The sequence below is a fragment of the Ornithorhynchus anatinus genome, chromosome 3, assembly GCF_004115215.2.
Source record: "Ornithorhynchus anatinus isolate Pmale09 chromosome 3, mOrnAna1.pri.v4, whole genome shotgun sequence".
Lineage (NCBI taxonomy): Eukaryota > Metazoa > Chordata > Mammalia > Monotremata > Ornithorhynchidae > Ornithorhynchus > Ornithorhynchus anatinus.
In genome coordinates this window covers 6,176,625-6,244,406 of record NC_041730.1, presented here as the reverse complement: position 1 = coordinate 6,244,406, position 67,782 = coordinate 6,176,625, and the positions used below count along the sequence as shown (strand labels likewise).

Below are 67,782 nucleotides of genomic sequence, written 5' to 3'. Positions count from 1 at the left end.
CGAGGTGCTGAATGAAGCCTTCCTGGTTCACAAAGGGTTCAAGGTAGCGGGAGATTTCCACCCCCAGAAGGAAGCCGAGAACCAACAAAACAAGATCCTCTTCCGCCAGTTCAAACAGGAACTGAAAGCCAAGTACCCTGGCTCTCCAAGACGCTGCTGACCGTCACCGGGCAGCGCCGTGGAAGGGGACTTTAAATCTCCCCTCAAGCCTCGGTGGTTCGGGAAGTACCGTCCTAACGGAGAGTGACCCTTTTCCTCCAGCGCCCCTTCCCCTGCTCACGCCCCACCCCATCCCCAGCTACAAGAATTTGGGTTCTAGGAGGGGAATGGGTACTGGCGGAGAGCACCATCGGGAAGTCAGTGTGGCCTCCTGGAAGATGCACGGCCTGGGTGGCAGAGGACCTGGGTTCTAATGCTGGCTCTGCCGCTTGTCTGCTGTGTGACCTTGGACAAGTTACTTGACTTCTCTGTGCCTCAGTTACCTCATCTGCAAAATGGGGATTAAATCCTACTCCCTCCTCCTTAGACTGTGAGCCCCGTGTGGGGCAGGGACTGTGTCCAACCTCATTAGATTGTCTCGACCCCAGCGCTTAGAGTGGTGCCCGGTACACAGTGCTCTGCACATAGCGCTCAATAAATACGACTGAATGAATAGTAAGCGCTTAACAGGTGCCATTTAAAAAAATAGTCTTGTGGATCTGAGAGTTGAGGGGTGGCCTTTAGGAAAGGGCCGAGAGGCAGGAGTCTAGGACTCTGTTCTCTGCTCAGGGAGGAAGGCAAGGACTTGTGATATCTCCAACCTGCCCTTGAGCCTGGTGAGGCTCTAGAGGATTTGGGACTTTCATCCTTAGTTTAGAGGACTCCAAGGATATGAGTAAAGAGCCCCAGATTGGAGACCCTGACCTCGAAGTAAACTCAGTGCCAGATGTTTACTCACTAATGATATTACTGTTCCAATAAATTAATGTTCACATCAGCAGCGGTTCCAGGAGCTGTTACTTTCCCAAACCTAAAATTCTAGGGAAGCAGCATGGCTTTGTGGATACAGAAGGGCCTGGGTTTTAATCATGCTTTCACCACTTGTCTGCTCTGTGACCGCTTAGCAAATACCGTAAGAAAAGATAACTTGGGTTCTGGGAGGGATAACGACGGGCCATGAGACAGGATTCCTGGTTTCTTCCCTTAGACTCAGCTGCCGATATGAGTGGGCAGAGAATGTGTCTGTTTATTGTTATATTGTACTCTCCCAAGCACTTATTACAGTGTTCTGCGGAGTGTTTCAGCAGAGGAGCGTGGCTTAGTAGAAAGATCCCAGGCTTGGGCATTGAAGGTCCTGGGTTCTAATTCCCACTCTGCCACTTGTCGGCTGTGTGACCTTGGATAAGTCTTTTAACTTGGATATGCCTCAGTTCCCTCGTCTGTAAAATGGGGCCTAAGACTGTGAGCCCCTCGTAGGACAACCTTATTACCTTGTATCCGCCCCACGTAGGACAACCTTATTACCTTGTAGCCCGGGCTTGGGAGTCGGAGGTCACGGGTTCAAATCCCGGCTCCGCCACTTAGCTGTGTGACTGTGGGCAAGTCGCTTAACTTCTCTGTGCCTCACTTACCTCATCTGTAAAATGGAGATGAATAATAATAATGTTGGAATTTGTTAAGCGCTTACTAGGTGCAGAGCACTGTTCTAAGTGCTGGGGTAAATATAGGGTAATGAGGTTGTCCCACATGAGGCTCACAGTCTTCATCCCAATTTTACAGATGAGGTAACTGAGGCACAGAGAAGTTAAGTGACTTGCCCACATTCATTGTGAACCTCATGTGGGACAACCTGATTACCCTATCTCTACCCCAGCGCTTATAACAGTGCTCTGCACATAGTAAGCGCTTAACAGTGTTGGTATTTGTTAAGCGCTTACTATGTGCAGAGCACCGTTCTAAGCGCTGGGGTAGACACAGGGGAATCAGGTTGTCCCACATGGGGTTCACAGTCTCAATCCCCATTTTACAGATGAGGTAACTGAGGCACAGAGAAGTTAAGTGACTTGCCCACAGTCACACAGCTGAGAAGTGGCAGAACCAAGAATCGAACCCATGATCTCTGATTCCAAAGCCCGTGCTCTTTCCACCGAGCCACGCTGCCTCTCTAATAATAATAATAATGATGAGATGGTATTTGTTAAGCCCTTACTATGTGCAAAGCACTGTCGGGGCATACAAGGTGATCAGGTTGTCCCCCGTGGGGCTCCCAGTCTTCAACCCATTTTCCAGATGAGGACAAATACCAATGTTATTATTATTGTATCCACCCCAGGGCTTAGAACAGTGCTTGGCACATAGTAAGTGTTTAACAAATGCCATCATTATTAGTAAGCGCTCAGTAAATACGGTTGAATGAGTAAAAGACCCCGTGGGATCAGGGGCTAACTGTGGGAGGGCCTGAGTGGGCCTGAGTCAGAGGTCATGGGTTCGACTGCCGGCTCTGCCGCTTGTCAGCTGTGTGACTGTGGGCAAATCACTTCATTCAATAGTATTTATTGAGCGCTTACTATGTGCAGAGCACCGTACTAAGCGCTTGGAATGAACAAGTCGGCAACAGAGACGGTCCCTGCTGTTTGACGGGCTTACAGTCTAATCGGGGGAGACGGACAGACAATCTCTGTGCCTCAGGTACCTCATCTGTAAAATGGGGATTAACTGTGAGCTTCACGTGGGACAACCTGATCACCCTGTATCTACTCCAGTGCATAAACGGTCCTCTGCACATAGTAAGCGCTTAAATACCAACATTATCATTATTATTAAAATGGGAATTAAGTGTGAGCCTCACGTGGGACAACCTGATCACCCTGTATCTACTCCAGCGCTTAGAACAGTGCTGTGCACATAGTAAGCGCTTAACAAATACCAACACTATTAGAGCAGCGTGGCTCACTGGAAAGAGGTCATGGGTTCGAATCCTGCCTCGGCTACTTGTCAGCTGTGTGACTTTGGGCAAGTCACTTAACTTCTCGGTGCCTCAGTTACCTCATCTGTAAAATGGAGATTGAGACTGCGAGCCCCACGCGAGACAACCTGATTCCCCTGTATCTCCCCCAGCGCTTAGAACAGTGCTCAGCACATAGTAAGCGCTTAACAAATACCAACATTATTATTATTAGAGGCCATGGTCCGCCGGTTACTATGGAAACCGGCCTCCAAAGTCCCAGAATGCACCAGCCTTGGGGGAGCCCCTCTATCCCGCGCTTGCTGATGAAGTCACCTCAGTTTCTCCGCCCCTTACCCCCGGTTAGTTTGCCCAATCCGGAGTGGGCGGGGCGAAGGGTGGGCTTCCGGGAGAGGGGCCGCTAATCCGGGGCGTCTGATAAGTACCCTCTGACCTGAGAGCTCCAGGGTCGCCCCCGACGGGCAGGTAGGTGAAGCCGCGACCGTCCTCCCCGCGTTCCTATTTCGACCTTGGCCGGGGGGGGAAAAAAATCCCAACGCACCACCCCTCTCCCTGTGCAGTGGTACGAGCCACCCCGGCCAGTTCGCCGGGGAGCGGCTCAAACCATTGCGCTTCCTGGGGGGAGATAGGGCTTGCCCATTAACCTCCGACGGCCCGAGCCGGAGAGAAGATCCGGTAGGAAGAGATGGCGGGGGGACGGAACCGCCGGTCCGACGAATTCCCGGCCAGTTGGGGCCGGGGAATGGAGGCCCGGGGATTGGGGGCTTCGGTAATTGCGAGGGGGGGGAATGGGAGTTGATCCCGCCAAACAGCCCCCCCCCCCCCCCCCCGGCCTTCTGGACACTTGGTGTCGTCGGGCCTGGGCCCACGCTTCCTGCTTTCATTCATTCATTCAATAATATTTATTGAGCGCTTACTATGTGCACAGCACTGGTCTAAGCGCTTGGAATGGACAATTCGGCAACAGATAGTCCCTGCCCTACAACGGGCTGACGGTCAAAAAGGGGGGAGGCGGACAACAAAACAAGGTCAGGCATCAGTACCATCAAGATAGAATCCTAGGTATAGGCCCATCATTAATAAAATAGAGTAATCAATAATATATCCAAATAGGCCCAAGGGCTGTGGGGAGGGGAAGGGGGAAGAGCAGAGGGAGGGGGGATGGGGAGGAGGGGCAGAGGGAAAGGGAGGACCTCCTGGCATTCATTCAATCCTATTTATTGAGTGCTTACTATGTGCAGAGCACTGGACTAAGCGCTTGGAAAGTACAGTTAGGCAACAGACACAATCCTGCACAACAGGCTCACAGTCTAGAAGGGGGCAGACAGACAACAAAACAAGTAGACGGGCATCAATAGCATCAAAATACTTACAGAAGTGCTTACTCTGGGCAGAGCACTGTGCTACACGCTTAGGAGACACAGAAATAAATAAGTGACAGATATGGACATGAGTGCTGGGGGGTTGAGAGGGGGGATGAATAAAGAGAGAAAATCAGGGAGATGCAGAAGGGAGTGGGAAAAGAGGAAACGAGAGGTTTAGTTAGACTGTGAGCCCTTCATTGGGCAGGGATTGTCTCTACCTGTTGCCGAATTGTCCATTCCAAGCGCTTAGTACAGTGGTCTGCACATAGTAAGCGCTCAATAAATACTAATGAATGATTGGAAGGCCTCTTGGAGGGGTGGTGCCTTCAATAAAGCTTTGAAGGAGGGGAGAGTAGTTATAATAATAGTGATAATTGTAGTATTTGTTAAACGCTTGCTATATACCGTGCTAAGCGCTGGGATGGATACAGTTCCTGTCCCACATGGGGCTCACAGTCTTAATCCCCATTTTACAGATGAGGTAACTGAGGAACACAGAAGCAAAGTGATTTGCCCAAAGTCACACAGCAGGCAAGTGGCGGAGCCGGGATTAGAACCCAGGTCCTTCTGACTCTCAGGCCCTTACTCTATCCATTAGGCCAGGATATGAAGAAGGAGGGCTGTCCAGAAAGGAGGCAGGACGTGGGCGAGAGGTCGGCAGCGAGATAGACGAGATGGAGGGACAGTGAGTAGGTTGGCATTAGATGAGTGAAGTGTGCAGGCTGGTTTGTTGTAGGAGAGCAGCGAGGTGAGCTAGGAGGGAGCAAGGTGATTGAGGGCTTTAAACTTGGTGGTAAGGAGTTTCTGTTTGATGTGGAAACAGATTCCTCAAATCTCAGAATGCAAGCACCGACTTTAAAATGTTCTGCTCCGTTTGTAAAGCCTTGAAGGTGGAACAGCAGGGAGTTCACAAAAAGCAGGCCCTAGGGGGTGTCAGTTGACTAGAAAAAGCTGGAGACATTTCCAGTTTAGAGAAAAAAAACAAACCAGAAAGCCCTGGTTTCTGTTTGATACAGAGGTGGAACCGTTAAGGGATTTTGAGGAGGGGGAAGATGTGGACGGAATGCTTTTTTCTCTAGGCCGTAAGCTCATTTTGCGAGGGGCACTGGGGTAAATCAATCAATGGTGTTTATTGAGCGCTTACTGTGTGCAGAGCACTGTACTAAGCACTTACTATGAAGTTCATTCATTGATTCAATTGTATTTTTTGAGCGCTTGCTGTATGCAGAGCACAGTACAAGCGCTTGGAAAGTACAATTCAGCAACAAATAGAGACAATCCCTGCCCAACAACAGGCTCACAGTCTAGAAGGAGGGAGAAAGACAACAAAACAAGTAGACAGGCATCAATATAAATAAATAGAATTAAGTTGGAAACAGTCCATGTCCCATGTGGGGCTCATGGTCTTAATCCCCATTTTGCAGATGAGGGAACTGAGGCCCAGAGAAGTGAAGCGACTTGCCCAGAGATACACAGCAAATAAGTGGTGGAGCCGGAATTAAAACCCAGGTCCTCTGACGCCCAGGCTCTTTCCCCTCAGCAGTGTTGCTTCTCGTTGTCTCAAGATCTCCCATCTGCTTCAAAATCTAGGGCCTCTATCTGCAAGTGCAGCCCCAATCAGTCAATCAGTGGTATTTACTGAGCGCTGGCTATATGCAGAGCACTGTTCTAAGTGTATGGGAGAGTACAATACAGCAGAATTAGAAGAAATGTTCCCTGCCCATAAAGAGCTTAATAGTACCTATCTAGTACTTGCTGTGTGCAGAGCACTGTACTAAGCACTTGGGAGGATCCAGTACATTAGAGTTGGTAAATACCATCCCTATCCAAGAGGAGCTTACAGTCTAGATGGGGAGACCGACATTAAAGTAAATTACAGTTAGGGAAAATGATGGAATGAAAAGACCTATGCTTGCCTTCCTTCCTCCCCGTCCACCACCTTCAACCCTTCAGTCTCTGATGACTCCTTCCCCTCTAGCTTCGTGCTCCACCTCCGATCCTTAGAAAAAGCGTATCCGAGTCAATGAGTGGTATTTATTGAGCGCTGACTATGTGCAGAGCACTGTATTAAGCACTTGGAAGACTACAATACAACAGAGTTGATAGAGTTGGTAGACACGTTTCCTGCCCACAGTGAGCTTTAGAGCCTAGAGGGGGAGAAAGATATTAAAATAAATTACGGTTATGGTTATGGTTATAAGTGAGGCGGGGCTGAGGGAGGGGTGAATATTAAGTGATTAGAGGGGAGTGAATGCCTTAAAGCCCAATAATAAAGAATAGTATTTAAGTGCTTAATATTGTACCAGGCACTGGAATAGATACAAGATAATCAGGTCAGACGCAATCCCTATCCCACACAGGGCTCACGGCCTAAGATTTATAAATCTATAAACCCCAAGACCTCAAGGCTCTAAAGAAATGTACACAAACTCTGAAACCTGGAGTTGGGAGGGTTAGAAGCTGAGGGATTAACTTTGGCCTTTGGGAGTAAATCGGGAAGGACCTCGTGGAGGAGGTGAGTTTTGAGGTAGATCTCAGGGCTTGAGCTCCGCCGGCCCTGCTACTGTGCTGTTTGGCCTTGGGCAAGTCACTTTAACTCTCCGTGCCTCGGTTACCTCACTTGGAAAAGGGGGATTAAGACCGTGAGCCCCTCTTGGGACGTGGACCATATCCAGTTGGATTAGCTCGTATCTACCCCAGCGCTTAGTACAGTGACGGGCGCAGAACAAGCGCCATTAAAAAAGGGGGAGATGGTGGTATCGATCAATCAGTCACTGGTATTTTTTGAGTACTTACTGTGCGCAGACCACTGGACTATGTGGTTGGGAGAGTACAGACTGGAGGATTTGTGAGAATCATGTTGAGAATCACTGAGGAAAAGAAGAGCTCGGTGTAGAGTTCTCTACGGTCCAAAAGGAGACTGTCAGATGGGGCAAAAATCCCCTCTCCCCACCCCTCAGCCCCCTGTGTGTGGTTGGTTATAAGGTAGCTCTTCTTTCATGATGAATTTTGGTATCTGTTAAGCGCTTATTTTGTGCCAGGCATTGCACTAAGCATTGGGGTGGATCCAAGCAAATCGGATTGGACACAGTCCCTGTCCCGTGTGGGGCTCACAGTCTCAATCCCCACTTTTGAGGCCCAGAGAAGTGAAAGTGACTTGCCCAAGGTCACACAGCAGGCAAGTGGCAGAGCGGCGATTAGAACCCATGACCTTCTGACTCCCAGGCCCGGGCTCTTTCCACTACTCCATGATGGCAGAGGGCCGGCTATGGAAGTTTTAGACTGGGGGGAAGGAGACTAAAGAGCAAAACAACAGAGTAAGCTTTGCAAATTAAAAAAAAAAAAAGGAATCTGGAAATGATTATAATAAGCACAGTTTGGGGCGTAACCCACCACTAATTTCTTCAGTGCAGCATTGTGAAATATTTCATGGAACAGAAGTGGTTATGGGGGTCAGCAGGAAACCAACAGGAAGAAAATTTGTGGTTCAAATATTGGGAAGCGAATGAGGGTGGATTGTGAAAATCGAATGGGCGAAACCGCCGAGGGCCCGCGTTTCTTTTGTTTTTAGTATGGTATTTAAGTGCTTACTATGTCCCAGGCACTGTACTAAATGCTGGGGTAGATACAAGCAAAGAAGATTGGATACAATCCATTCATTCAATAGTATTTATTGAGCACTAACTATGTGCAAAGCACTGTACTAAGCACTTGGAGTGAACAAATCAGTAACAGATAGAGACAATCCCTGCCCTTTGATGGGCTTACAGTCTAATCGGGGGAATCCATGTCCCACATGGGGCATACAGTCGTAATCCCCTTTTTACAGATGAGGTAACTGAAGCCCAGAGAAGGAAGTGACATGCCCAAGGTCACCCAGCAGACATGTGGTGGAGCCGGGATTAGAACTCGGGTCCTTTTGACTTCCAGGCCCAGGTTCTATCCCCTGTTCTCCCTCTTACTCATGTGGGCCAGGGTCTATGTTCATTCATTCAATCGTATTTATTGAGCACTTACTGTGTGCAAAGCACTGTACTAAGTGCTTGGAAGAGTACAATATATTAACAAAGAGACACATTCCCTGCCCACAATGAGTTTACAGTTTAGTGCTTGACACAAAGTAAGCACTTAACCAATACCACAACAATAATAATAATAATTATTATTATTATTCTAGAGTTAGACATGCTCCTTGGTCCCTAGGGAGTTACATTTAGTGTGACAAAGAGAGATCAGGTTATACACCCAACCCTCTCCAAAAGGAAGCGGGATGACAAGGGCAGGAAAAATGTTGATCCCTAAGGCAGAAACATGAAGATTGATTGAGTTTTTTCTGGAGTGTTAGTAGGTCAGTCCAAGTGTCATGTCTTTCAGTAATAGTCCCTGTCCCACAAGGGGCTAAGGAGAGGGAGAAACGTGATTGTATTCCCATTTTACAGATGAAAAAACTGAGGCCCACAGAAGTGAAGTGTCTTCCCCAAGTCACACAACAGGCAAGTGGTGGAACCCAGGTCCAGACTCTTTCCGGTAGGCCATGCTGCCCCAGTGCCTCTCCTTGTCTGGGTGCCCCGCCATGGCTGTTTGCCCATTTAATAATAATGTTGGTATTTGTTAAGTGCTTACTATGTGCAGAGCACTGTTCTAAGCACTGGGGGAGATACAGGGTAATCAGGTTGTCCCACGTGAGGCTCACAGTCTTCATCCCCATTTTACAGAAGAGGTCACTGAGAAGTGAAGTGACTTGCCCAAAATCACACAGCAGACAAGTGGCAGAGCCGGGATTAGAACCCACGACCTCCGACTCCCAAAGCCGGGCTCTTTCCACTGAGCCACGCTGCTTCTCCAGGAAGGAGAGGGCAAGGTGATCTAAATCTAGCAAGCCGAGTATTTTTTTGAGTGCCCTTTTGGGTGTGGAGCAGCGTACTGAATGCTTGAGAGAGGTCAGTAGATTTAGCAGACATGACCTCTGCCTTTCAGGAGCTTACGTCCTTTCAGTGTGAGCCCCCAGCACCCTAAACCGACCCCTCAAAAAATTATTATTACTATATCCATCAACCAATGGTACTGATTGAGCACTTACTGTGTGCAGAGCGCTGTACTAAGCACTTGGGAGAGACAGTACAGTAAAGTGGGTAGACGTGATTCCCAACCATAAGGAGCTTCCGGTCTAGATTGGGAGGCAGACATTCAAATAAATTATAATTATCAATCGATCATATCTGTTAAGTGCAGAACACTGTACTAAGCATCTGGGAGAGTTGAGTACAACATTGTTGGTAGATTTCCTGTTCACAGTCTAGAGGTATTCATTCAATAGTATTTATTGAGCGCTTACTATGTGCAGAGCACTATACTAAGTGCTTGGAATGTTCAGTTCGGCAACAGATAGAGACCATCCCTGCCCGGTGATGGGCTCACGGTCTAATCTATGGATGTAATTGGTTGGTGTGAGAGCGAGGGTAGGGGATATATCAGGTACCCCTGTTGCTGAATTGTAATAATAATGTTGGTATTTGTTAAGCGCTTACTAAGTGCAGAGCACTGTTCTAAGCGATGGGGGAGATACAGGGTCATCAGGTTGCCCCACGTGAGGCTCACAGTTAATCCCCATTTTACAGATGAGGTAACAGAGGCTCAGAGTAGTGAAGTGACTTGCCCAAAGTCACACACCTGACAGGTGGCGGAGCCAGGATCCGAACCCATGCCCTCTGACTCCCAAGCCCGGGCTCTTTCCACTGAGCCAATTTCCAAGCACTAAGCTCAGTGCTCTGCACACAGTAAGCACTCAATAAATACGACTCAATGAATGAAAGGTGTGTAAACGGTAAGTGTATAGGTGACGCCGAAGTGAGGGTGTAATCAGGGAGGGCCTCTTGGAGGAGGTGTGATTTTAGAGGGGCTTTGAGGGAGGGGAGAACGGTGGACTGTCGGACCTGAAGGGGGAGGGCGTTCCGGGCCAGAGGCGGGACGTGGGCTAGGAGTCGACAGTGAGACAGACGAGATGGAGGCCCAGCGAGAAGGTTGGCGTTAGAGGAACGAAGTGCGCGGGCCGGGGTGTAGGAGATCAGCGAGGTGACCTAGAAGGGGACGAGGGGATCGAGTACTTTAAAGCCAACGGTGAGGAGTTTTGGTTGATGTGGGGGTGACGGGCACGACTGGAAGAGGAGGGGAGAGGTGTGAACTGAAATATTTTTTTGAGGAAAGGTGGTCTGGGCAGCGGAGTGAAGTATAACTGGAGCGGGGAGAGACAGGAGGCCGGGAGGTCCGCGAGGAGGCTAATGTAGAAGTCGGGGTGGGATAGGATGAGTGCTTGGATCAGCCCAATAGCAGTTGGGGCGGAGAGGAAAGGACGGATTCGTGAGATTAAAAAAAAAAGTGTTGGTATTTGTTAAGCACTTACTATGTGCAGAGCACTGTTCTAAGCGCTGGGGTAAACCCAGGGGAATCGGGTTGTCCCACGTGGGGCTCACAGTCTTAATCCCCATTTTACAGATGAGGGAACTGAGGCCCAGAGAAGTGAAGCGACTCGCCCACAGTCACACAGCTGACAAGTGGCAGAGCTGGGATTCGAACTCATGAGCCCCGACTCCAAAGCCCGTGCTCTTTCCACTGCGCCACGATGAGGCTGAGCTAGGACAGACAGGATTTAGGGACAGACTGAATATAATAATAATGATGGTATTTGTTAAGCGCTTACTTTGTGCCGGTGCTGGGGTGGATACAAGCAAATTGGGTTGGTTTCAGTCCCTGTGCCACGGGGCCTCACAGTCAATCCCCATTTTTGCCGTTGAGGTAACTGAGGCCCAGAGAAGTGACTTGCCTGAGGTCACACAGCAGACAAGTGGCCAAGCCAGGATTAGAACCCATGACCTTCGGATTCCCAGGCCCGTGCTCTACCCACTGCACCACACTGCTTCTGTGGGTTGAAGCTCCTCCTCTAGACCTTAAGCTTGTCGTGGGCAGGGAATGTGCCTACCAACTCTGTTAGATTGGACTCGCTCCAGCACTTCGCACAGGGCTCTGCACATAGTGAGCGCTCAATAATTGCCATTGATTGAATGAATGAGAGAGATGAGCTGAAAATGATGCCAAGGTTAAGGGCCTTTGAGAAAGGGAAAATGCCGGAATGCTGTGCATTCATTCAATCGGGTATATACTGAGCGTTTACTGTGTGCAGAACACTGTACTGAGCGCTTGGGAAGTACAGTTCGGCAACAGATGGAGACAATCCCTACCCAACAACGGACTCATAGTCTAGAAGGGGGAGACAGACAACAAAACAAAACAAACAGGCATCACTCCCATCAAAATAGATAAATAGAACATAAATAAATGCACATCATTAATAAAATAAATAGAGCAATAAATATGTACAAACAGATACAAGTGCTGTGGGGAGGGGAAGGGGGTAGAGCAGAGGGAGTAGAGGCGATGGGAGGGGAGGAGGAGCAGAAGGAAAGGGAGGGCTCGTGTCGACGACGAGCTCTGTTTCTATTCTCCCAAGTACTTAGTCCAGTGCTCTGCTCACAGTAAGCGCTCAGTAAATACCATTGCTTGATCGGAGAACAGGTAGGATTTTATCCTCATTTTATAGAAGCCCAGAGAGGCGGTGACTTGCCTGAGGTGATACAGCAGGCACAGCTGGGATCAGAACCCAGATAACCTGGATTCCCCAGGACTGGGCTGTTCGGGTTAGGTTACCGGATTGAAGCTTTATCCTTCCTCCCCAAAGGGAGTGTACGCTTCACGCGCTTAATACGGTGCTCTGCACATAGTAAGCGCTCAATAAATACTGTTGAATGAATGAATAAGGTCTGATGGGAGTTGCAGTCCTGGGGTATTGACAGAGCTGTCACCTCACTAAGTTAAATAATAATAATGGTGGTATTTGTTAAGCGCTTACTATGTGCCGAGCACTGTTCTAAGCGCTGGGATAGACACAGGATAATCAGGTTGTCCCACGTGAGGCTCCCAGTTAATTCCCATTTTACAGATGAGGTAACTGAGGCACAGAGAAGTGACGTGACTTGCCCACAGTCACACAGCTGACAAGTGGCAGAGCGGGGATTCGAACTCATGACCTCTGACCCCCAAGCCCGTGCTCTTTCCACTGAGCCACGCAAGTTAAACGTGAAAGAGCGTGGTCTGGTGGAAAGAGCACAGGGCCTGGGAGTCGGCGGACCTGGGTTCCTGGCGTAGTGGAGAGAGCACGGGCCTGGGAGTCAAAGGTCCTGGGTTCTAATCCCTGCTCTGCTACTTGTCTGCTGTGTGATCTTGGGCAAGTCACTTCCCTTCTCTGGGCCTCAGTTCCCTCATCTGTCAAATGGGGATTGAGACCGCGAGCTCCTTGTGGGACAGGGACTGTGTCCAACTTGATTTGCTTGGATCCACCCCAGCGCTTAGAAGAGTGCCTGCCATAAAGTAATTGCTTAACAAATACCATAATTATTCCAGCTCTGCCAGTTGCCTACTGTCTGACCGTGAGCAAGTCACTTTTTTTTTTTTTCCGGTGAGAAGAAATGTTGCCTAGTTGTTAGAGCGTGGGCCTGGGAGTCAGAAGGACCTGGGTTCTAATCCCGGTTCTGCCATTTGCTCTGTGACTTTGGACGAGTCATTCCACTTCTCCGTTCTCTCATCTATAAAATGGGTATTAAGACTGTAAGCCCCGTGTGGGGCATGGACTGTGGCCAACCCGGTGAACTTGTTTCTACCCCAGTGCTTAGTACGTTGCTTAACAGAGTAAGAGCTTAACAAATGCCGTTCAAAACAAATTGCTAAGTGCTTACTCTGTGTCAAGCGCTGTTCTAAGCACTGGGGTACATAACAAGCTAATGAGGTCAGACATTAATTCATTCAGTCGTATTTATTGAGCGCTTACTGTGTGCAGAGCAGGCTCAAACCCTCCCCACATGGGGCTCACAGCAGGAGAGAGAACAGGTATCGACTCCCCATTTTACAGTTGAGGAAACTGAAGCCCAGAGAAATCAAGCGACACAGGCAACTGGACGAGCCAGGATTAGAACCCGAGCCCTTCGATTCCGAGGCCCAGGCTCTTTCACCAGGCCACACTGTGTCTCTGAGATCCCCACTGTCCCTCCATCTTAGACTCGGAGCCCCACGTGGGACAGGGACCGTGTCCGTCTCGATTATTTCCTGCAGAGCTTGGCGTAGTTATGCTCCTCGTCGTAATCGTTATTATCATTTTCCAGGCATTGCGGGTGAGACCCAGCCCCTGGGTCTGCCCCTCCACCCCGTTCTCTTGGCAAAAGGCTCATGCCAGTCCAGCCGCCGAGCAAAGAGGCGGAGGAGATGGAGGTGGAGGGGGATTCGGCTGCCGAGATGAACGGGGAGGAAGAGGAGAGCGAGGAGGAGCAGAGCGGCAGCCAGTCGGAGTCAGAGGAGGAGAGCTCAGGTAAAACGCCACCCCATGTCCCCTGGGCCTGCCTCCCAGCCCCCCCTTTGCCCTCCTCTGCCCCCCCTCTACCCTCCTCTGCCCCCCTCTGCCCCCAGAGATGGACGATGAAGACTGTGAGCGTCGCCGCAGCGAGTGTCTGGACGAGATGTCAGATCTGGAGAAGCAGTTTTCGGAGCTGAAGGAGAAGTGAGTCTGGGGGCTTGAGCTGCTTCGGGGCCCGGTGATCCCCTCCCCAAAATACACACACATCCGCTAAGCCGTCTCCGCTCCCCCAGCGGAGCTCCGAGGGTGTCCTGTCAGGGAGGCAGCGTGGAGGCCGGGCCGGCCGGCGCACTGGGCCATCCCGGGCCCGGGCTCTGTCCACTAGGCCACGCTGCTGCTCCTAGGCCACGATGGCAGGCTAATCCTGGCTCTCGCTCTCAGGGCCCTGGGGTCGTCCTGCCGGGGAGGCAGCCTGGGGGCCGGGCAGCCCGGGGTGCCAGGCTGAACCCGCCTCCCACTCGCAGGCTGTTCAAGGAGCGCCTGAGCCAGGTGCGGGTGCGGCTGGAGGAGGTGGGCGCCGAGCGAGCCCCGGAGTACACGGAGCCCCTCGGGGGGCTGCAGCGCAGCCTCAAGATTCGCATTCAGGTGGCAGGTCAGCCGGGAGCCCCTCCCTCCCGGGCCCCCTCCCCTCACGGACTGCTGCCGTCCTGCCCTGGGCCCCCTGCCCAATTCCACAGCCCAGAGGATGTTCAGTCGTGCCTCCCCGCTCCCTCTTCAGTCCGCCCCGAGGGCTCCTCCCCGGGCTAACCTCCACCCCTCATCCCCACCCACCTCCACCGTTTTCCACCCACCCAGGCCCACCCACTTCCGCCCCTGCCAATCCCCCCGTCCCCTCCCACAGGCATCTACAAGGGATTCTGCCTGGATGTGATAAGGAACAAATATGAGTGTGAGCTGCAGGGAGCCAAGCAACACTTGGAGGTAACTTGGGGGCGGGCGGGGAATTTCCGAGGGGGGCGGGGGGTGCTAACGCGACCGAGCCCCTCGCGGATCCCGGGGGCGCCCACCGAGGCCGGCGCACCCTGGATGCCAAAGGTCACAGCCAGGGTCAGTGAACTGGCCAAGGCTAGGGGCTGGGGCAGGGGGGATCCATGGAGAGGCTCATATTTATTGAGCGCTTACTATGTGCAGAGCACTGGACCAAGTGCTTGGGAGAGTACACCAATAAGCAGAGACATTCCCTGCCCACAACGAGCCTTCAGGCTACAGGGGGAGATAGACATTAATATAAATAAATAAATGAGGGATATGGACATAATTACCGTGGGGCTGGGAGGGGGATGAATAAAGGGAGCAAGTCAAGGCGACGCAGAAGAGAGTGGGAGAAGAGGAAAGGAGGGCGTAGTCAGGGGAGACCTCTTGGAGGAAATGGGCCTTCTGTAAGGCTTTGAAGCAGGGGAGAGTCATCGTCTGTTGGATTTGAGGAGGGAGGGTGTTCAAGGCCAGAGGCGGGACGTGAGCAAGGTGTCGGCAGCGAGGTGGACAAGATCGAAAACAGGGAGAAGGTTGCGGGCTGGTTGCAGGAGTAGCAAGGTGAGGTAGGAGAGGGTATGGTGACTGAGGGCTTTGAAGCCAACGGTGAGAAGTTTTGTTTGATGCGGAGGTGGACCAGTAACCACTGGAGGTTCTTGAGGAGTCGGGGAAACACGGCCTAAACGATGATCCGGGCAGCAGAGTGAAGTGAGGACTGGAGTGGGGAGAGACAGGAGTCGACTGGGGACGGGCATAGTATCAAGTTGGCTGGGGCGGGTCCCTGTCCTTCCATCTGGGCATCCCTGTTCTTTCATTCATTCATTCAATAGTATTTATTGAGCGCTTACTATGTGCAGAGCACTGTACAAAGCGCTGGGAATGTACAAATCGGTAACAGATACAGTCCCTACCCTTTGACGGGCTTACAGTCTAATCGGGCGAGATGGACAGACAAGAAAGTATCCCCCCCCGGCATCCTCTCCTCCAGCCTAACGGCGGGATGGGGGCTTCCCTTCCAGAGCGAGAAGCTGCTGCTGTACGACAACTTGCAGGGGGAGCTGCAGGAGCGGATCCAGAGGTTAGAGGAGGACAGGCAGAGCTTCGACATCAACTCTGGTCAGTCCTCCCCCCCGCCCCCCGCCCCCCGCCCCCCGCCCAAGATTCTGGGGCAGAGTGGGGGCATGGTAGAAATTGGCCCCCAACAAGATGGGGAGCAGCTTGGTCTATTGGATAAAGCCCAGGTCTGGGAGCTAGAGGCCCTGGGTTCTAACCCCAGGTCCGCCACTGACCTGCCGTATGACCTTGGGCAAGTCACTTAACTTTGCCGTGCCTCAGTTGTTTCATCTGTAAAATGGGGATTCCATACCTGTTCTCCCTTTTACGTGGATGGTGAGCCCCACGTGGGACAGGGATCTGTATCTGGCCTGATTATCTTGTATCTACCCCAGCATTCAGAACAGTGCTTGATGGACAGTAAGCACTTAAGTGCCATAAAATGGAAAAAAAACAAAACCAAACAGATGGCTGGGGGTGGGTAGGGAGCGCCCCGGGCTGGGCCGGGTTTTGGGGGAAGGAGAGGGAAGGGACTGGCTGGGCCATCACTCCTGCCTAGATTTCTAGGCAGGGGCTCTGGAAACTCAGGCCCCCCGACCCTGCCGAGGCAGAGTTCCAGCACAGTTTTCCCCCCCCACCACCTGACCCTGGTCTTGGGGTGCAGAGTGGTGGGATGATAAACTGCACCCCAAAGGCAACCTGAAAGCGTGGGACTCCCTGCAGTCGAGTAAGAGGAAGAAGGCACCTCTCGTCTCCGGTATCCTTTGCACCAGGGCGGCCCGGCCTTGGCTTGAAGTCCTGGGGGGCTTGGTGGGGGCTGGGCCCTGACGGATGGGGGTGAGTTGGGGCGGAGCCAAGCTGTGGCGATCAAGCGATCATTATTTGCTGAGTTGCCTCCTGCATGCAGAGCACTGTACTAAGCGCTTGGGAAGGTCCAGTACAGTAGAACCTTAGAGAAGCAGCATGGCCTAGTGGAAAGAACATGAGGCCCAGGAGTCAGAGGACCTAGGATCTACTCTCGGCTCCGCCACTTGTGCGCTGTGTGACCTTGAGCCAGTCATTTCACTTCCTCTGTGGCTCAGTTCTCCCTCCTCCTTAGACGGTGAGCTCCACCTGGGCCGCAGACTGTGTCCAATCTGATTAGCTTGTATCTTCCCCCAGCGCTTAGAACAGCATTTGATACATTGTAAGCACGTAACAGATGCCATAAAGAAAAAGGAGTTTACAGCCTAGCAGGGAAGGGAGACATAACAAACGATAATGAAGAGAACCAGTCGAGTAGAAGGGTCTGGTATGTGAGTGCGATGGGGGTTGCTAGGAGTGTCAGATTGCTCAGGTGTTGCGGGAAGCTGGGCAGGACTGCTCCCCGCTGGGTCCCCATTTTCCTTGACCGCCCACCCAGGCCCCTACATCGTGTACATGCTGCAGGACATTGACATCCTAGAGGACTGGACGGCTATCAAGAAGGTGAGTGGGTTTGGTGGCCCGGGGGTGGGGACCTGAACCCTTCCTTTCCAGGGGTTTCCTCTTCTGTCCTCTCCCTGCCAAAGGAGGGGACAGAGATGGAGGACAAGCCACCTGCTTGGGAACAAACCCAGCCGTCTACCTCCCCGCCTCCCTCCAGAATCCCATAGTAACAGCAGCGTTGGTCTGAGGGGGGCCCCTGGTCAGTGGGAAGGATTTTGGGCATTCGGCCTTCCAGGGAGGTTGGGGGGGGGGAGGCCCACTGGAGGGAGAGCTTCTCAGAGAAGACCCCCTCCCCACCCCAACCCACCTCTCCTCCCCATCCAGGCCAAGGCGGCTGTATCCCCCCAGAAGAGGAAATCTGACGGTAAGAGATGACTCTCCTCTGTCCCCGCCTCCTGTCCCTGTCCTCACCCTTCCTGGTGTCTCCCCGATTGGGAGCTCAGGGGAGGGCATGAGGCGGGATTGGGGTGGGTTGGCCGCTGCGGGTGTGGAGTCAGGGTTGCGAGAGGGGGAGAGAGGCTGCGGTCGGGGGCGGGGAGAGATTGGGGGAGTCGGGAGACGCGGGGGAGGGCGGAAGGACCGACCCGGGAGCTGCAAGGGTTAAGCGGTCGCTCTCCCCGATCCAGGCTACGGTTCGGAGCCTGCCCGGGGAGGGCAAGGAAAGAGGCCTGTGTTCCTGTAGGCCCCAAGGTGGGAACGGGGAGCAGTGGATTAAGGGGGGTTCAGTTTCAAGGAGCTCCGGGGGAGGACGTGGAGGAAGACGACTCCAGCCCGTGTTTGGCTGTAGGGGATCACGTGGCCTTGTGTCCCTCTCCGCCTCTTCTACCCCCTGAGCCCACCCTGTCTTCCCTCCCGGGCCCCGCGCCCACCCTCCGAGCACCCTCCGGAGCTGGTGTCACTGAGCCGTCTCTCTCCCCTCCTCCATCCCCCTCAGGGCCGTGACCCCCTCCCCCGGGCCCTCCACGCCGTCAGCAGCAGCAGCAGGAGGAGGAGGAGGCATCGGGCCAAGCCGAGCTTCTGCTGGCCCTACGACCGAGCAGGGCCTCACGTCCTCAGGAGGGCACGGAAGGACCGCACCAATGTGACCGGACCCTCGAGCGCGTCCCCCGGATCCCGTTCCCGGAACGCTGTCCGTCTGCCCCGGACTCCTCGTGACCCTAGCCGGCAGACTGACCCCCGGCTCCTCGCCGTTGCCCGCCCCCCTCCAAGTTGGGTACCTCCCCCACGCTGCCAGGCACCCGGGGAAGGTCCGACCCCGCACCCTGGCCGGCCCGGGGATCCCTCCGGCTCCCCGCTCCCTCTCCCTGTCGGTTCCAGGCTGGCACCCTGCCCCAGGTGGGTTAAAAAGACATGCCTCACTTTGAGACCCAGCCAGGTCCCTTCCCTGGCCAGCCTGGTGGGCCGAGGCCAGGGTCGGAGCCGGAGCCGGAGCGCTGCTTTAGGTGCTGGATGGGAGAGCTCCCAGAGATGTATATTTTTTTGATGCTTCTTCCCTTTCCCCACCTCCGCCGTTGCCTCCTCTGCGCCGGGCTGGGAAGAACTGAAGATCCCGGGCTTTCCCGGGGACCAGTCTTCACCCCCCGACTCTTGGTGATGGGGTTGGCATTAAAGTTAATAATAATAATAATAATAATAATTGCAGTATTTGTCAAGCACTTATTGTGTGCCAGCTACTGTACTAAGAGCCGGGGTAGATACAAGGTAATTGGTTTGGTCACAGTCCCTGTCCCCACCCAGGGCTCAGTCTTGAACCCCATTTTACAGGTGAGGTAACTGAGGCACAGGGAAGTGAAGTGACTTGCACAAAGGCACTCGGCAGACAGATGGCGGAGCTAGGATTAGAACTCAGGTCCTTCTGACTCCCGGGCTGGGCTCTATCCACTAAGTGACTGTGTGTGTGTGTCTGTGTGTGCACAGGTGTGCGGGCATGTATGCACTTGCGCCTGATTGTATGTGTGCGAGGGGGCCGGTGGACTGCGCTCAGCGAGAACAATGAAACCGAGACGGGACGAGGGGAGGTGGACTCTCGTCAAACCCAGACTGAGAGTTTGCTCACCGGGGCAGAGGAATCTGGTGGGCTCCACGACGCTGAAACTCCTTGCTCTCCCTTCCTCGGTCCCCAAACTCCGTCCCCACTATCCTCTGCTCTGCCGGGGCCGTTCCTCACTCCGAGGAGGGGGCGCGCAGCAGAGGGAAGGACCGAGGTCGGAGAGATGGGGTGGCCGCAGGGCTCTTCCTAACGCTCAGTGGCGGGGGGACCCAGCCCAGTGACCCTTGGCCATGGGCAAAATGACGTGAATGTCCTCGGCTCTGAACCTGGGACGGGAAGAAGGGAAAGGGGTCCTGCTGAGGCCCCTCCCCATCAGACTGTCCTCTCCCCAGGTGTTGGGGGGGAATCTGGCGGGCTCCCTCCCGTCCCCTCGCGGGCGGCAGTCCACCCGCGGCCTGCTGGCCCGCGTTCTCCGTCCCAACTGGCCAGGCCAGGCGGGACCCTTCTCGGGTGACCTTTGAGATCCGGACTTCCAGATGGAGGGAAGAGGCCCAAGCCGGCAGCTGGGGGTGGAGAGGGGCGGCTGAACGGGCTCCCCAGTCCCACTCAGCCGGGTTCGGGCGGGATGGGGGAAGAGGAAAGCTGGGGGAGAGCCCCAAGAGGGGAGGGGGGCGGGGAGATCTCAGCCGAGCCAGGTGCTGTTGATCTGCTCTCCCCTCACCCTCCGTTCTCCGACTCGGCACCACCCCCAGAACTTCGGATAAAGAAGGGGGCGGTTACCATGGAGACGCTGAGAGGATGGGGGTGCCCGCATCCTATCACCATGGCGACCTGAATTCTCCCAGCCCAGTTCTCCCTGGTGCTAGGGGCGGGCAGCGGGTCAATAGGGGACACTGTCGGCCACGCGCTGGGGCTGACCGTCGTCGGGGCTGACCCGAGTGACCTCTCGACCACGGCCATGATGATGCACCCCACGGGTGAGTCATAAAGTGTGGGTGCAAGACAGATGCTCGACTTAACCCCCTGCTGCCGGGGGGGGGGGGAGCGGGTCCCAGGAAAGAGGGGGAGAGGAGAGACCCCCTACAGCACAGTCAAGACCGCACTCCTGTGAGGAAGGGCCTGGCCTTACCCAGGCCAGTGGGAGAGCGAGAGTGAATGTATAAGTGTTTGGGGGGGGGGGCGTGTGTTGGGGGTGGTGGGTTGCTGAAGTGGGGGAGGGGGACCGCTGGGGCGGGAAGTGAAAGGGCTGGCATTCCCAGGGGTGGAATGGGCACCGAAGAGTTAAGCTAGCGGGGTGTTGCCAGCCGAACCGCCCTCCCTGGAGGAGGAAGCGTTACTCACCGGGAATGTGACTGCGCCTTCGCCTTGGGGGCTGGATTCTTTTCCCGAGTCTCGGGGAGCCGAGCGGAGAGCCAGAGAGAAGGGACCCGGGAGAGCCCCCGCTCCCAGCCATGGAGGTCCCCGGGGAACCGGCCGTCGCCCCCCAGCCTCCCAGAGCCAGGCCCGGTGCCTCTTCCAGGTACCGGAAGAAGGAGAAGTTCACGAAGTTGGAGTGGTGGGAATTGGGGCCGGCGGAAGAAATCGGGAAAGGCGAGGTGTGGGGGGGGGTGGTCAGGAAGGGAGCCAGGGGAAGGGAAGGGGGGAGAAGTGGGAAGGGATTTTCAGGAAGGAACGGGAGGGGATGGGACAAGAGCGAAAAGTGAGGACCAGGGAAAAGGAAGCGTGGGGAAAAGGGGGGGCCCGGCCCGGTGGGCTTCTCCAGCTAAGATTGTTTTCCCGCCCACCGGCAGAGCGACCCGAGACCCCATCTACGACGTCCCGGAGGCCAGAGGAGGCGGAGGTCGTTTGCCCTCGGGAGCGGCCCGGCCCGTCAGCCTGCGGGAGCGCCTGCTCCTCACCCAGCCCGTGTGGCATCAGCTCCGCGCCAACCCTGCCACCGCCCTGCACACGTTGCAGAGGGAGCCCCCCGGGGTCAGGAGGGTCCCCCGGGATCTCCACCCTGGGGACGTGGGGCCTCTCTCCCTTCCCGAGGGGCTCCAGGGGTTGGGACCCAAACGGAGCCTCGTGCGCCCTGCTGGGCCCTGGGGGCGGGAGGCCGGGGACGCCGGGATCCCTCGGGTGTCTGTGTGTGTGTAGGCGGGGGGGCGACGGAAGACAGGACTCCTGGCTCCCCCGAACCTTTGGGTCTCCCTCTGTTAGACGTTCCTGGTTCGGAAATCCACCACACGCCAACGCAAGGTGCTCTGCGTGCGGCTGCCTGAGGCCTCGGGCCCGTCCTTCGTCGCCAACCATGACATCCGGGAAACTCCCGGAGGTGAGAGACTGAGGCGGTGGGCCACGGGGGTCTGGGGAGGGCAGGAGGCCTGGGGGTGCCGACCGGGGGATGGGAGGACAGGTTGGCGGCTGGGGGCCTGGACCCCCCCATCTCCCCCACGGGCCGGAATCTCTCTTGGTCTCTTTCAGTCGTCTCCCTGGAGGGCTCCGAGCTTGTCTTCCCAGACCTAATCCAACTCGTTTCCTCCTACTGTCACATCCGGTGAGTCTGACCTCTGGGAGACCTGCCCCCCGACCCCAGCGGGTCTCCCCCGCTCCCCGGGATCTCCCCTTCTGCGCCGTTCCCCCGGTCCGGAGATCGGGGCCTGTGAGGAAGTCCCAGCCTCCTGATCTGTTTGTCTGTCCATCTCTGTCCCAGGGACATTCTGCTCCTTCCTCTGCAGCTCCCCCGAGCCATCCGCCATGCCACCACCCTCAAGGAGCTAGAAGCCATCTCTCACCTGGGGATGGGTACGTGTCCCCTCGCCTCCTGGAAGCTGAGCCCTTTCCCGCCCCACTCACGCGTCGATAGGTACTATCGATTATCAGTAACGAGCAGCACGCTGAAAGCAGTGTGGATCAATGGAAAGACCATGGGCCGGGGAGGCAGGGGACCTGGGTTCTAATCCCGGCTCCATCACCTGCCCCCTGTGTGATCTTGGACAAGTCCCTTAGCTTCCCTGGGCCTCAGTTTCCTCATCTGTAAAATGGGGGTGAAATACCTGTTCTCTCACCCCATTAGACTGGGAAGCCCCATGTGGGACGGATTATTTCCAACCTGTTGTCTCGTATCTACCCCGGCGCTTAGTACAGTGCTTGGCGCATGGTAGGCGCTAAACAGATGTCTCAGTTATTATAATTGGTCATCAACCACGGCACTTACTTACAAATCTATAAGTTATATATCATAAATTATTTATATTAACATCTATCTCCCCCCTAGACTGTCAGCTCCTTGTGGGCAGGGAATGTGTCTCCCAACTCTGTTGTCCTGTACCCTCCCAAATGCTTAGTCCAGTGTTCCACAAACGGTAACCACTCGGCTAAATTCCGTTGATTGAAAGATCGATCCACCACTTGTACTGCTCAAGCACCTGCTACATGCAGAGCCCTGCGCTAAGCACTTGGGAGAGTACAGTAAAGATAGATAGAGGACAGGTAAAGTAAAGATAGCCTCGTCCTCCAGGGGCTTGTACAGCAGTGTGGTCTAGTGGATGGAGATCCCGGGCCTGAGAGTCAGAAAGACCTGGGTTCTAATCCTGGTTCTGCCACTTGTCTGCTGCGTGACCTTGGAAAGATCACTTCACTTCTCCGGGCTTCCATTACCTCATCTGTAAAATGGGGATTAAGACTGTGAGCCCCAGGTGGGACAGGGACTGTGTCCAACCCCATTTGCTTGTATCTACCCCGGGATTTAGCAGAGTGCCTGGCAGATAGTAAGTGCTTTACACATGCCACAATTATTATTATTCTCCTAAATGGGGCTGAGTCTCAAAGCCTCACTGTCTCCTACGGGAGACCATGCTTCCTCTGCTCCCTCTGATTTCTCCCAGCCGGGTGACCCCCGGTCTCCCCACCAGCCCCACCCCCCACTCCGGTCCATCCCCCCGCAGCTCGTGATGGGTTCCAGCCCCGCACCCCATCCTCCCCGTCCCCCCGTCCATCTCTCCACCCCTCACGATTTCTTCCAGCCCCCAGCACGCTCTTTCTCTCTCCCTGCCAGAGTTCTGGAGCTCTTCCCTCAACACCAAGGACCGCTGGGGCCCAGCCGCCCCGGCCCACCGGGGTCCCCGGCTCCCCCAGCTGAAGCCGCGTTCCCCCGAGGAGCTGGACCAGGGCAACAGAGGAGCCTTGTGCTTCTTCAACCCTCTGTTCCCAGGAGACCTGGGCCCCGCCCGGCGGGAGAAATTCAGGAGAAGCTTCAAGGTGCGGGTGTCCACCGAGACATCCAGCCCCCTGTCGCCCCCGGCCGTGCCCCCGCCCCCCGTCCCGACCCACCCCGGCGGGATCCCGGCCCCGACCGAGGGACGACCCCCTCACCGGCCTCTGAGAAGAGAGAGTTCGGGGGGCTACAGAGTCCCGGCGGGGACTACCCAGCAGGGCGGCCCCCCGCTCCCCTCACTCCCCTCGCTCCAGGAGGTGGACAGCGGCTCCCCCAGCAGCTCCGAGGAGGAGGAGGAGGAGAGCGGGAGGGCCCGTGCCCCCTCCCCGCCTGGCGGCGGGAGGCGGGGGGGGCGACGGCGGCAACTCCTACGCTCCATGAGCGATGCCGTCTGCTCCCTGCTGGCCCCCGAGCGGCAGGTGGGCCGGGCCGTGGGGGACCTGGCCCGGGACCGGCGGACGACGGTGGGCCAGCTGCTGCAAGACCTGCTGACCCGGGTCAGGGCCCGTCAGGAGCCCCAGGAGCTGGGCAAGATCCGCCAGGAGCTGGACCAAGCCAAGGCTCTGCTGAGCGCGGAGCTGGCCCCGGAGAAGCTGCTGACGGACAAGAGACTCGGTGAGCCCCTTGACGCCTCCCTTCAACACACACGCGCATGGCGGCCCTGCCCTCTAGCCTGAAAGATCGTCGTGAGCAGGGAATGTGTCTGTTTATTGGATTGTACTCTCCCGAGCGCTTAGTAGAGCCCTCTGCACACAGTGAGCGCTCCCTTTATCACCATCCCCCCAGCCCCATGACGCTGAAGTCTCTATCTGTCATTTATTGATTTCTATTAATGTCTGTCTCCCCCTCTAGACTGTAAGCTCACTGTGAGCAGGGAATGTGTCTGTGCATTGGTCTATTGGACTCTCCCAAGCACTTAGGACAGTGCTCTGCACACAGTTAGTGACCAGTAAATACGACCGGCTGACTTCCCACCCCCACCCCCTGGAAACAACCAGTGGGTGGCCCTTCCAGCTCCATCCTCTCTCACCCCTCTGTAGGTTATCTCTCTCCTCTTCCCCAACAGTGTATTGGGGATAGTTCCTGTCCCACACAGGGCTCACTATCTAAGAGGGAGGGGAAGTGGGGATAATAATAATAATTATAGTATATGTTAAGCGCTTACTATGCGCCAAGCGCTGTTGTAAGCGCTGAGGTAGATACAAGCTAATCAGGTTGTCCCACGTGGGGCTCACAGTCTTCATCTCCGTTTTACAGATGAGGTAACTGAGGCACAGACCAAGTGAAGTGACTTGCCCAAAGTCACACAGCTGTCAGGTGGAGGTGCCGGGATTAGAACCCACGACCTCCGACTCCCAAACCCGAGCTCTTTCCACTGAGTCACGCTGCTTCTCATTTAATGGGGATCTCATTCCCATTTCTCTGATGAGTAGACCAAGGGCCAGAGAGGTTGAGCAACTTTCTCAAGGCCCCACAACAGGCCAGTGGCAGAACCGAGACTAGAATCCAGATCTCTCATCTCTCTCCACTAGGCCCACGCTCCTTCCCAGTTTCCTCATGTGTGTGTGTGTGTGTGCCTCTCCCTCTGTCTCTCTGTCTCTCTCTGTCTCTCCCTTGTCTTTCTCTCTGTCTCTCTCCCCACTCCCCTGATTGTGCCCATTTTGACTGTATTCTTCTTCCCCTCCAGATCGAGTCTTAGAGAAGGCCCTGCACCGCTCCATCCTCAAGCCCCTCCGGCCCATCCTGCTGGCCCGCCTGCGTCTGCGCTTCACGGCCGACGGATCCCTCCGCCGGTTGGCCGACGGCCTGAGGCTGGCCCGGCTCCGGGGCCCGGGAGCCTTTGGCCTCCATCCCGGCCTTCCGGCCCCGGCGGAGACGGAGCGGATCCGTCAGAAGCTGCAGAAGCTCCTCCGGGCCTACTCCCCCTCTGCCAAGGTCACCTTCCTCCTGCAGGCCTGCAAGCTGCTCTACGCCGCGCTGAGGTCCCACGCAGGTATCCCTCCGGCCAGGGCTCGGAGCCCACAGCCTGGGGGTGGGGTGGCCAGAGGCGACCTGAGATATTTCCGCCCTTTTTAGCCGGGGGAAAGTAGTCCCCTTCATCTCATTCTGGGAGCTGAGGGAGAAGGGAAGCAGAGCGACAGATGGCACCTGGGTCCAAATTAGTTTTTTCAAACGGCGGCCCCCTCCCCCCCAGCCTGGGAGCACCCTCGGCGGCCACACCGCCAGTGCCACCCTCCAGAAGGCAGGGTCGGAGGTGGCCGGGGGCGGTCCCTCCACTTCTGGCGGCTTTCAGCTTCCCTCACCTCCAGAAAGTCCCACCCCACCACTCCAGATCATGCCCGATCCGGCAGGAACCCCTTCAAGAGTGCTTGAAGAGCTATTTTTAGAATGGGGTTGTGGCTGCTGCCGTCACTCCCCTTCTCAAAATGGCACCCAGGCTCACGTCAGCGGGGAACAGAGTGGGAACTCTTCCCTTTCGGAGACGAGAAAAGCTGGCGGAGGACCCCTCCCATCCTGGGTCCGCACCCCACCCCTCTCCCCTTTCTCCCTCACCCCGGGGGCTGAGGGAGTATTTGACGGCTGAAGGAATAGTTGACAACCACTGATCTCGGTGAGATAAGGAATCAGCTGAGAATGTCGGTGGGCCTGGTGGGATCATTTCCTTCCACCGCCTTGGGGCAGGAGGAAAGCCCTTCTGTTGGGATCGGGGCAGAGTAATGAGATGATCCACAGTCGATTCGGTAATCAACGACCGGTCATCACCTTCCTCTTCCTCACAGAGTGAGAAGGTGGTGGGACAACAGAATCTGAGAGATCTTTACCCTAAGGGATGGAGGGATACAGGCTTCCAGATCCTGCAGATCCTCAGAGGACAGGAAAATAGTCCCTCAACTCCTCAGAATTTTGGGAGAGGGACATGAAAAGAACAGATGATCAGATCAAAGGAAGGATTTGGATTTAAGAGCCTAGTAATTCACCCCAAAGGAAAGAGAAAATGCTGGGCTCCTTCCCAAAGTACAGGAATCGTCAGGTGCACTCAACTGAATTTAATATCCTTTCACCACCCTAGAAAGCTGCAGGACCCCAGTGAGCATTAGAGGATGGTGACATTAGGGGTCTGGGAAGTGATAACGTCCCCTCACGGGGGAAGGGGGATGGTAGAGAAGGGGAAGAGCGTTTCCCCCCACCCCCCAATAATGGCACCCCATGTTGGCAGGGGACAGCGCCGGAGCAGATGAGTTCCTGCCGCTACTGAGTTACGTCCTGGCCCGCTGCGACCTCCCAGACCTGCTGCTGGAGGTGGAGTTCATGTCGGAGCTGTTGGAACCGGCCCTGCTCATGGGGGAAGGTAAAGGACCCCAGAGCCCTCTTTTCTCGCTGACTGCAGGGCTTCATCTCCTCTGACCCCTTAACTATCTCCCCTCTCCCATAACCCTCAGAATGAGTACAGAGTCCCCGTTGCATCGGGTAGTCCGATTGAAATCCAGGGTAGGGGGTGCTAACCAGGGGGCCAATAGCCCAATGGATCATAACAGGGGAGTTTGATCTGGACTCCCGGTCAATTTGGGGGTGCATCTCAGGCACAGGGCAGGCCTGGCGACCTGCAGCTCCTCTCCATAGAACCCCCTAAGGAGTCTAGTCCCACTGCCTGCCTCCTCCATTCCAGAGAGTCCAGAAACTAAGGGTCTGTGAGGACAGATTCAATCAATCAATGGTTTGAGTTCTGGAGGTTCTAAAGAACCATTTGCCTGGGCTTCCAGAATTTCTGGGGATTCTAGAAGGCTGGTTACGTCCTGCCCCCCCTAGAGATTCCAGAATTTCTGAGGATTCTGGGGGGCTGCTTCCTTCCTGCCTCTCTAACCCACTGGTTAAGACTGACCAGGCCCTAGAGGGGCAGCCCATAGGCTGGAAGTCTCCCCCAGTTCCTCCCAGCTCCCCTGCCTCAAATCCACAAATTTGGGATCATCCAGAAGCTGGACCTCCCCACCCAGCCTCCCCACCCAGCCTTTTGGGTGCTGGGTCTTCCCCGCCTCCCGACACCCCTCGACTCCCCTCGGACCGGAGCCTCCCCTGCCCCTCTGATCTGATCTCTGCCTCCAGGTGGTTATTACCTCACCAGCCTCTCCGCCAGCCTGACCCTGCTGGGAGACTTGACCTCCCCCTCCTCAGATCCCACCAGTCCTTCCTTAGAGCTCCTCCACTCGCTCAGCCTCTGGCAACACCACCAGCTTCCTGCAACCAGGGATCTCCAGGTAATCACCCCTAACTGGGGTGGTGGTAATGGGGGTAATAGTGAGTTGCATTTATTGAGAGCCCACTATGTGCAGAGCACTGTAATAAGCGCTGGGAGACTACGATATAACAATAAACGGGCATATTACCTGCCCACATCGAGCTTACGGTCTGGAAGGAGGGTAATAATAGTAATGATTATTATTATTGTGGTATTTATTAACTGCTTGCTATGTGCCAACCACTGTACTGAGCTCTGGGGTAGATACAAGATCGTCAAATCCCACATGAGGCTCACATTCTAAATAGGAGGGAGAACAGCTATTGAATCCCCATTTTACAGATGAGGGAACGGAGATGTAGGGAAGCCAAGTGACTTGCCGAGGGTCACACAGCTGATAAGTGGTAGAGCTGGGGTCGGAAACCAGGTTCTCGACTCCCAAACCCATGGTCATGGTAGCAGCATTTTCTGAGTGTCCACTGGTTGACTTGTGCTGTACTAGGCGCTTGGAAAGTCCAGGATATTGAAATGATGTGATCCCGGCCCACAAGGAGCTTATACACTCAAAGCAGGGAAGCAGACATGGTTATGTTGGGTGGACCTGCTTAGCTGACTGGGGTCATGTATGTATGTATATATAATTAAAATTATATATATAGTCTATTACCTTTTCCACTTCCAAAAAACCTGACAAAAGACATAGAAAGCAGTGTGGCCCAATGGGAAGAGCATGAGCCTGGGATTCAAGAAAACTGGGTTGTAATCCCAGGTCCACCCCTTGCTTGCTGTCTGACCTTGGACAAGTCCCTTTGCTGCTCTGGGCCACAGTTTCCTCATCTGTAAAATGGGAATGAAGCACCTGTCTCCCTCCCCCTTTTTCTGAGCCCCATGTGGGACAGGGACTGTGTCCGACCTGATTATCCCATATCTATCCCAGGGCTTAGTTTGGCGTCTGGCACTGAGTAAACGCTTAACAACCCATCGATCAGTCCTATTTATTGAGTGCCTACCGTGTGCAGAGCACTGTACCAAGCACTCACGAGAGTACAACAGAGTTGGTGGACCCGTTCCCTGCCCACAGCGAGCTTGCAGTTTAGAGGGGGAGGCAGACATTAACAGAAATAAAAACGAATACCACAATCGTTACGATCACGACGAGAATGACGACATTATCATCCGTGTGTTGGTTTGGCTACTGGAGGCACATCTTTCCTCTTCTCCCACTCCTTTCTTCCCTCTTCTTTCCTCTTCTCCCACTCCCTTTCTCTTTCTTTCCTCTTCTCCCACTCCCTTCTGCGTAGCCTTGACTCATTCCCTCTATTCATTCCCCCTCCCGGCCCCTCAGCACTTGGATCCAGATCCGTCATTTGTTTATTTCTATTAATGTCTGTCTCCCCCTCTAGACTGTCGGCTCACCGTGGGCAGGGAATGTGTCTGTTGTACTCTTCTGAGCTTTTAGTCCAGTGAAATGCACACAGTAAGCATTCAATAAATACAATTCATTCATGCATTCAAGCGTATTTATCGAGCGCTTACTGTGGGAGAGTACCTGGGAGGGTACGATATAGCCAAGTCAGGCGAGTGAGGGGTCCCGAGGAGCCCTCCCTGACCCCCTCGCCCCTTCACCCTGTCCCACAGCACCTCCTCCGAGTAGCCTACCAGGACCCCGACAACGGCTGCCTCTCCAAGACCCTGGCACTGCCCCTGGGGGCCTCGGCCGCCGCCCTGACCCAGCTCTGTGCCGCCAAATTCCGGGTGTCCCGGCCCGAGGCCTTCGCCCTCTTCCTGTATAACGACGGAGGATATCGGCTCCTCTCGCCCGGCACTCTTCCTCACAGCCTGGAAGGCCCCGGCCAACTGGTCTACCGGCAAGCGGAGGGAGACGGAGCCCGCGCAGATGGCAAGGGGACGGGAGAGCTGGAGGAGAAAGGACCCCCTCGGGGCCCATCTGGAGCCGGAGATGAGGTCCGGGGAGCCTCAAGCCCTTCGGCTGAGGGAGAGAGAGAGGAGGAGAAGGAGCCAGGAGGGGAAAGCGTGGGGGAGAAAGACGAGGCGGAAGGGAGCCGAACAGAGCCGGGGGGAGACGGAGAGGAGGAGAGAGACCCCGAGAGGGTCGAGGCCAACATGGACAGCTGAGGGGACGTGCTGGAGAAACGAGGAGGAGGCGGAAGGACATGAAGAAGAGGGAGGCCGGAGGGTAGAGGAGCAGTGGAAACTGAAGGCGCCGTGGGAACCTCGGGGGAATCTTGGAAGCTTCCCTGCACGGCCAGAGCCAGAGGGCCAATTTAGCCGGAATGACTTCTCATCTCATCCCTGGACCGACTTTCCTTGTCTTCGGATTACACCCTGGAACCCCCTCAAGGCTTCTAAGGTCCTGCCCCTGGGAGGTTCAGGCCTTGCTAAAGAAGGGACGTACCGTCCCCATCTGAGGGAGGCATCCTGGGCCCTGGGAGTCTCCCAGAAGAAAGAAAGTGAATTGCTGTGGGCTGGAATCTGGATTTCTGTGGGGTGGGACTCCCCCGGGAATAAAGTTGGGAGGTGGGGACCCTCGGCCAAGTCTCCGGCCTCTGTGACTTCATCTTTCCACGTCCCCCAATCCCGGAGGACACCTGAGGGCACCTCTGCCTTGTCTCTGATGTGCGACCTTGGGCAAGTCACTTGGCTTCTCTGGGCCTCATTTCCTCATCTGTAAAAATGGGGGTTAAATCCTACTCCCTCTTACCTAGGCTGTGAGCCCCAGGTGGGATAGGGACTGTGTTCAACCTGATTATCTTGTATCTTCCCCAGTGCTCAGTGCAGTGGTTGGCACGTATTAAGCACTTAAATATTATTCATGCATTCAATCGTATTTATTCGATTGCATTTATTGAGCGCTTACTGTGTGCAAACTACTGTACTAAGCGCTTGGGGGAGTACAAAGTTTTGGTGGCGTCGTAGAAGCAGCACGGCGTAGTGGATAGATCCCAGGCCTGGGAGTCAGAAGGTCGAGGGTTCCAATCCTGTCTCCGCCACTCGTCCGCGGCGTGCGACTTTGGGCAGGTCACTTCCCCGCTCTGTGCTTCAGTTCCCTCATCTGAGGGGATGGAGACTGTGAGCCCCACGGGGGACAAGGACTGGGCCCAACCCGATCTGCTTGTATCCACCCCAGTGGTGTCTGGCACACAGTAAGCGCTTAACCAATAGCACAATTATTATTGTGCAGAGAAGCAGCGTGGCTCAGTGGAAAGAGCCCGGGCTTGGGAGTCAGAGGGCATGGGTTCGATCCCGGCTCTGCCACTTGTCAGCTGGGTGACTGTGGGCAAGTCACTTCACTTCTCTGTACCTCAGTGACCTCATCTGTAAAATGGGGGTGAAGACTGTGAGCCTCACGTGGGACAACCTCATTCCCCTGTATCTACCCCAGCGCTTAGAACAGTGCTCTGCACATAGTAAGTGCTTAACAAATACCAACATTATTAATATGATTATTATTAAAATGGGGATTAACTGTGGGCCTCTCGTGGGACAACCTGATGACCCTGTATCTACCCCAGTGCTTAGAACAGTGCTCTGCACATAGTAGGCGCTTAACAAATACCAACTTTATTTATTATTATCATTGTTATTCTTGTTAATATTAAAGGCAAGGCTCAGCCCGTCGCCCGCCAGGGGGCAGGCCGAGCCTTCGTCCTCGAAGTTGACCATGCGCCAACCCGTGAAGTGGGTTGATTCCAAGAAAGACCAGGGCAGGGCAGGGATCCTTTACCCCTCCTCTTCCTTCTAGGGCCAGGGAGCGAGCCGGCTAGATTTGGTTTTTCCTTTTTTTATTGGTATCTGTTAAGCGCTTGCTTATTAATGTTGGTATTTGTTAAGCGCTTACTATGGGCCGAGCTCTGTTCTAAGCGCTGGGGTAGATACGGGGTAATCAGGTCGTCCCACGTGAGGCTCACAGTCTTCATCCCCATGTTACAGATGAGGGAACTGAGGCACCGAGAAGTCAAGTGACTTGCCCACCTTCACACAGCTCACAGGTGGCGGAGCTGGAATTTGAACCCGTGACCTCTGACTCCTAAACCCGGGCTCTTTCTGCCGAGCCACGCTGCTTCTCTATCTGATTATATTCTGGACCAGGCACTGTTCTAAGCTCTGGGGTAGACACAGATAATCAGGTTAGGCACGGTCCCTGTCCCTCAAGGGGCTCACAGTCTTAATCTCCACCCTACAGATGAGGTAACTGAGGCACAGAGCGGCAAAGTGACTTGCCTAAGGTCACCCAGCAGCCAAGGGGCGGATCCAGGATTAGAACCCAGATCCTTCTGGCTCCCAGGCCCGGGCTCTAGCTACTAGGACTTGCTGCTTCTCAGGGGTTGTTCAGTCAGTCAGTTATATTTATGGAGTGCTTACTGTGTGCGGAACATTGTACTAAGCGCTCGGGAGGGCACAACTCAACCATAAACCGACACATTCCATGGTCTGTTGGCACAGTGGCCACCGGATTCAGATTCAAGGGCTTGGCTGGGGCCAACATCGATCGATGGTATTTATTGAGCGCTTACAGTGTGCGGAGCACTGTATTTGGAGAGTTCAATAAAACAGAGTTGGTAGACATGATCCATTCCCTTCAGGAGTTTACAATCTAATGGGAGAGACAGGTTGTAAAATCACTCCACCCCAATTCCCACAACAGTTATGTCGATATCCTTATATTCTGCTGCTTTCCGGTCCGCAATTTATTTGAATGTGTGCCTCCTCCCCTAGTCTGTAAGCTCCACGGAGGCAGGGAGTGGGTCTATTAACTCGATTGTATTAACTATTTCAAGTGCTTGGTAGAGTGCTCTTCGTACAGTAAGCGCTCAATAAATACGATTGAATGAATGAAGTGTTCAGTAAATACCCTTGATTGATTGATCGATATACTGCAGGCAGGGGAAGCATCAGAGTACTGGGATATATATGAGCTATACAAAGCTGATAAGCAGCGTGGCCTAGTGGGTAGAGCACGGGCCTGGGAGCCAGAGGATCTGGGTTCTAATACTGGCTCCGCCACTGGGCTGCTGTGTGACCTTGGGCAAGTCATTTCACTTCTCTAATCCATTTCGATTCTCTAATCTCTAATCTAATCCCAGATCCATCATTTTTCTGCTGTATGACCTTGGGCGAGTCACATCACTCCGCCTCAGTTCCCTCATCTGTAAAATGGGGATTAAGACTGTGAGTCCCATGTGGGAAAGGGCCTGGTTTTGCCCGGCCTGATTAGCTTACATCTACTCCGGCTCTTAGTGCAGTGACTAACATACAGTACGTGATTAACAATAACACCGGAAAAAGAAAATCCATAAGTGCTGAAAGGGTGGCGTAAATAGCAAAGTGCTTATTGTGCCGGAAGTGAGGGCGAAAGCAATTTTCAAGTCCGGCCCAGACCCGGTAATCACAATAATAATTATGGTATTGGTTAAGTTCTTCCTATGTGCCAAGCGCTGTTCTAAGCACTGGGGTAGAATCAAGGTAATCAGGTTGTCCCACATGGGGCTCACAGTTTTAATCCCCATTTCACAGATGAGGTAACTGAGGCACAGAGACGTTAAATGGTTTGACCAAGGTCACACAGAAAAGAGGAGGATCCGGGATTAGAACCCACGTCCTCTGACTCCCAAGCCCGGGCTCTTTCCACTTAAGCCACGCTGCTTTTCGGTAGCCTTGAGACTGAGCTTGTGCTGAAGAATTTCACCCTTTGTGGCCTGGAGCCCCTTTAAGCCCCTGCCTTGTCCTCATCTATCAATCAGTGGTTTTTATCGGAAGCTTATTAGGCGCAGAGCACTGTACTAAGCATTTGGGCCTAAACTCTGGGACCCACCAAGCCCAGGAGTCTGCAGTCTCGACCTGCCTGGCTCCAGTGTCCTCCCCCGTTGGAATCTGGGTTCCCCCGATTGTCCTTCGGATTCAGGCTGACGCCCCCTTTTACCCCCAGTGAAGTTGGCCAAGGGGCTAAGGCAATTTAGGGGTGAGTAGGGAGGATGGGGGGAGTTGTTGGTTTTTTTTAGTAGTGTGGCGGATTGCTGGAAGAAGGGAAATGAAGGCTTAGCCTCCTGGAGGAGATGAGATTTTTAGGTGTAGTAGAAGTCAGAAGGTCACGGGTTCCGATCCCCGCTCCGCCACTTGTCTGCCGTGTGACCCTGGACAACTCACTTCACTTCTCTGTCCCTCAGCGGCCTCATCTGTAAAATGGGGATGAAGACCGTGAGCCCCATGTGGGACAGGGACTGCCTCCCACCCGATTTGCTTGTATCTACCCCAGTGCTTAGTACAGAGCCTGGCACGCAGTAAGTGCTTAACAAATCCCACAATTATTATTATTATTATTATAAAGCTTCAAAGGCAGGAAGAGCGATGGTCTGTGGGATTGGAAAGGGGAGGGGGTCCCAGGCCCAAAGGAGTTCACGGGCGAAGGGTCGGCAGTGAGATCGAGATCGCGATGCGTCGTTTGGCACTAGAGGAGCGAAGCGTGCGGCCTGGATCCTAGAAGGAAGTCAGCGAGGGAAGGTATGAGAGAGAGAACTGATTGAGTGCTTTAGAGACGATGAGAAGGAGTTTGTTTGGGGCAGGCCTTCTGTCCATAGCCGTCATTTATTTTAGCGTCTGTCCCCCCCTGATAGTAATAAGTATAATTTGGTATTTGTTAAGCGCTTACTATGTGCCAGGCACTGTACTAAGCGCTGGGTTGGATACAAGCAAATCGGTTTGGACACAGTCTCTGTCCCTTGGGGCTCACGGTCTCTATCGCCATTTTACAGATGAGGTCACTGAAGCACAGAGAAGTGAAGTGACTGGCCCAGAGTCCCACAGCAGACACGTGGCGGAGTCGGAATTGGAACCCGTGACCTTCTGACTCCCGGGCCTGGGCTCTATCCACTACGCCATGCCTAGATCCCTACACTGTGGGCTCCTCCTGGGTAGGGAATGTAATAATAATAAGTATTCTTATGGTATTTGTTAAGCGCTTACTCTGGGCTAAGCACTGCTCAAAGTACGGGGGTTGATACAAGGTCGTCAGGTTGTCCCACGTGGGGCTCACGATCTTAATCCCCATTTTCCAGATGAGGGAACTGAGGCCCAGAGAAGTGAAGTGACTTGCCCAAGGTCACACATCAGGTAAGTCCTCCCACCAGTTCCTCCCCGCCACACACAGGGAGGCTGGGGACGGGTGAGAGGCAGGGGATGGTCGGTGCCAGTCGGTCAGTCAATAGTATTTACCGAGCACTTACTGTGTGTAGAGCACTGTGCTAAGCGTTAGAGAGAGTAGGAGCCTGGCTTAGTGGATAGAGCACAGGCCTGGGAGGCAAGAAGGATGTGGGTTCTAATCCCGGCTCTGCCCTCGTCCACTGTGTCACCTTGGCAGTCGCTGTGCTTCTCTGAGCCTCAGTTGCTTCATCTGTAAAATGGGGATTAAGAGTGTGAGCTCTATGTGGGAGGGGGACTGTGTCCAACCCGATTAGCTTGTATCTACCCCAACGCTCATAACGGTGATTGACACATAGTAAGCACTTAATCACTACCATCATTATTATTAAGTACCATTATTATTATTGTTATTACAATAGAATAATAATGATAATAGAATTTGTTAAGCGTTTACTATGTGCCAGTCACTGTTCTAAGCACTGGGATGGATACAAGCCAATCGGGTTGGTCACAGTCTCTCTCCCATGTGGGGCTCACAGTCTCCATCCCCATTTTACAGATGAAGGAAGTGAGGCACAAAGAAGTAAAGTGACTTGCCCAAGGTCACACAGCAGCCAAGTGGCGGAGCCCAAAACGAGCTTCCAGTCTAGAGGGGGGAGTCTAGACTGTGGCCCTGTCCGGCTTGGGCATCGCGTTCATTTCATTCAAATCGTCTCTATAGAGAAGCAGCGTGGCTCAGTGGGAAGAGCCCGGGCTTGGGAGTCAGAGGGCATGGGTTCTAATCCCGGCTCTGCCACTTGTCAGCTGGGTGACTGTGGGCAAGTCACTTCACTTCTCTGTGCCTGTTACCTCATCTCTAAAATGGGGATGAAGACTGTGAGCCTCACGTGGGACAACCTGATGACCCCGTATCTTCCCCAGCGCTTAGAACAGTGCTCTGCACATAGTAAGTGCTTAACCAATACCAACATTATTATTATTATTATTATTATTAAAATGGGGATTAAGACTGTGAGCCTCACGTGGGGCAACCTGATTCCCCTGTATCCCCCCAGCGCTTAGAACAGTGCTCTGCACATAATAAGTGCTTAACAAATACCGACATTATTATTATTATTGTGCACTTACTGAATGCAGTGCACTGTACTAAGCGCTTGGAAAGTACAATTCGGTAACGATTAGAGGGATTCATGTTTCTTGCCTCTGCTCAGCCTCCTGGAGGGGTGGAGGGGCCGCCCGCCACCACCCGCCGCCCTCCACTGTCGGTCAGTAAACACAGCTGGTCCGGGCCTTGGCGTGGCAGGCGGCCTTCCGGGAAGTGGGCAGCCCCCCGGGGAACCGGCCGAAAGGTGCGGCTTGGGTCCAGTTCTGGAATCGGCGCTGACCCCCTCCCGCCCCCTCCCACCCCCTCACTTCCTGTGTCTCTGCACAGGGCCTGGGAACCTGCCCGGCCCCAGACACCCGGTCATTTCAGGGACTGGATGGGACGGAGGGCCGAGCGCTCGCGCTCTCTGTCTCTGTCTCTGTCCATCTCTGTGTCTCCCCACCACGGCTCCGGACAGGCCGGCGGGGCACCCGGGCTGTGGGCTCCGTGAGGGTATCTGAGTGAACCGGTCCCACGCGTGGGATGGAGGTCCACGATGTGGACTCACACCGGTGAAGAGGCCCGGAGTGGCCCGTTCATTCAATCGTGTTGATTTATTGAGAGCTTACTGTGTGCAGAGCACTGTACTAAGCGCTTGGAATGTACAATTCGGCCACAGACAGACAATCCCTGCCCAACAATGGGCTCCCAGTCTAAAAGGGGGAGACAGGCAGCAAAACAAACAAGGAGTCAGGCATCAATACCATCAAAATAAACAGAATCATAGATATATACACATCATTAATAAAATAGAGTAATAAATAATATATACAAATATACACAAGTGCTGGGAGGAGGGGAAAGGGGAGAGCACTTGTGTAAACAGCTGTGTACATACACACACACACACACATTCTGACATAGCTCGTAGCGACCCATGTGGCACAGACACATACACACATGCTCTCTCACATTCACACACACGCACATGTGCAGAATCCTATAGTGACCCATGTGATGAACACAGAGGTGCTCTCTCTCTCGCTCTCACACACACACAGGCACTCTGATATAGAAGCCCACAGTGATCCATGTGGCACACACACACACACTCTGAGAGGCCCATACTGACCCCCGTGACCCAGACACAGAGCCATGCTGACATATGCCCGCATACGAACGCCCACATTCTGCCATAGAGGCCCAAAGTGACCCACGTGGCACACAAGCAGACATGCTGACACACAGAGACACACACCCACACTCTGACAGAGAGGCCCATAGCGACCCACGTGACAGACACGGAGCCATGCTGACACATGCACACAACGCACACACACACACACACACACACACACACACACACACATACTCTGACGTAGAGGCCCATAGCGACCCACGTGACACAGATGCAGCCATGCTGGCAAAGGCACACTTGCACACACATGCAGACACTCTGACATAAAGGCCCATAGTGACCCACGTGACATGTACAGCCGTGCTCACACACACACACACACACACACGCACACATAGAGGCCCATAGTGACCCACGTGGCACAGACACAGCGATGCTCACCCACCCCCACTCTGACAGAGAAGCCCATGATGACCCACGTGACACAGACACACAGCCATGCTGTCACATGAACATGCACACACACGCACACACTCTAACATAGAGGCCCACGGTGACCCACGTGGCACCGACAGGGCCCAGGCCGACGCACGCGCACTCGCCGTCTGACGGAGGGGCCGCAGTGACACAGTCTAACTAGAGGCCTAGAATGACCCGTGTCACCGTGGCACACAAAACACACCGCCGGATGCATAGGGTGACTTCCCATTATCCCATCACGCAAGTGCATAGGGAAGTGGCAAGCTCAACACCCCGGCACGAGACCCCTCAGGGGCTGCCGTTCCGTGGCAGCCCGCGGGCAGAGCCCCCTCGGCCGCCGCACGCGCAGGGACGCTCGCAACGGCCGGTCGACCCGCCATCGGCCGACCCTCGTGTCCTGCGGCCCGCGACCGATGACCCGGACGCACGAAGCCCAGACCCTCGGCGGCCACCGCGGCCGAGCACCCCGAGGCGCCCCGGGGCCGGCCCCTTCCCGGAGCCCTCCCTCCCCATCTAAGCCCCACCCCGGCCGGTGCCAGCAGGGGCTGGGGGGCGGGGTGTCTCCCCACCCCCAGCTGCTGAGCAGATCCAGATGTGGATGGGGGGGTCGGGGGAGGGTGACCCCGCGGGTGGGGGCAGGAGGGCGGTGCTGGGGCGCAGCGGCCTGAGCTCACCGGATTCCAGCCGGCCTGACTCACGGGGAAACGCCTTGGGGGGGCAGGACGCCTGGGTTCGGGGAGGGGAGTGGAAGTCTGGGGAGCGGGGGGAGGAGAACGGGGGACCAGAGGGCAGGCATGGCTTGGGTTCTGGGAGGGGAGGTTGGAGCCACCAGGAGCGGAGTGGGGTCCTGAGAGGAAGATCCCGAGGAGGGGAAGTGGAAGTGGGAGCCAGTGGCCTGGGGAGGGGAAGTGGGAGTCAGTGGCGGGGGTGAGGGGAGCGGGACTCCTGGGTCCTGGGAGGAGCTGGGAGAAGTGGGGCGGCCCGGCTGCCTGGGCGATGAGGCCATAGTGGCTCGTGCTGCTCCACCCCGTCCCCGGGCCCCGAGCCCTGTGACCCGGCTCTCCTGGCCCGGCCCTCCTGGCCCCGGCCCTCCTGGCCCGGGCTTCTCACGGCCAAGGATCCCGGCTCGCTGCTCGCGGCTCCCCGGCCCTGCAGCTGTTTCCCCTTAGCGGACGAGAGACCAGGCGGCTGGCGGGGGGACGGTCAGTCCCAACCTCCGCGGGCCGGCGGGGGCCAGGGCAGGGGAAGGAAGCGGCGGGGCCGAGTGGCTAAAGCCCGGGCCAGGAGTCAGAAGAATCTGGGTTCTAGGCCCGGCTCCGCCGCTTGTCTGCTGGGTGACCTCGGGCGAGTCGCTTCGCTTCTCTGGGCCTCAATTACGCTGTCTCTGAAATGGGGATTTTCACTGGGAGTCCCGAGAGGGACAGGGTCTGTGTCCTACCCGATTAGCTTGTATTCTACCCCAGCACTTTATACAGTACCTGGTGCAGTAGTAAGTGCTTAACAAACGCCAACGCAAAAAAAAAAACAACCCAAAATGCAGGAGGGGAGGTGGAATGTGCTGCGCCTTCAGCTGAACCGGCCGTGGACTGCCATCCCGGAAAGTGCCGCTTCCTTGATCGGCTTAAACATTTTTTTTTTAATGGTATTTGTTAAGCACTTATGATGTGCCCAGGCACTGTACTAAGCAACGGGATAAGATACGAGATCTCAGGTTGGACACAGTCCCTGTCCACATGGGGCTCACGGTCTTTACAGATGAGGGGATCTGGAGGGCCCAGAGAAGTGAAACGACTCACCCAAGGTCAACACAGTGGACAACCCGGCAGAGTTGGGATGAGAAACCCAGGCGCCCTCTTGGACTTTCCAGGCCCGAGCTTTTCCGCTGGGCCACGCTGCTTTCCTAATTGTGCCTCTTTTCCTCTCACGGATGGCGGGGCTCAGTTTTGGTCCCCCGACCCCGCCCCTGCTCCCTCTCCTCCTCCCCCTCTCGGACACTGGCGTCCTTAGCCGGGGTCCCGGATGGGACGGGGGGCGTCTCTCCAGCCCCCCAACCATTCCTATCCGGAGCTCCCTAGGGGAAGGTCGAACCACCGAGTTGCCGAAGCCTAGAGGGATCCCAGCTCCACTTCCAAAACTTCTCTAGGTGACTAGAGGGTCCTCTCGGTGGTCTCAGTGGGCTGGGGTAGGCAGGGGGGTGGGCAGGGGGGGGGGATGCAGGAGAGGAAGTGGGGGTCCTTTGCCCCTGAGCCGGGTTCTGTGAAGCGGAACCGGCCTGAGCCCAGGAGGCCGGGGCCGGGGCCGGAGCCCTTCCTCTGGCCCTTCGATCCATGGTGCTGACAGGGTTATGGACGAGCGCGTCACCCGTGTCCCCTGGCCCGTGTCCCTGGCCCGCCTGGAGCCGATGACGTCTGCCGGAGCCGTTGGGAACAGGCGAGCTTGTCGGGGTGCCAGGGGTGTTTTTCCTGCTGAGATCTCATTCTCCGCCCTCCTCTGGGTCCCTTCACCCTCTCTCCAACCCCAGCCGTCTGCCTCCACAATTCCTCGACCTAGGGCTCGACCCCCTGCTCCCTGACCTCTGCTTCTCTCCCTCCCTGCCTTCCCTTCTTTGCCTCCTGCTCACTGTCTTCTGTTCCTCTGCCCTCTGCCCCTTGCCCTCTGGCTCCCTGTTCCCTATCCTCTGCCCCCGTCCTCTGCCCCCTACCTCCCTGTTCCTTGCCCTCTGCCCCTCTGCCCTCTACCTCCCTGTCCCCTTGTCCCTCTGTCCTCTTCCTCTCTGCCCCTCTGCCTCTCTACCCCTCTGTCCTCTGCCTCCCTGCCTCCTGTCATCTGCCCTGTTCTCTGCCCTCTGTCTCCCTACTCCCTTCTCCCCGTCCTCTGCCCTTCTGCCCTCTACCTCTCTACCTCCTTGCCTTTGCCTCCCTGCTCTCTGCCCCCCCTGCTCTTTATCCCCCTGTTCCCCTGCCCTCTGCCCCCTTCATTTATTCCATCGCTTTTATTGAGCGCTTACAGTGTGAGGAGCACTGTACTTAACACTTGGGAGAGTACAAAATAACAATAAATGGACACATTCCCTCCCCACAAGGAGCTTTCAGTCTTACCCTTTGCCTCCCTGCCCTCTCTGCTCCCTGCCCTCTGCCCTCTGCACCCTCTGCCCTCTACTCTCCCTCCCAGCTCCAGGATCTCTCCCCTGCCCTTCCCCTATCCCCAAACCTCAGGCCTCCTCCCCAGACTGGAAGCTCCTTGTGGCAGGGCAAGTGGTTCTACCAAACTCTATTTATTGGGCTCGTCCCAGCGCTTAGTCCAGTGCTCTGCACACAGTAAGCGCTCAATCAATCCCCTGGATTTTCACTATTGATCTACCTGCTCCCTTGTCCCAACCTCTCCCCCCTGTGTGATCCCTCTGGGGTCACCCCTCTTTCAGAGCCCAGACCCCGGCCCCTCTTCTCCGCGACCCGAAGACCAAGCTGCCTCTACTCCAATTTCAGCCTCTGGAGTCCTAAATCCAACCCTTCACCCGAGGCAGAGAGGGGAGTGTGGATGGGGAGGGGGCCCGCCCTCCAAGAGACTTCTTTTTTTTCTTTCCTCCTCCCCCATACGCCCTCCCCACCTCCCACAGCGCTCACCCCCCCCATCCCCCTCACCCCCATGTCCAGTCCAGCTTTGAAGTCCCAATGTAAATATCCTGTCTGCTCTGGTTCCCCCTCCCCTCCCCCAGCCTACCCCTTCCCCTCCCTCCACCTCCCAGCCTGTTCATAGTCTTGGCTCCGGCCTCAGCCGGGCTGGGGGGGATGGGGGCGGGGATGGGGGTAGGAGGGAGTCCTCAAACCAGAGACCACCCACCAGGGAAAAGAAGGGAAGAGAGTGAGGAGAGAGAGAGAGAGAATTCATTTCAATCGTATTGAGCGCTTACTGTGGGCAGAGCATTGCACTAAACATTTGGGAAAGGACAATACAGCAATAAAGAGAGACGACCCCTGCCCACAATGAGCTCACAGTCTAGAGGGGGGAGATAGACATCCATACAAGTGAACAGACATTAATATACACAATAAAATTACAGGTATATACAGAAACCCCGTGGGGTGGGGAGAGCAAGCAGAGAAGAGACAAAGATAAGTGATGAGGGAGAGAGAGAAGGTCCAAAGGAATCAGTCAATCAATCAGTAGTATTTATTGAGCACTTACTGTGGGCAGCACACTGTACTAAGCACTTGAGAAGGAGAGGTAGTAATAATTGCGGTATTTGCTAAGCGCTGATGATGCCCAAGCACTCTACTAAGTGCTGGGGGTGGATATAAGCAAATCAGGTTGGACACAGTCCCTGTCCCACATTAGACTCACAGTCTTAATCCCCTTCTACAGATGAGGGAACAGAGGCCCAGAGAAGTGAAATGATTTGCCCAAGGTCACCCAGCAGACAAGTGGCAGAGCTGGGATTAGAATCCACTATCTTTTTTTATTAATATTATTTGTTAAGTGCTTACTATGTGCAAAGCACTGTTCTAAGCACTGGGGAAGATAAAAGGTGATCAGGTTGTCCCACGTGGGGCTCACAGTTTTCATCCCCATTTTACAGCTGAGGTCGCTGAGGCACAGAGAAGCTAAGTGACTTGCCCAGAGTCACCCAGCTGACAAGGGGCAGAGCCGGGATTTGAATCCATGACCTCTGACTCCCCAGCCCGTGCTTTTTCCACTGAGCCACGCTGCTTCTCAGGTCTTCCCAGAGAGGCAGCAGGGAATGAATGAGGTGAGGAACAAGAAGGATAGCAAAGACGGGTGAAGAGATGAAGGAAGAGGGAAGGGAAGAAAGAGCCCAAGCTGGAGCCAAGGAGAGAGGATCTTCATTTCCCACCCAATAATCATAATAATCATGGTATTTGTTAAGCGCTTACTATGTGCTATGCACTGTTCTAAGCGCTGGGGGAGATACAAGGTAAGCAGGTTGTCCCACATGGGGCTCACAGTCTTAATCCACATTTTACAGATGAAGCAAATGAGGCACAGAGAAGTGAAGTGACTTGCCCAAAGTCACACAACTGACAAGTGGCAGAGCCAGGCTTAGATCCACGGTCTCTGACTCCCAAGCCCGTGCTCTTTCCACTATTTCTTGGTATTTGACGTGAGGAGCAGCGAAGCAGAGTGGATAGATCATGATGATGATGGTGTAAATTGAGCGCTTACTGTGAGTCAAGCGCTGTTTTAGGCACTGATTACAAGCTAATCAGGCTAGACACAATCCCCGTCCTCATGGGTTCACGGTTTTAATCCCTATTTACAGATGAGGGAACTGAGAAGTAAAAAGATTTGCCCAAGGTCACACAGCAGACAGGTGGCATATCTGGGATTAGAACCCAGATCCTTCTGACTCCCAAGGCCCGTATTTTATCCACTATGCAGTGCGTGTACGAAGGGACTGTGTTCAAACTGATTACTTTGTATCTACCCCAATGTTTAGTAAAGTGCCTGGCATATAGTAAGCCCTTAGCAAATACCACAATTATTATTATTATCTTGTGTCTACCCCAGCACTCAGTCCACTGCCTGACACATAGGAAGTACTTAACAAATACCATAAAAAACAAAAACAAGAGGGACCTGGCCTAGACCCAAACCAGGTATCCAGAGTGATGGTGTGCCCTCCCTCCCCAGAGTTGTCCCCTCCTGCAGGGCCGAAAGGCGGCACCACAAAAAGCCACACCTCCACAGGTACAGCATATGACCCTCAGACACACACACTCCATGCCCAGGGCCAAAAGGCAAGCACCACACAACTCCACTCCCCCACAGGTAAATATAAGCAGGTTGGCTTAGTGGAAAGAGCCCGGCCTTGGGAGTCAGAGGTCGGGGCTCTAATTCCGGCTCCGCCACTTGTCAGCTGTGTGACTTCGGGCAAGTCTCTTCACTCAGTGGAAAGAGCAGGGGCTTTGGAGTCAGAGGTCATGGGTTCGAATCCCAGCTCTGCCACTTGTCAGCTGTGTGACTGTGGGCAAGTCACTTCACTTCTCTGTGCCTCAGTTCCCTCATCTGTAAAATGGGGATTAAGACTGTGAGCCCCACGTGGGACAACCCGATTCCCCTGTGTCTACCCCAGCGCTTAGAACAGTGCTCTGCACATAGTAAGCGCTTAACAAATACCAACATTATTATTATTCTTCTTCTTCACTTCTCTGGGCCTCGGCGACCTCATCCGTAAAATGGGGATGAAGACTGTGAGCCCCACGTGGGACAACTTGATCACCTCGCATCTCCCCCAGCGCTTAGAACGCTGCTTGGCACATAGTAAGTGCTTAACATTATTATTATTATTATCATACAGCCCTCAGACATACACACTCACACATACACTCGCACACTCAGACTCACCCTCGCAGACCCACAGGCAGACCCACTCCACCTCCATCTGTGCCGGGGCTCCTTCTGGACTACCTGACTCCTTCCCCCTCCCCATCTCTCCCCTAGATCCCCATCTGGCTTCTACGGCCTGTCCCAACTCCTGTCTAGAACGCTGGCCCAGAGCCCAAATGCCCCCTTGGTCCCACTGCTCAGCCTCCCTCAGCCACCCCCCGACCCCGACAAACCCTGTCCCCCGCCTCTCTCCCCTGAACCAGGCTCCTTTCCCTGTGCCTTCCTTGCTCTCCCCTCTCCTCCCCTGCCCGTCCCCTCCCCCTGCTTCTCCCTGGCTTAGCCTTTTCTACTAGATACAGGCCTGCTCCAGATGGGAACGAAAAGGGAAAGTGGAGGGAAAAAGATGAGAATGAACATTTGTGTCCGTATCTGTCATTTATTTATTTCTCTTAATGTCCGTCTCCCCCTCTAGACTGTAAGTCCATTGTGCGCAGGGAACGTGTCTGTTTATTGTTTTATCGTACTCTCCCAAGCACTTAGTACAATGTTCCACACATGGTAAGCACTCAATAAATGTGATGGAATGAATGAAGTGGAAGGAGGAGGGAGGAACTAGAGGAGGAGGAGGAGGAAGAAGAGGGAGAGGAGGAGGAAGAAGAGGAGGTGATTTGTACCCAAAGAAATGTGCTAGCTCAGCTGTTCTCTGCTCCAGGCTAGATCTAGAAATTCATCAGCACAAACCCCTTTCCTGATCTCCCCTGCCCTTCCCAAGAGATCCCCCTTCCCAAGCCCCACCCAGAGCTCTCCCCTCTCCCAAGGTCAGGCCCCTGGCCTCACTCCCCTTCCACTCAATAGGTCAATCCTATTTATTAAGCGCTTACTGTGCGCAGAGCTCCGTCCTGAGCGCTTGGGAGAGGACAGTACAACAGTATAGCAGACACATTCCCTTTGTGTGAACCTCCCAGTGTGCGAATCTTCCTGCGTCTGCCCCTCCCTGTGGGTGACACTCTCTCTATGTGTGTGCTCCTCCCTGTCTGCATAACTCTGAACAATCCTGCTAATAATAATGATATCCGTTAAGCGCTTACTATGTGCCAGGCACTGTACTAAGCTCTGAATAAATCTCCGCGGGAAGTCTGCCAGTCTCTGGGTCTCTCTAGAGGTACCCCTGGGCTCCTGCGTTCCTGGGTGCGTATCTGGGAGGGCCTGGGTGTGTTTCTGGGTGACCCTGATTGGGCATGGCTGTCAATGCAAAACTCTCACTGAGGACCCCGGAGGTGCCGGGATAGTCCAGATAGTAGCCTACCCGGTGGGCTCTTTGGGGAGCTTGGGAGGCCACAACATAGCACAGTGGGTTGGCACGTTCCCTGCCCACGTCTACTCTACAGTCTAGAGGGGTGGTCTTGGGCTCTCAGAGTGAGGGCTGGGAGACCCTCCGTCCTAGGCTTTGAAGGATGAGGGCAGACAGTGGACTGTTTCTGATTCTATCGCCAGGTCGGGCACCCCAACTCTTCCTCCCTGGCACGACCGTGTGTGGGCCTGGGGGTGCGTCTATGGGTCTGTATGATATCCGTTCGTGTCTCTAAGCATGGGTGTGTCTTGATGTGGACACATCTGTCTGCGAATGCACTCTGGAGTGATGGTAGCTAGGGTTGCGTGTTTGTAGCTGTGGGCCTTTGTAGATGTGTATTCTGCTGATTCTGGTGGGTGCCTCTAAATCTCTGAGGGTGTCAGTCTGCGTGGGACCCACAACTAGTGAGGGCGCTTAATGCGCTCTCTCCTTCTCGTTTTCTGCCTGTCTCTCCCTCATTCTGTCTCTCTATCTCCCTCTCTTTTTCTATCCCCCCCCCCCAACTTCCCCAGCGCCCCCTCCCCCCTCACTTCCCCACGGTCCAGGCCCTTGCCCTGGTCGAGGAGCAACGAGCGGCATTTCCTGTTTGGGGGCTTTTCTCTCCCCCTCCCCCTCCCCCTCCCCCCTCTCCGAATCCAAGTTCCCCGAAGCCAGTTTGCACTGTTTCTAATCCAGGGCACGGGAGTGGGAGTGGGAGTGGGAGTGGGAGAGGGGGCGGAGGCTCAGCCTCAGTGAGGGTTGTTGTGTGTCGGTGCGTCTGTGTGAACAACGTCTCCGAGACCCTCGTGTTCCGCCCCACCCTGGCCTGGGGGGAAGCTTCTAACAGATTTTCCATCCTCTCTCTCTCTCTTTCCTCCAGGTCCCACCTCCGCCTTCCCCATTTCTCTCTTTCCGTCCCTTTCCCCGTCCCCGCTCCCTCTCTCCTCTGTGCTCTCCCTCCCCGGCCTCTCTCTCTCTCTTTCTTTCCCTTGCCCTGGTCCTCTTCTCTCCCTCTTCCACCTTTTCTTCCCTCTCCCACCAACACCTTCTTTCCGTGTGTGTGTCTGTGTGTCTGCCTCCTTCTCTCCTTCCCCTCTTCCCACCCACCCATTCTCTCTCCCGCCCCTCCACTCTCCCTCAAGCCTCCCTTCTCTGTCTGCCTCTGGCTTTCTGTCTCTCTCCCTTCTCTCCTTCCCCTCTTCCCACCCACTTATTCTCTTTTCCGCCCCTCCTCTCTCCCCCTCTGTCTCTCCCTTCTCTCCTTCCCCTCTCCCCACCGACCCATCCTCTCTCCCGCCTCTCCACTCTCCGTCTCTGTATCTCTCCCTTCTCTCCTTTCCCTCTTCCCACCCACCCATCCTCTCTCCCGCTCCGCCTCTGCTTCTCTGAGTCTCTCCCTTCTCTCCTTTCCCTCTCCCCACCCACCCACCCACCCATTCTCTCTCCCGCCCCTCCACTCTCCCTCAAGCCTCCCCTCTCTGTCTGCCTCTGGCTTTCTGCCTCTCTCCCTTCTCTCCTTCCCCTCTTCCCACCCACTGATTCCCTTTTCCGCCCCTCCTCTCTCCCTCACGCCTCCCCCCTGTCTCTGTGTCTCTCCCTTCTCTCCTTTCCCTCTCCCCACCCACCCATCCATCCTCTCTCCCGCCCCTCTCGTCTCCCTCGCCCCTCCCCTCTCTGTCTCTGCATCTCTGTGTCTCTCCCTTCTCTCCTTTGCCTCTCCCCACCCACCCATCCTCTCTCCCTCTCCCTCGCCCCTTTACTCTCTGGGTCTCTGTCCCCCTCCTCTCTTCCCTCTCCCCCGGCCCCCCACCCCCACGGCCGTCTCCGTCTCTCCGTCTCTCGCCCGGTCTCTGTCTCTCCCGCCCGGCCCGTTTCCTGCTCCTCGGTCCCCGGGGGCAGCCGGGGTGGGGGGGTGGGAGTTGGCAGCCCCCCCATCCTCCCCTTACAAGGGCAGGGTACCCCCGGGGCCCCGCCCCCTCCCCCCAGACCCCTCCCCCCAGTCAAGAGGGGCCGGTGGGGCCGGGGCCGGGCCTAGACCAGACCAGACCCGGACGGGGGAGGTGGGCGGGAGCCGGGCCGGGGGATGGGGTCCGGGGCGGGCCGGGGCGGACCGGGACGGGCCGGGACGGGGCGGGCAGGGCCGGGGTCGCTGCTGCTGCCCGCCCTCCTGGTCTGGGCGAGCCTGGGCCCGTCCGTGGGCCAGCCGCCCCCCGCGGGGGCCGGGGAGGACGCCCGGGCCTCCTGCGGGCCGGACAGCTGCTACGTGGCTTTCTTCCGCCGCCGCAGCTTCCTGGACGCCTGGCTGGGCTGCCGGGACCTGGGGGGCAACCTGGCCACCCTCAAGACCCCCGAGGCGGCCCGGCGGGTGGCCGGGCTGCTGCTGCGGGGGGGGGCGGCGGGGGGCGGGCCCGGCCGGCCGGCCGAGGAGCCCCCGGGGCTGCTGTGGATCGGGCTCCAGCGCCAGCCGCGCCAGTGCCACCCGCGAAGGCCGCTGCGGGGCTTCACCTGGGCCACGGGCGACCAGGACACGGACTTCACCAACTGGGCCGAGGCGGAGGCCGGCCCGGGGCCCTGCCCGGCCCCGCGCTGCGTGGCCATGGAGGCGGCGGGCGAGCTGCGCTGGCTGGAGGGCTCCTGCACCCTCCCCGTGGACGGCTACCTCTGCCAGTTCGGCTTCAAGGGGGCCTGCCCGGCCCTGGCCCCCGAGCCCGGCCAGCGCGGCCCGGCCGTCTACACCACGCCCTTCGACCTGGTGAGCTCGGCCCTGGACTGGCTGCCCTTCGGCTCGGTGGCCGACGTGCCCTGCCTGGCGGGCGGCCGGGTCTCGCTGCTGTGCGCCCAGGGGCCCGAGGCCGTGGGCTGGTCCCGCCGGGGCCCCCTGTGCCCGCCCGCCGGCCCGGGGGGCTGCGGCCCGGACAACGGGGGCTGCGAGCAGGACTGCCTGGAGGGGCCCCCCGGACACCCGCCCCGCTGCCGCTGCGCCGAGGGCTACCGCCTGGACGTCGACGGCCGCAGCTGCCTGGACGCCTGCGCCGAGGCCCCCTGCGAGCAGCAGTGCGAGCCCGCCGGACCGGGGCCGGAGCCGGGGGCCGGACCCGGCTACTCCTGCCACTGCCGCCTGGGCTTCCGGACGGCCGACGAGGACCCCCACCGCTGCCTGGACATCGACGAGTGCCGGATCGCCGGCGTCTGCCAGCAGATGTGCGTTAACTACGTGGGCGGCTTCGAGTGCTACTGCCGCGAGGGACACGAGCTGGAGGCCGACGGCGTCAGCTGCCGACCCTTAGGACTCCCCTCCGGAGGAGGAGAAGGAGGAGGAGGAGGAGGAGGAGGAGGAGGAGGGCACCCCGGAGGAGGAGCGGAGGCGGAGGCGGAGGCGGCGGCGGCGGGAGGAGGAGGAGGAGGAGGAGGAGGAGGACACCCCGACCACGTCCACCCCGACGCCGGAGACACGCTGTGGGACGCCTTCGCCCGGGCTTGGACCGAGACCCCCGAGCCTCTCTGGCTGGACCCCCTCACGCTCGGGCCCCCGCTCCCCGCGGCCCCGGACGCCGAGCCCCCGACCCCCCGGCCCCCTTGGCCTCCGCTCTTCGGCCCCCCCACCTCCCTCCCCGACGGCCACCCCCGGGAGGACCCCCGGGAGGACCCCCGGGAGGACCCCCGGGGGGACCCCCGGGGGGACCCGAGGGTCCCCGCCGTCCCCCGCCCGCCGCCCCCCACCGCCCCCACCCCGCCGGGGACGCCCCCCCGGCAGAGCCTTCCCCCAGCGGCGGGCCCCCCCCCCCCCCTCAGACCTCCCCCCAGCCGCCCGCCCCTCCCCCGCCTCCCACCCGCGGGCCCGGGCCCCTCGCCGCCGCCCCCCACCGCCCTGGGGGTGGACGGGCCGCCGGGCCGGAGCCGCAGAGATGACCGCTGGCTGCTCGTGGCCTTGCTCGTGCCCGCCTGCGTCTTCCTGGTCATCCTGCTGGCCCTGGGCATCGTCTACTGCGCCCGCTGCGGCCCCCGCGCCCACAGCAAGAGCGTCACCGACTGTTACCACTGGATCACAAACTCGGGGGGCAAGGGGGACCCCGAGCCCAAGGGGGTCCGGCCCCCGGGGGCTGCCACCTGCAGAACCAGCGTGTGACGGCGGGGGACCTGGGCGGGGGGCGCGGCCTCGGGAGGACAGACGGACAGACAGACTGCCGGCCCTCGCATCTCCCCCCCGGGACCTCCCCCCCCCCCCCACGGCCCCCAACCCCGGGCGCCCTGCACTCTAACCACTAGACTTACTCTGCCGGGGATCGGGGGACGCAGAACCCGGGTGTCCCCTCCCCCCCCCCCCAGCTCTCTTGCCCCCACCCGAAGGGGCTCCCCCTCGAAGGGGCCCGCGCCCAGGACCTGCGGCGGGGATGGGATGGGGATGGGGTGCTTTCCTCTGGCTCCGCGCTCAGGATTTTCTCCAATAAACGGGGTGACGGCCTCACTCAGAGCCCTGCGGCCCCACTCTGCTTCCGGGGGGGAGGGGGAAGGTTAGGAACAACCCCCACCTCCCCACCCCACCCCCCACACAAACCCATTCCCATACACACGCGCCAGTGCGCGCGCTCACCGCACCTTGGAAGAAGATTTCGGTGAATGACCCTTGACCCCGAGGGTGGACACGGGGTTGGCCGGGAGACGGACCCGAGGAGGACGGAATGATTGGAAAAAGAAAAGGGAGTGACCAGGCCCCTCGAAAGCGCCAAGGCCCGCTGAAACCGGGTCAGCGAGGGGTCAAGGTGCAGGAGTGGGCGGGGGGGATGGGGGAAGCGGAACAGGGAGGGTCTCTGCTTTGGGAAGCCAGTCCGTGTTGAACTCCTGGGTCCCGGAAGGCCCCGACGGGGATGGATGGAGGGTGAGGGTGGCGATGGGTGGCGTAACCCCAATCTTCACGGGCCAGCTAGCGGGGGCCGGGGTGGTGTCCAGAAGGCTCAAGTGGGGAGGTAGGGCTCGGCAGCCCGTCTGATGCCAGGGAGCCGGCTGGGCGCAACCGGGCCGCGGGCTAAAACCCGTCCTGAAGGTTAATTCCCGCTAAATCTATGGATCCACTACCAGAACGATTGAGATGGAGAGTGGGGCGTTCTGGGAGAGAGGTGTCCACGGGGTCGCCATGGGGACAAGACAAGCCCCCCCCCCCCCCCGCCAGCCCTTGGCATCTGCTAGGAGGCCGGTCCCGGCTCCGGCCCTCGCCCCCTGTCCCCCTCTGCCTCCCCTGCCCCCATCCTTGTCCATCAGGCAGCCTCCTCAGACCGGGTTTCGTGCCAACTCCGGAGTCAGCAGCCCGGGTTCCTGAGCCCCGGGCCGGAGAACGACTCCGGAGAGGGGAACCAGGCGGCCGGACTTTCTGGTCAGCCCGGGGCCTCTGAATCTCCGTTTGCCCATCCGCACCGAAGCCTCCCGCCCCTGGGGCCCCGGTGACGGAGAGAGGGGGCAGGCTGGGCCCCGGGAGGTCGCGGCGCTGAGGGGCGAGGGGCGAGGCTAAGGGAGTGAGTGGGCTGGTTGGACAGTCCTGAGCCGGACCCCGGGGGCGGGGACCCCAAGACCGGGACCTGTTCGGGGATGGGGGACGGGGGGACGGGCGCACCGATCTGAGCCTGGGAGCCGGGGTGGGGGTGCTCCCCACTGCCCAGCTCCGTCCGGCCGGCGGGCAGGAGACAAAGGGGAAACTGAGGCACCGAGGGGCGTCTGCCTTAGGAAAGGACCCGGAGGGGCAAAACCGGGAAGATAGAGCCCCGGGACCCCCGCCCCCCGGTTCCCCGGGGTAGAGTCCGTCTTTCTGAGGCTGGGGGCGGGGAAAGGGTGGGAGGGGAACGGTCCGGGAGGCTATAGAGAGAAGGGGGCGGGGGTGGGGGGACAGGCGGCTTGGGTTCCCTCCTCTCCTGTCATTGAGCAGCCGCCGCCGCCGCGTCTCGGGGTCTTTAACTACCGCAAGTTAGAGCTTAGGTCCCGCCGGGGTTGCCCCGCCCGCCCCCCGCCCCCACCCACCAGGGCGGGCCAGAAGAATTCGCACCCGCAACCCCCGCCCCCAGACCTTAATGATGGCATTTGTTCAGAGCTTACTATGTGCAAAGCACTGTTCTAAGCGCTGAAGCACTGCTCTAAGACCTTAAGATTCGAGGTCCGAAATCCCCGTTAACCCCCCTCGCTCCCAGCCGGCCCGGAAAGCCGTTCTCGTGGTGGGGGAGGAAGGAGGGGGAGGTAGAGGAGGAGGGGGAGAAGGAGAAGATGAGGAAAGGAAAAGGAAGAGGAGGGAGGAGGAAGGAGGAGGAGGAGGAGGAGGAGGAGGAGAGAGGAAGGAGGAGGAAGGGGAAAAGGAAGAGAAGGAGGAGGAGGAAAAGGAAGAGAAGGAGGAGGAGGAAAAGGAGGAGGAGGAGGAGGAAAAGGAAATGGAGGAAGAAGAGGAGGAGGAAGAAGGAGGAGGAGGAGGAGGAGAAGGAGGAGGAAAGAAGAAGAAAGAGGAGGAGGAGGAGGAGGAAGAGGGGAAGGAAGAGAAGGAAGAGGAGGAGGAGAATGAGGAGGTGGAATAGGAGGAGGAGGGAGAAACGGAGCTGGAAAGGAGGTGGAGGGGCCCCCAGCGAGAGGCAGACCCCCTCCCCCTGCCTTGCCCTGCCCTCCCCTCCCCCTGCCCTGAGCTCCCCGCCCCTTCCCCCGGCTCCTCTGTCGCGGTTTCCCTAACTAACTCAAAGCAGACGGTGCGGGCGGACCCTGCCCAGTTCTGACCGGCGGAGAAAAAACTCTCCGCCCCCCTGCCCAGGGCGGGGGGGGGGGGGGACTGAGGCTGGGAGACCCAGCGGAGGGGCGGGGGGACGCCTGGGTCCCGGGAAGAGAGTCGAGGGGGCCGGGAGGAAGGGGGCGGGGGGAGATGTTGGGGCCCACGGGGAAGGGGAGGGGGTCGGGGATTGGGAGACGGGCCGGAGGGGAGGGGCGCGGCCTCTGTCCGGGCCTCCGCTTCTGAGAAGCCGCGGGAATGCGGGAGAGACAAGGGGAGCCTGCCCGAGGGAGGGAAGGGGTTAACGGGCTGGCAGGCCCGAGAGGCTGCGGGGGGGCGAGGGTCCGGGGGGAGGGGAGGGGAGGATGGGGCCGGGGGGGGAGGGGAGGCGGAGGGCGGGATGGGAAGGGGTCCGGGGGGAGGCGGGGGCCGGAGCCGGCTCTTTGTCATTCCCTAATGAGCTCCAGATGGGGAGCTGCGTGCGGCCCGGGATCTCCAGCCCAACCCCCGACCCCCGGGGCCGCCCACCCCCCGACCCCCGGGACAGCCCACCTCCCAGCCCCCGAGGCCCCGCACCACCCTGACCCTCGGGACTGCCCACCCTCGACCCCTAGGATCTCCCATTCCCAGGCCCCCGACCTCCCGAGACCATCCACCCCTCCCCCCCGGTTCCCAGGACCGTCAGACCCCCCAGACCCACCCACCCGGCTCCCAAGACGGCCCAGGACCCCCCGTAACACCCGGGCGATCCCACGGCTCCCTAAGCCCCTCGCCCCGGCCCCCAGGCCCACCCCCTTTCTCTGGGATTCCCCGGGCCCTCTGCTCCACAGCGAGCTCGGGATGGTCGAATCCCCCCACCACACAACAGGAACTTTTTTTTAAATGGTATTTGTTAAGCGCTAATTGTGTGTCAAGCCCTGTTCTAAATGCTGGGGTAGATACAAAATATTCAGGTGGGAAGCCATCCCTGCCCCCCCTGGGCCTCACAGTCTAGACAGGAGGGAATAGGATTGAAATCTCCATTTTACAGATAGGTACCTGAGACAGAGAAGTCAAGTGGCTTACCCAAGGTTTACTTAGCAGATAGGTGATGGAGTCAGGATTAGAACCCTGGTCCTCTGACTCCCTGGTCCTCTGACTCCCAAGGCCAGGCTCTTTCCACTCACCCCACGCTGCTCACCTTATCTTGCATCTCCACGTTTAGATCGGTGCTTCACATAGAGTAAGCACTTAACTATTATGATGATTTGCAAAGCCCTGGGCCCACCATCTCTGAGATTCACTCAGTGTTCCCTCATTCCATCATATTTATTGAGCGCTTACTATATGCAGAGCACTTTTCGAAGCACTTGGGAGAGTATGATACAACAATAAACAGAGACATTGCCTGCTTACACTCTAGGGGGGAGACAAACATTAATATAAATAAACACATGACAGACATGGACATAAGTGCTGTGGGGCTGGAGGGAGCGGTGAATGAAGGGAGAGAGTCAGGGCGATGCAGAGAGGGAGAAGAGGAAAGGAGGGCTTAATCAGGGAAGGCCCCTTGGAGGAGATGGGCCTTCAATAAGTCTTTGAAGGGGGAGAGAGTCATCGATGGGTACTAGGGGGTGTTCCAGGCCAGAGATAGGAAATGGGAGAGAAGTCGGCGGCGAGATAGACGAGACGGAGGCCCAGAGAGAAGGTTGGCATTAGAGGAGCGAAGTGTGAGGGCTGGGTTGTAGAAGGAGAGTAGCGAGGTGAGGTAGGAGGGGGCAAGAGCCTGGAGGGTTTTGAAGCCGATGGTAAGGAGCTTCCGTCTGATGAGGAGGTAGATGGGCAAACCCCTGGACGTTCTCGAGGAATGGGGAACATGGGACTGAACTATTTCATAGAAAAATGATCCAGGCAGCAGAGTGAAGTACAGACTGGAGTGGGGAGAGAGAGGAGGCTGGGGAGGTCACCAAGGAGGCTGATCCAGTAACCAAGAGGGGATAGTATAAGTGATTAGATTAACCTGGTAGCAGTACGGATGGAGAGGAAAGGGAGGATTTAGCAATATTATGAAGGTGGAATCGACAGGATATGGTGCTGGATTGAATACATGTGTTGAAGGAGAACTGCTGGGTCTGGAATTATCTGCCCCTCCTCCCTCACCCCGCCCCCTATTCTGGAACGGACTCGAATTTTAGGGATTCCATTCATTCATTCAATTTGTTCGTTCAATCGTATTTATTGAGCGCTTACAGTGTGCAGAGCACTGTCCTGAGCGCCTGGGAAAGTACAATAGAACAATAAACAGACACATTCCCTGCCCACAATGAGCTTACAGTCTAGAGGAGGAGACAGACATTAATATAAATAAATGAATGACAGATATGTACATAAGTGCTGTGGGGCTGGGGTGGGGGGTGTGAATAAAGGGAGCGAGTCAGGGCAACGCAGAAGGGAGAGGGAAAAGAGGAAGTGGGGGTTGACAGGGAAGGTCTCTTGAGGGAGATGTGCCTTCTTTAAGGCTTTGAAGGAGGGGAGAGTCATTGTCTGTAGGATATGAGGAGGGAGGGTGTTCCAGACCAGAGGCAGGATGTAGGTGAGGGATCGGCCGCGACTTGGACAAGATGGAGGCCCAGTGAGAAGGTTGGCATTAGAGGAGCGAAGTGTGAGGACTGGGTTGTAGTGGGAGAGGAGAGAGGTGAGGTAGGAGGGGGCGAAGCGATTGAGTGCTTTGAAGACGATGGTAAGGAGTTTCTGTTTGATGCGGAGCTGTTTGGGCAAACCCCTGAAGGATCTTGAGGAGTGGGGGAAACATGGACTGAACCCTTTCGTAGAAAAATGACCCGGGCAGCGGAGTGATGTATGGACTGGAATGGGGGAGAGACCGGAGGCAGGGAGGTCAGCGAGGAGGCTGAATCAGTCATCGAGGCGGGGTAGAATAAGTGACCAGGAGGCTGAATCAGTCATCGAGGCGGGGAAGAATAATAAGTGATTGTATTAAAGCGGTAGCCGTTTGGATGGAGTGGAAAGGACGGATTTTAGCAACGTTGCGAAGGTGGGATTGACAGGCTTTAGTGATGGGTCGAATATGAGGGTTGAGTGAGATCGCTAGGTGTGGGATTAGCTGCCCGTCTTTCCCCCACCCCGGGAACGGACTGGGGGTTTTAGGGATCGGGGGAGGGGCGGGGGGCGGGGCCCTGGCCCTGCCCCACCCCCGGGACCCTGCAGCCGCAGGGACAACGAGCGGTTTTGCCAGGCTTTGGGAGGGGCGGGGGAAGGGGCAGGAGGGAGCCTCGGTCTCTGGCGCCACCTGCTGCCCACCGCCCCAACGCGCCCCCAGCGCCCCGCCTCCCGCCCCCCCCCTTTGGCCGCCCCCAGCCTCACCCCCCTTCGGCCGCCCCCAGCTCCAGCCTCCCTTAGAAAAGACCTGACAGCAGACCCCAGCCTCGTCATTTCAGTCGAGGAATTACCTGAGGGACAGCTGGGACTGGTGGGCCGGATACGGGTTTGATAGCAGTTCCCCCTCTCAGTTAATAATAGTAATCATAATAGTAATAAGGGTATTTAATGTCTGCTTGCCTTGCTTGGGCAAGGCACTTCACTTCTCTGTGCCTTCCCAGCTCTGCCACTTGTCAACTGTGCGACTGTGGGCAAGTCACTTAACTTCTCTGGGCCTCAGTTACCACATCTGTAAAATGGGGTTTAACTGTGAGCCTCACGTGGGACAACCTGATGACCCTGTATCCACCCCGGCGCTTAGAACAGTGCTCTGCACATAGTAAGCGCTTAACAAATACCAACATTATTGTTATAATTAAAGTGAGCCCTATGTGGGACAGGGACAGGGTCCAACCTGATTAGCTTGTATCCACCCCAGCGCCCAGAAGAGGGCTGGACACCTAAATAAGTAATAATAATAAATAATGATGGCATTTGTTAAGCGCCTACTATGGGCGAAGCACTGTTCTAAGCGCGGGGGAGGATACGAGGTGATCCGGTTGTCCCACGTGGGGTTCATGGTCTTCATCCCCATTTGATGGACGAGGGAACTGAGGCACAGAGAAGTGAAGTGACTTGCCCAAAGTCACACAGCTGAGAAGCGGCGGAGCCAGGATTAGAACCCATGACCTTCTGACTCCTAAGCCCATGCTCTTTCCACTGAGCCACGGTGCTTCTCATGCTTAACAAATACAGCTATTATTATTATTATCATTGCTCACTTATTCTTTGCTGGCACTGTTCTAAGCGCTGGGGTATTCGGGCTGGACATAGTCCCTTCCCACATGGGGTTCACCGTCTTAGTCCCCATTTTACAGATGTGGGAACTGAGGCGCAGAGAAGGTAAGCGACTTGCCAGGATCACCCCCGCAGTCAAGTGCTGGAAGCCGGGATTAGAAGCCAGGTCCTTCTGATTCCCAGGCCGGTGCTCTGTCTACTAGGTCACGCAGCTTCAGTCAATTCATCAATCAGTGGGTATTTATTGAGTCCCTATTGTGGGCAGAGCAATCAATCGATGGTAGTTATTGAGCGTTTATATGCTCAGACCACTTCGGACAGTCCTCTGGCCCTCGAAGAGTTTACAGTCTAGCGAAGGAGAGGGACATAAAAAGGAATTAGAGATGGGAAAGCCACGGAGTGAAATAATAATAATAAAGATGGTGCTTCTTAAACGCTTACTATGTGTGTAAAGATATGTACATAAGTGCTTAAGGGTTCGGGCTCGGGTACGCCCGGATACCCATTCTCCCCACTCAGTGGGGTCCTCTCCGACCTGTGGTCTCGTTGGAATCAGAGCATCTCGGCAGTCACCAGCTCCCGGCAAAGGCTGGTTCATCTCCCTCCTTCCCCAAGGATAATCCCAGGGGGAGGTCCCTCCAGGACAAGGGATGAGAAGCAGTGTGGCCCAGTGGCTACAGCCCAGGCCTGGGCATACAGAAAGGACCTGGGTTCTAATCCCGGCTCTGCCGCTCGTCTGTTGTGTAATCTTGGTCGGGTCACTTCACTTCTCTGACTCTCAGTTCCCTCATCTGTAAAATGGGGATTAAGACTGTGAGCCCCCTGTTAGGGCAGGGACTGGTTTCCAACCTGATTAGCCTGTATCTACCCTGCGTTTAGTACCGTGCGTGGGCATATAGTAAGCGGTTAAAAAAGTCATAAAAAAACCACCTCTCCCCCCAGCATCCTCAATTTTTTCTTTTTAATGGTATTTGTCACCTTACTATGTATCAAACACTGTTCTAAACTCTGGGGTAGTTACAAGTTAATTAGAACAGACAGAGTCTCTGTCGGGCATGGAGTTCACTGACTAAGTTAGGAGGGAAAAGAGGAGAACTGAGGCCCAGGTAAGTGAAGTGACTTGCCCAAAGGCACACAGCGAGCAATTGGTCCGAGCGGGATTAGAACCCAGGCCCTTCAACTCCCAGGCCTGTGCTCTTATCCACTAGGCCCACGGCTGCTTCTCTGGAATTGGCTCTTTCCTCGGAGAGGGATGGCGACTCGATGTGGGGTCCCCCCCCTTTGCTCCTCTCCCAGGCCCCCCCAGGCCATTTCCCATGGCTCAGGAGCAGAGGAGCGGGGCCTGCTTGAGGGGACGGGGCCACAGAAGACAAGGCCTTAGGCCCCGCCCAAGCCTGATATCCTCGAGACATCATCCGAGCCCCAGGCTCCTCTAATAATACTAATTAATAATTGTGGTGTTTGTTAAGTGTTTACCATGTGCCAGGCACTGTACTAAGCGCTGGGGTGGATACCCGCAAATCGAGTTGGACACAGGTCCTCTGTCCCGCCCATGGGGGCTCACAGTGCTAACTTCCATTTTACAGATGAGGGAACTGAGGCCCCAGAGAAGTGAAGTGACTTGCCCGAGGTCACGCAGCAGAGAAACGATAGAGCCGGGATTAGAATCCGTGTCCTTCTGACTCCCGGCCCCGGGCTCTATCCACTGAGCCATGCCGCTTCTCCCAGCGAGCAGGATGCTGGGGTTGGGGGGAGGAGGGGTGGTCCCTCCTGCCCAGCAGCGTCTCTCCTCTCCCCTCCCTCCGCCCAACGACTGGGGGATCTGGAAGGGCAGCTGTTCGGGAACCAAAGTTGTCCCCTCTTCCCTCGGCCTGCCAGCACCCCAAATCCTGGAGCTCCCGGCCCCGGGGGTGGGAAGAGGGGGAGGGGGGCTGCAGTCCTTATGGGGAAAGCAGGCTCATCTTCTTCCTCTTTCCCATGTTGCATCACTCCTTTTTATGGATTCTGTTATTAATAATAATAATAGTAATAATGGCCTTTGTTAAGTGCTTACTATGTGGTTAAGTGCTTAGTATGTGGCAGGCACCATATTAAGCGCCGGGGTACAATACAAATGAATCAGGTTGGACACAGTCCCTGTCCCACTTAGAGCTCACAGTCTTAATCCCCATTTTATTTTACAGATGAGGCAACTGAAGCCCAGAGAAGTGAAGTGACTTGCCCAGGGTCACAGAGCAGACAAATGGCAGAGCCAGGATCAGATCCAGGTCCCTTCTGACTTCCAGGCTGGTTCTCTAGCCACTAAGCCAAGCTGCTTGACTCCTCTCCCCTTCCTGAGCTGAGACCCCAGGCAAGGCCCAGATCCTCCTGGAGGCTGGGGGGGGGGGGGGGGCGGGGGAGGGAGAAGGGAGGCATCTCTGGAGCCCGAGACCCGTGTCTCCATTACTGGCAGCGTCTCTTGACCCCGCTTCTTAGACCAATCATTGATTCAAAATATCGATTCTTCCCTTTAAAGCCCTTCCCTAGCCGGCCTCTCTCAGGCTGTCCACAGAATCGTTCGGCCAGATGCAAGATCCCACCAGGTGCTGGTGGAAAGTCCTGCAAGGCCTAAACCGGGTCCTGGTTAATCCTCACCAACCTGGCCTCTCCGAGGGGTCCCCCCAATCCTCCTCCCCCTCCCCCCCACTTTAACCCCACCTCCATCCTGCAGCCCCCACCCCTAGCCCTCTCCTTTTCAGATCCTTCCTTCTCTACACCACCCACCAGTTTGAGTTGCAGCCAGCTCTTGGGGCGGGGAGAGGTGGTAGCCCGAATGGAACATACCAGCTGCCTTGGGAGCTGGGAAGAACTGGAGCAGGATCTCCCCTGTTTCCTCGGAAGGGGAGACAGGGAGAACGGGATGGAGATGGCGCGGAGATAGGAGGCAGGTCGCGGTTCACACTTTTTAATTTGGGTTATCTCTTTCCCGGGTCTCTCTTCATTCCCAGCACGGCCTCCAAATTGGGGGAGACTCCCCTGCCACTGGACTCCTTCGGTCTGCCCCTCCACCTCCCCGGGGTGGGGGGAGGCCAAAGGGAGGATCCAGGGACCCCTGAGTGGGAGGTTCTGGATCTAGGAAGGGAGCTAAACCCAGACCGAGGGCCCCGCTGCCACGTTGTCACTGGTCCCAGGGATAATAACGATGGCATCTGGTAAGCGCTTACTACGTGCAAAGCACTGTTCTAAGCGCTGGGATCCCGTCCTCCCTTAGCCCCCTGGTAGGGGTGCTAGGTCACACGTCCCAGAGGCCTGTGGGAAGGCCCCTTTGGGGTCTTGGCTTCTTCTCCGGCTGATCTAGGGCGAGGGATATGGGGGGCGGGGGGTGAGGTGGGGAGAGGGTCCCTGAGTGTGGGGGGCAGAGAAGGAACGGGGGGAGGTTGGGGTGCCGGAGCCGGAGGGGGGCGGGATGAAGGTCCGGGAGTGGGTCTGCCAGCCTCCAGGTGGAGGCGGAATGCTTGCTTGTTGGGTACCCGGGCCCGGAGCAGGGGGCGGGAAGGGTGGGGAGGGGACTCAGGGGCCAAGGCGGGGAGGGCTGCCGGGACGATTGGGGTAGAGTGGCTGGAGCTGGGGTGGGGAGGGAGGGAGGGAGGGAGGGAGGGGCCCCATGGGGCTGGGGCAGGGGCCAGATCCGGGGGAGGGAGGGGGGGGACTGTCCAGTAAATCCAATCGGAAACAGACCCCCGCCCCCTTAACACTCCCTGTCCAAAGCTCTCAGCCCCCCCGCCGGCCCGAGGTCTGCGTCTGCCCGCAGCCCGTGGTCTGCGTCTGCCCGCAGCCCGAGGTCTGCGTTCCCCTAGCCCAAGGGCTGAGTCTGCCCGTAGCCCAAGGTCTCAGCTCACCGGCGGCCCAAGGGTCTCAGCCCGCCCGCGGCCCAGGGTCTAAACTCTCCTGAGGTCCAAGTCTAAACTCTCCCGAGGCCCCAAAGTCTGAGCCCGCCCGCGGCCCTAGGAGAGAGGGAGTCACCTCGGGAACTGAGTGGGTCCGGCTCGGGGGGCCGCGGGTGGGGCCTGGGGCTCGAACCCAGGAGGCCCCGGGGAGAAATCCAGGCTGCCGGGCACGGGGCAAGGGGGGCGGGGGCAGATCCTGGTATGGCCTGGAGGGCGGCTGGCACGAGCCAACGGGTGCCCCTTCCGGGAGGCATCGAGCGGAAGCCAGTAGGACCCTCCCTCCCCGCCCCCTCTTTTTGTGCTTTCTCTAAAGACTTATACGGAGGGAAGGGGCCGCGCTTCAGCTGGGGGCGGGGGCGGGGGGGCGTCCGTGCTGGGACACCCCGCCCACGGAGGCAGCCCCGGGGCCGGGGGGCGGGCGGGGGAGGGGCTCTCATCCCCTCGGCAGGGTGGCACCGCCAGCCCCGCGGCTGAGGGGCGAGCCGGCCCCCTCCCCGTCGGGCCCGGGCCGCGGCCGGTCCTTCCCCGCCCCCGCCCTTCGCCCGTCCACCCTCCCGGCCAGGTCCGGCCGGGGGGCGGGGGGCTCCACCGCCTCGTCCTCCTCGTCCTCAGAAGGGTCCCTGGCGTCCCCCGTCGCCCCGGCACCGGCGTCCCGGTGGACGATTGAGCACCGGATAGTCCCAAGGCGTCCCGGTAGGACGGGGGGCTCTCCAGGGGCCGGGCGTCCTCGGCCCTGCGGCCCAGGGGGCCCCCGCTGAGGCTGCGGAAGAGCCCCGGGGCGGCGGGCCCGGCCCCGGCCCCGGCCCCGGCCCCCGGCCCCGCACCCCGCCCAGGGAGAAGGCGGCTGCGGCTGAAGGGCAGGCGGGAGCCCGGGTCCGGGCGGAGGGCAGCGAGGCGCTGCTCCCGGAGCGGCGGCAGCGACGGCAGCCCCGCAGGAAGGCGGCCGAGCCCGGGCCGCCCATGAGCAGGGCCTCCGAGTAGCTGGGCACCAGCTGGCGGTTGGAGCAGATGTTGCCACTCCAGCTCGGGGAAGTCCACCGTGGCCACCCGGGCCAGCCGGCGGGCGGGCGGGGGGCGAGCCGGCCCCGAAGAGCTTCTCCACCCGGTAGTGGACGTGGGCCGTGCCGGCAGGCGGCCGCCACCCGCAGCGGCCAGGACAGGGTGGCGGCCCGAGGCCAGCCAGAAGACCCAGGCCCGGGCCGTGCCAGGGCGGGCGGCGGGGGTCGGCGAAGACCAGGACCGACTCGCGGAAGTCCACGTCCTTCAGGTGCATGCCTTCGCGGGCCTCCAGGGTAGTCGTCCAGCCCCTCGTGGGCGCCGAAGAAGCGGGCCCGGCTGGGTGAGGTAGGCCGCCTCGGCCTCGGCGCTGCCGAAGCTGAAGCATTTGGTGAAGCGCAAGCCGGGTGGCCGGGTGGTCGGCCAGGCCGGCCAGCTCCTTGGACACGTCCGGGACGCCGTGGGCCGCGTAGTCGAACTCGCCCCGGGCCGTGCGGCTGTCGGCCCGGCTCGTGGTAGACCTGGGGTGGTGGTGTAGGCGTCGCCGTTGCGGGTAGCGGGGTCACCTGGCGGGTCCCGCCGCACGTAGTGGTAGCTGGTGGCCTCCACCAGACGCAGGGAGGGGCCCGCTGCAGCCGCCGGACCAGGGCCTGCACCGTGGCCCGCGTCCCGTGCGCGGGGCCCGGGCCTGGCGCGCCTGCAGTGCCAGCACTCGGCCAGGTACAGCAGGTAGAGCAGCGACACGAAGGCCAGGGGGATGTACAGGTAGCCGTCGGAGCAGGGGCTGGCCGCGTAGGTGGGCGGCGGGCCGAACCCGCGGCCGGGGCCGGGGCCGGGGCCAGCCGGGGGACCCGGGCCAGCCGGCCACCAGGCCACCACCGCCCCCGCACGAGTGGATGAGCAGCGTGAGGGAGGAGGCACTTCCAGTGGGACTCGCGACACCAGGGAAACGCCCAGAGACGGTTTCAGGGTCGCTGCTGCGGGGGGAGGGGGGAGGGCAGGGGCCGGCGGTGGGGGAGGGGGAAAGGGGGGGGGGGACGACGACAAGAGCCGGAGGACGGAAACAGAGACGGAGAGACCAGAGAGAGACAGAGAAGGGACCGGCCGTCAGGATGGACCAGACTGGCGGGGCGGGGAGGCCTTCACCCCTTTGGTCTTCTCCAGCCTCCGGGAGTGGGGCCGCGGGGAGGTCCGGGGGGGGGGGGGGGGGTGGTCCTCTCCTCCCCCCGCTCGCCCAGGTGCCGGACGCCTCCGGCCTCGAGGCCCGAGGGAGGTGGAGGAGACGGCGGGGGGGGGGGGGGCGAGGAAGGGGGAGAGGGGAGGGATCGGGAAGACGGGTGAGAAGAGGCTGAGAGTTGGGGGCGGGGAGGGAGGGCGGGCTGGGCCGAAGGGCCCCCTCTTCTAGACTGTGAGCCCCTTGTTGGGTTGGGATCGGTCCCCATCTCTGGCCCAATTGTACCTCCCCAAGCGCTCAGTACAGTGCTCTGCACGCGCAAGCGCTCGATAAAGACGACTGGATGGATGGATGGATGGATGGATGGGGATGGATGGATGGATGGATGAAAAGATGGGGGGGGCTCGTCCTTTCCCCCGCCTCCTCGCGCCAGCCCAGGCCCGACCCGTCCCTCCCGGGAGCTTCCCGGCCCGCACCCCCGTCACCCGAGCCCGGTCCTCCTCCAGAGTCCAGGTCTGGTCCCGGGGAGAGCCCCTACCCCCCGCCGAGAGCCAGGCCCCGTCTCCTCTGCGGGAGCCCCGCCCGCTCGGAGTCGAGTCCGGTCGCCCTCTGCCCCCCGGCCTAGCCCCTGCCGCACGCACGATGCCGTTGTTTAAGCGCTTACTCGGTGTCAAGCGCTGTTCTAAGCGCTGGGGTAAATGGGAGCTCATCAGGTCACAGACACCTGGGGACGAGAGGGTGGGGAAGGAGGTGGCGGAGGCCGGGTGAGAATAAAGCCCAAGGGGGGCGGAAGGTGGCAGGGATGGGAGGGGGGCAGGGGAAGGCAGAGAAGAACCGCTTGGAAGGAGGGGATTGAGAGGTGACGGTGGAGGCCAGGCTTCGGAGAAGGAAGCAGGGCCCGGGTGGGGGCTACTAAGGATGATGATGGATATTTGTTAAGCGCTTACTATGTGGCCGAGCACTGTTCTAAGCGCTGGACCTACTCCCGTAGCTCCAAATCAGACCCCGGGGGCAGGAGCGAGAGACAGTGAGAAGGGGTTGGGGGGGGGGAACGTATCTGTTCTATTGTTCTATTGTACCACCCCCCCAAGCGCTCAGTACAGTGCTCTGCACACAGTAAGCGCTCAAAAAATACGACGGAATGAATGAGTGAAGGAAAAACACCCTCTCCTCCATACCCACCTCCCTCAAGAGAAGCAGCCCGGCCTAGTGGCAGGAGCCCGGGCTTGGGAATCAGAGGACGGGGGTTCTAATTACGCCTCCGCCACTTGTCTGCCGTGTGACCTTGGGCGAGTCACTTCACTTCTCTGGGCCTCAGCTACTTCATCTGTTAAATGGGGATTAAGACTGGGAGCCCCGCGTGGGATAAACTGATTACCTTGTCTTTACCCCAGGATTTAGAATAGTGCTTGGCACACTGTAAGGGCTTAACAAATACTATAATAATAATATTATTATTATTATATTATTGTTAGTAGTATCCCCTCGCTCTCCCGAGCACGGGCCTCTCCTACCCCCATTCATATTCCTACATAATAAACATCCCCCCTCCCACCCACACCACCACCTCCACACCTCAATTCCCTCCACCCACCCTCAATTCCTGGCAGGCTCCAGGCCGGGAGGGAAGGTGGTGGGGGGGTCCAAGGGGAGTGACCGATCCCCACCTCGTTCCCCCCTGGGGCCTGCTTCTCCCTCCCTCCCTCCATCCCGCCTGGAGGGCCAGGTTAGGAGGGACCATCCCGGGGGAAGGATGTGGGGGAAATCTCCCTTCCTCGGCCTCGTGACGGCCGAGCCCAGGATCTCTCTGCCAGCTTCAAGGGTGTGAACCTGCCTCCCGTCTCTCTCCTCCCCGCGCCCTGCCACTCTCTGCCAGGGCCCTTCCCCGGTGCCCCCACTCCCTCTTCCTCCCTCTCCCCTTCTCCCCCGCTGCGCCTAGATTTTCCTCCCCCTCATTTTTGGACGAAAGGGGTGGTCGGAGGGATCCGGAGGGCCCTTCTCTACTGCTCCCCCCCCCCACCCCTTTCCTCCTCCTTTCCACCTCCTCCTCCCCGCTTCCCTTCCCTCCTCCTCCTCCTCCTTTCCACCAGCTCCAGCTCCAACTCCTCCTCCGGCCCTCCCCTTCTCGGCTTTGCTCTGGCCCTCGGCTCCCAGCTTCTGCATTGCAGACCCCGGTCCCTCGTGAGCTGCGCCCCGGACCAAAGGGGGGGGGGCAGGGCAGGGCAAGGGCAGAGGAGGAGAAGGGGCGCCGGTCGGGCCGCCCCCAGGGGAGCTCGGGACCCCTTGGATCCCCAACCAGCCGGCCGGGTCCCCCCCCCCCCGTCCCCGCCCCCGCTGCAGACGGGTCACCCCCAGGATAGGGAGGCGGGGGGCGGTCCCCGGCTTTGGCCACCTCCTGGCATGACGTCACCGGGTGGGGACGAGGCTGGATCGGGGGTGCAGGTGCAGGGGAAGGGGAGGTGACTCAGGGCCTGAGCCCCTACTCTAGCCCCCCCGGGCCCTCCCCGACCCCCGGTTCCATGTCTCCCCTTTATTAGTGCAAGCGCTTAGTCCGGTGCTCTGCACGAAGTAAGCGCTCAATAAATACTATTGAATGAATGAATGAATTAGTGTCTTAGTTGTCAGGCGATGCCAGCTGCCCCCTCCCCGCCCCCCCCGGACCGGACGGGGATTTTGGGCAACGGGGACGGTGCCCCCTACCCCCTCCACCTTCCTCTCCGCCCCTCTTCCTTCTTTTGCCCTTTGGCTTCTCGCCCCCCATCCCCTGCCCCTTCTCCCCTCCCCACCTGGCCCCCCAGCCCCCCGCCCAGTTCCGCCCCCTTCCCCGGCCCGAGTGTCTCCTCCCCCGTTACCTCCTCCCGGAGAGGCTCCCCGTCCGGGATCAGCATGGGCACCTCGCCCTCGCCCTCGCCCTCGCCCCCGCCGCCCTCTTCGCCGGGCATCGTGTCGGCTCCGACCCGGGGGGGCCCGGGCATGATAGGGGAGCCGGGGGGCCGGGGGCGGTGGGCACCGGGGGTTGGTGGGCACCGGGGCTGGGCTCCGCTCGGCTCGGCGGCCGGGGAGGGAGTGCGGAATGGCAGCGGCGGAGGAGATTGAGGCCGGGCCCGGTCCAGGGCCCGCCCCGCCCCGCCTTCCTCCTCCTCCTCCTCCTCCTCCTCCTCCTCCCCACCCCAACCCCCCCGAACCGGCGCCGCCGGCAGCGCCTGGCACCTCGGCCTGGCACCCCGGCCCTCCGCCTCCTCCACCTCCCACTTCTCCCCCCGGCCTTCGTGCTGTCATTCATTTATTCATTCAGTCGTATTTCTGGAGCGCTTACTATGGGCAGAGCACTGGACTAAGCGCTCGGAAAGTACACTTCAACAAATAGAGACAATCCCCGCCCACGACGGGGTTCACCCTCTGGGGGGGGGGATAATAATAATGTTAATAACGTTGGCATTTGTTGAGCGCTTACTGTGTGTGCAGAGCACTGTTCTAAGCGCTGGGGTAGATACAGGGTAATCAGATGGTCCCACGTGAGGTTCACAGTCATCATTTTCCAGATGAGGTCACTGAGGCCCAGAGAACTGAAGTGACTCGCCCACAGTCACACAACTGACAAGGGGCAGAGCCGGGATTCGAACCCATGACCTCTGACTCCCAAGCCCGGGTTCTTTCCGCTGAGCCACACTGCTTTTCATAGGCAGGCAAAGGCAGGCATCAATACAAGTAAACAGGTATCGATTTCTATTGATACATAGGTGCTGGGGGGCGGGGGGCGAGGGGAAGAGTAAAGGGAGCGAGTCAAGGTGACGCAGAAGGGAGGGGGAACTGAGGAAAAGTAGGGCTTAGCCTGGGAAGACCTCCTGGAGGAGGTGCACCTTCGGTAGGACTATGAAGCAGGGGTGGAGAGTAATTGTCTGGGGGTTTGAGGAGGGAGGGCCTACCGGGCCCAGGAGGCCTTCCTAGACTGAGCCCCCCTTTTCCTCTGCTCCTCATTCATTCAATAGTATTTATTGAGCGCTTACAATGTGCAGAGCACTGGAGCACTGGACTAAGCGCTTGGAATATACAATTCGGCAACAGATAGAGACAAACCCTGCCCAGTGACGGGCTCACAGTCTAAACGGGGGAGACAGCAAAGCAAAACAGAACAAAACAACATCATCAAGATAAATAAAATCATAGAGATATACACATCATTAACAAAATAAATAGGGTAATAAATAATACATACAAATATGTACAGTGTGAGGGGAGGGGAAGAGGGAAGACCAGAGAGCGGGAGAGGGGGGAATGGGGAGGGGAAGAGGAGCAGAGGCAAAGGGGGGGCTCAGTCTGGGAAGGCCTCCTGGAGGAGGCGAGCTCTCAGTAGGCCCTCCCCATCAGGCCGACTCCCTCCCTCTGCTCTACCTCCTCCCCGCCCCACAGCACTTGGGTGTATATGTGTACATATCTATAATTCCATTTAGTTTATTAATGATGTATATATAGCTATAATTCTATTTATTTATTTTGATGCTATTGATGCCTGTCTACTTGTTTTGTTTTGCTGTCTGTCTCCCTCCTTCTAGACCGTGAGCCCGTTGTTGGGTAGGGATTATCTCTATCTGTTGCCGAACTGTACTTTGCAGGCGCTTAATACAGCGCTCTGCACACAGCAAACGCTCAATAAATACGATTGAAGGGATGAAAGGACGCGGGCCAGGGGTCGGCGGCGAGACGGGCGAGATGGAGGCCCGTGGGTCTGAGAACGGAGGGTTGGCACCGCCGATCCGGAGGGCACAGAAGGGTTGGGGTGGGTGGTCTGGGGACGGGGGCGGGGGATGGGGCGAGAAGGGACCTTCCGCTCCGCGAGGGGTGGGAGTGGGGGCGGGGGACTAGGCCTACCCGGTCCCTCCCCCTCCGCCTTTTCATTCATAATCATATTTATTGATCGATTACTGTGTGCAGAGCACTGTACTAAGCGCTTGGAAAGTTCAATTCGGCAACAGATAGAGACAATCCCTGCCCAACAAGGGGCTCACAGTCTAGAAGGGGGGAGATAGCAAAAGAAAACCAAGCAAATGGCCAGCCATCAATAGCATAGCATAATCCACAGCAGCATAGCATCCTTCCAGCCCTGAGTGGGGTCTGACAGCTTCCGCCCCCCCGATGTCCCCCGGGCTGGGGGTCCCCGAGGGGTGGGGGAGGCCCTGAGGGCACACCAGGGCCGGTGGGTCGGTGGCCCGCTGGGCCCATGGGCCGGTGGGTCGATGAGCCTGTGGGTCGGTGGGTCGGTGGGTCGGTGGTCCAGTGGGCCCATGGGCCGGTGGGCCGGTAGGTCGGTGGGTCGGTGGGCCGGTGGGCGACCAGGCCCTGGGGGGAGGAGAAAGGTGGCGAGAACTGCAAGGAATCGATCAGGTCCTCGGACGAGGACGACACCGACGGCTCCCCCCTTCTCCCCTTCCCTTAGACCCCCGACCCCATGAGCCTGCGGCCCCGGGGGTCAACCCGGGCCGGGGTGGAGAGGCCCGGTTTCAGCCCCGGTACAGCTCCCCGCGGGGCCCTCCTT

At 57.7% G+C, this 67,782-nt stretch overlaps 5 protein-coding genes across 8 annotated transcripts in view; 4 read left to right on the top strand and 1 right to left on the bottom strand.

Moving 5' to 3' along the window:
- The window catches only part of B4GAT1 (beta-1,4-glucuronyltransferase 1), a 2,766-nt gene extending 2,330 nt beyond the window's left edge, over window positions 1-436 (top strand). For both annotated transcript variants that reach the window (XM_007665221.2, XM_001516173.3), the window contains exon 2: window positions 1-436. This exon is cut by the window's left edge and continues 32 nt beyond it. In XM_007665221.2, the coding sequence (XP_007663411.1) occupies window positions 1-160 (160 nt within the window). In that variant the 3' untranslated portion in view covers window positions 161-436.
- Window positions 437-3,302: 2,866 nt separating this feature from the next.
- On the top strand, window positions 3,303-18,890 carry BRMS1 (BRMS1 transcriptional repressor and anoikis regulator). 3 transcript variants are annotated; one of them, XM_029060153.1, is made up of 10 exons: window positions 3,303-3,409; window positions 13,518-13,720; window positions 13,819-13,909; window positions 14,230-14,357; window positions 14,607-14,686; window positions 15,757-15,853; window positions 16,455-16,547; window positions 17,193-17,257; window positions 17,582-17,621; window positions 18,192-18,890. In XM_029060153.1, exons 2-10 carry the CDS (start codon window positions 13,582-13,584, stop codon window positions 18,197-18,199), a joined length of 741 nt encoding a protein of 246 aa, XP_028915986.1. In that variant the 5' UTR covers window positions 3,303-3,409; window positions 13,518-13,581; the 3' UTR covers window positions 18,200-18,890. The 3 variants fall into 3 exon arrangements, with proteins under 3 accessions (XP_028915986.1, XP_028915985.1, XP_028915987.1); XM_029060154.2 differs by having other exon boundaries at window positions 3,304-3,409; window positions 16,485-16,547; XM_029060152.1 differs by lacking the exon at window positions 18,192-18,890 and having other exon boundaries at window positions 17,582-17,632.
- Window positions 18,891-20,557: 1,667 nt separating this feature from the next.
- RIN1 (Ras and Rab interactor 1) lies at window positions 20,558-30,227 on the top strand. Its single transcript, XM_029060135.2, has 10 exons — window positions 20,558-20,766; window positions 21,038-21,218; window positions 21,447-21,561; window positions 21,711-21,783; window positions 21,940-22,031; window positions 23,284-24,057; window positions 25,130-25,435; window positions 26,660-26,791; window positions 27,544-27,695; window positions 29,315-30,227. Exons 1-10 carry the CDS (start codon window positions 20,699-20,701, stop codon window positions 29,810-29,812), a joined length of 2,391 nt encoding a protein of 796 aa, XP_028915968.1. The 5' UTR covers window positions 20,558-20,698; the 3' UTR covers window positions 29,813-30,227.
- A 17,076-nt stretch (window positions 30,228-47,303) lies between these two features.
- CD248 (CD248 molecule) lies at window positions 47,304-49,427 on the top strand (the record flags this gene model as incomplete). Its single annotated transcript, XM_029061661.1, is given in 3 exon segments — window positions 47,304-48,499; window positions 48,501-48,543; window positions 49,056-49,427. Coding segments are annotated over 3 exon segments (1,521 nt in total), but the record flags the coding sequence as incomplete, so codon positions are not given.
- An 11,172-nt stretch (window positions 49,428-60,599) lies between these two features.
- TMEM151A (transmembrane protein 151A) lies at window positions 60,600-65,369 on the bottom strand. The gene is given in 18 exon segments (XM_029061657.2): window positions 60,600-60,759; window positions 60,761-60,954; window positions 60,957-61,092; window positions 61,094-61,135; window positions 61,137-61,208; window positions 61,210-61,248; window positions 61,250-61,279; window positions 61,281-61,370; window positions 61,372-61,413; window positions 61,415-61,477; window positions 61,479-61,583; window positions 61,585-61,599; window positions 61,601-61,680; window positions 61,683-61,734; window positions 61,736-61,960; window positions 61,962-61,985; window positions 61,987-62,052; window positions 65,102-65,369. Coding segments are annotated over 18 exon segments (1,470 nt in total). The 5' UTR covers window positions 65,225-65,369; the 3' UTR covers window positions 60,600-60,687.
- Window positions 65,370-67,782: the final 2,413 nt, after the last annotated feature.

Excerpts from the sequence above, each read along its gene's own strand:
- BRMS1 (XM_029060152.1), top strand. The coding sequence starts at position 13,582 with ATGCCAGTCCAGCCGCCGAGCAAAGAGGCGGAGGAGATGGAGGTGGAG. Across the intron at positions 13,910-14,229 it reads TTTTCGGAGCTGAAGGAGAA|GCTGTTCAAGGAGCGCCTGA; the intron begins GTGAGTCTGGGG and ends TCCCACTCGCAG. Across the intron at positions 14,687-15,756 it reads GAGCCAAGCAACACTTGGAG|AGCGAGAAGCTGCTGCTGTA; the intron begins GTAACTTGGGGG and ends CTTCCCTTCCAG.
- RIN1 (XM_029060135.2), top strand. The coding sequence starts at position 20,699 with ATGGAGGTCCCCGGGGAACCGGCCGTCGCCCCCCAGCCTCCCAGAGCC. Across the intron at positions 20,767-21,037 it reads AGGCCCGGTGCCTCTTCCAG|AGCGACCCGAGACCCCATCT; the intron begins GTACCGGAAGAA and ends GCCCACCGGCAG. Across the intron at positions 22,032-23,283 it reads CATCTCTCACCTGGGGATGG|AGTTCTGGAGCTCTTCCCTC; the intron begins GTACGTGTCCCC and ends TCTCCCTGCCAG.